Source organism: Pinus tabuliformis, chromosome 6, assembly GCF_031772625.1.
Source record: "Pinus tabuliformis cultivar Carrire ecotype Pingquan chromosome 6, CPIR1, whole genome shotgun sequence".
Lineage (NCBI taxonomy): Eukaryota > Viridiplantae > Streptophyta > Pinopsida > Pinales > Pinaceae > Pinus > Pinus tabuliformis.
Genome location: NC_142292.1, coordinates 74759729 through 74831817, shown reverse-complemented (window position 1 = coordinate 74831817; position 72089 = coordinate 74759729).

Here is a 72089-nt window from a genome sequence, read left to right as displayed (position 1 = left end):
GTAGGGTCTATTCCACCAATTGTTGATAGTAAAGCCTGCTTCTGGGAGGGACAGTTTTGTAACACCTCGAGTGTCGACATAGCAGAAGGTGATTGAGAAAGATCTTCCACTATGTTATAATTCTGAGTTGCTCGAGCCCGAGGGTTAAATGTCGATTTATGCACAACTCCCTTTGGTGGTTTTATTGTCAATTCTGGTACAATAGGTGGAATATTTTCAGATGAAGTCGAAGTCAAAGGATTAGGTTGATCAGTGGCCTGATTATTCGACGATGATGGTGGATTTCCATAATCTTTGTTTCTCGTTGACACCAAAACTTCATTTTTTGGCTTTGTGATGGATAACATGAGTACTTGGGATGTGGAAGCATGGTCTGTCGCAACCAAATGTGTCTCTGGGTTTGGAAACGGATCAGTCAACATTGTAGATGTGTTTGAAGTCTTTAAAAGTTTAGAGACCTCTGAGCGGTGTGGACAATCTCTTGTAAAATGCTCGTCATTACATATTAGACATGGATAATGAGGTTTCCTTGCCGAAGTAGAGGAATCAGATGATTTCTCTTGAGGGGAATTATCTTGTTTCTTCTTGTTTTTCCCCTTTTTCTTGCCTCCTGGTTGCTTTTTATTTTTGCCTTTGTCAGATGACATGACATTAACTTCGGAAGCAAGAGTGTTTTCTGATGCATTGGTAGTTTGATTGGTAATGGAAAGAGTTTGACTAGATGGTCTTCCTGCCATTTGCGTGCTCGAAGAACTGATCACACCATCGTCGACATGAGAGTCCTTACTCGATTGTGGAGGAGGAGGAACAGTGAAAGTTGGTCGGGGTGCATTGGGAATTTTGTCGTAGAGCGTGCCGAATTGTGTATAAATCAAATCCAAGTATTGGGCACGAGAAATTACTTGCTCTTCTATGACAACTCCACCTTTTTCCACATCCTCGATGATTGATGGCAACAAGGATTTTATGAACCACTCAGCCAAAAGTTGATCGGGAACATATGTCTTAACCATTCGACGACGATGCCGCCACTCATGAATATGATTAGATACAAGGGTAGCAGTAGTCTGTTTAAAGTTGGATAGGAGTTCCGTTCTAGTCTCGTATCTGATGGGTAACTGGAAATGGGTCAAAAATGTGGTGGCTAAAGTCGTAAAGTTGTCGAAAGAAGCTCTTGGTAACTCAATATACCATTTAGCAGTCGGACCAGTAAGTCTTCTTTGGAAAAGACGGAGTCTAACCGAATCATCATTTAAGGAGTTTGATGAACACCACAAATGAAAGGTCATGACATGATTTGATGGGTCTTCTCTAGGATTTCCATTGAATTTCAGAATGTCAAAAGGTAACTTATGTGGAATCACTGGCCACCAAGGTGCATATAAGATTGGATCATTAGTGAGCTGATTTAAATCTGGTAATTCTAAAGTTGCTACAAATGGCAACTGTTGATTCAGGTCAGGTTGAGCATACCCAGGATATGATGGAATTTCCTGAGCAATAGGTCTTTGCATGCCAACATAGGGCCTATGCATTTGGTAACCTTGATAAGGTTGTTGTTGAACAAATTTTGCATAAGGTGGTTGTTGATAACCAGGTTGAATTTGTGGTTGTCCATAACCTGCAAAGCCTTGTTAACCAGGACCTTGGTAAGCTTGATACTGTCCAAACCCAGGTTGAGCCTATTGGGCAAGTCCAAATTGGGGTTGGAATTACTGGAATTAAGGTTGTTGAAATTGTGGCTGCCACGGTTGTTGAATAAACTGTTGTTGTTGTTGGTACAACTGTTGTTGATTTAACAGTTGTTGTTGCCCAACAATGAAAGGTTGGCTGGGTTGTGAATAAGCTTGGGTCAATCCAGATAAGGGTATACTAACTTGAGGTTGTTGTTGAACCCCGGAAACAAGTGGTTGTTGTACAACAACCTGAGAAACTTGAGCTTCTTGACCCGAAACTTGTGGTTGCGAGGTAGAAGGGCCAGTTTGTACTAGTTGAGATACAACAGTTTTGTGACTGTGGTAAAGTAAGACTATAGGTGTAGTGGGAATAGCTGACACAGTTTGCATTGGTTGTGTTGGATACACAAGCCTTGGTTGAACTGGCATTGTTGGTTGCCATTGACAAACTCGAATTCTAGGTTGACCTGAATACTGCGGGATATTACCATATGACAGTCCTCCAGAATAGGGAGGATAAGGTGAATAAGCATATTGCTCTCCATATGGTGGCAATCCAGTATTTAATGGATACATAGGTCTTTGTTGACCAGATTTCCCAGCTTGATATTGATATGTAGGATCAAACTGTTGAGTTCCCGTTAAAGAAGAACCAGGTAGAATTCTGGTTGAGGACATGGGTGATGACCATGGTGTAGAAGCAACCCCTGAGTGGGTTCTAGATAAAGATTGGTAACCAACCGGGACGGATGATTCACCATATAGGTGCGACTCAGGTGTGGTAGAAAACATCAAAGAAGTTGCAACAGAATATTCTACCGCAACTGCATCAGATGATACAGTCTGGGATGTTGACGATTGTTCAGCCATAGTTAACTGACCCAAAAGTTGTCCTAAAGAATCGATGGGCACTTGAAAATAAGCAAGATCAAACGGAGTGGTAAAATGAGGAGTATGAGGGTAAAGATAAAGCCCAGCTCCAAAGTGGAATGGGGTTCCAGGTGTAGAATCTTCTTCCAATTCTTCGTCTATAGCAATTAAACCAGGTGGAAGAACTTCACCGTCTGGTCCTATTGACACGACGAATTTTCGCTATGCCAACAAGGGGAACTAACCCGATCGTAGACCCCAATTAGATCTGCTTTTGTTTCGAATGGCTAGTTTTGACGGGTTTTAAAGGACCCCATAAACTGTTACAGGTGTTGAAAGATTGCTCCCATGTTGGCTTATTGGGCCCTGACCCAGGTTCGAAAGAGTTATTAGCCAAACAAATCCCGCGCTACTAGCCCTTTCGGCAACATTCCATGGAGCGCAGACTAAAGTCTCACCCAAGGTAGCAAGGGAGGGTGCTGGAACCAGGTTTCTGCACCCTTAGGATGTCTAAATGTGTTCTGGAAAGTTTGCGAACCGATCTATGGCCTCACGCCACTCTGCTTCCACGTAGATCTGGAACAAGGCACTTCCTTAATACTTATTGTTAACGAGTTTGTTATAGATCAGATCTACTTCTTACAATATTTCAGCAAACATTTAATAGAGATAACCAGTGTGCGCGCCAAAAAATGTTATAGATTGGCATAAACTCATAATATAAGCATAAGCGCATAGATCAAAACATATATATAAACCAAAAATTTAACCAGATCCACAATATTTCCGAATTAACACAGTATTTCAGAGCCAATTTCTCTTTATTAATATTCTTGATTCAGTACAATCCACTTCCTTGCCCTGCGCACCCAGCTGCAGGGGTTTGCGCACACAACTGCGGACTCTATCATGCCTTCGCGCATAAAGCTGCGGAGCCTCTATCCAACCACTAACACCCACTACCCAGACGTACAGAATCAGAGCATAATTACTTGCGAAAACCCATTACACATCAGATCTAACCAACAAAAACTACCTTCTACCCTTAGAGCCTCGCTCTATTTATACATTCCCATGGTTCGCGACCATGGGCAGGCCGACTTACTTCCTATTATTCTATATTATTTTTTGGCGGACAACCCTTTGACTCGACCTATTACATTTCGCGCTCCGCGCATTTCGGAGATTTACAATATTATTACCCTAACTTATAGGCTTTAAGCCCCAAAATCGTTACGCGGGGCCTCCGCTACCCAACAAGCCCCCAACACAATCATCGTGACTCGTCCTGAGTCACTCGTCGGTGCAGCAATATGCGCTGCATAGGATTCGCAGTCTACCTCCCCGTGAGTGACACACTTCGTTCTGCTGCTCCCTCTTTGTCTCCTGCAACTCTTCTTCCCGCTTCTGCTTGATTGTTGCCACTAATTCGTGCAACCGATGATGCTCGTTCTACTCTGCTCGGTTAACACAGAGCACCCCCTCATAGGATTTTAGCTCAATTTGGGGTGCTGCATACGGGAACTCTCCGTGCCAACGCAGCAAGTTTCCAATTTCTGGTCTACTATACGCACTATTTGCTGCAGCTTGTGTTGCAATTTTGCAAGACCATTGTTGTTGTCCGCGAAATCCCAATCTTCAAGGTGCATCAGAGACTAACTGTTAACTACAATTCCACCATTTGCCTCCGTGTGTACAGTCCTTCCCTTGTCATTTAGGGTTCGGCGGCCAGCCCATGAGTTAGGCAACGGCATTCGGACCAGTTCTGCTTCGTGTCTAAGAATTTCTGGCACATCCCCTACCGTCGGTGCTAAACTCTGTGCGGTGTCTGCATCCGTCAACACCATATTATTCAAAAAGTCCTGCAACTCCATTGGGCATATCACAACCCTCGGGCTTACTCCTTGAGCGTAAATAATGAAAAATTCCATACCGGCGAGAAGGCACAATAGCTTACTTTTCCCAACAGCGCAGATCATTCGGCGAATGCCCCCTTGTGATTTATAAGCTTTTCAAAATTAAAATTCATCGGTTCCCTCCTTTTCTAGTGTCGTAACATTAATCCTGCGGCAGATCATTCCGGATCTGGTTCGTACCTCATCTCTTAATTGCCCGTCGCCCACTCCTTTTCGCCATGAGTCAGACATCTTATCATGAATAGTGACAGCAACGGTCACCTCTCTACTTGTTGACGCAGCAGCGCAGCCCCTTCCACACAACCGCGACCCTTGTGATAGACCAAATCTATGCGCACCACTGTTGTCGCGCAACTTCTCCACAGACTGCTTTATCGTCCCACGCTCTCTTTCAACTGGTTGGAGCAGTGAGACTGCCCTTCGGTCAGTTAGTCAGGCAATCGGCCCACCCGTGTAGAGCTTCAGGCGACTGCCATTTACTCTGCCCTGGAAGGGGTCTCCATTGAGCTTGAAAAGTTGGACCACGCCTCCATCTGTAACTTCTTTGACTACATAGGGTCCCAACCAATGCATTTGGAGCTTGCCAGGGAATTTCTCGAACTTGTTGTCATATAGTAATACTAGATCATTCTCTTTGAATGTGCGCACCTTGATGTGGCGATCATGCCAATCTTTCTCTCGCTGCTTTTGTACCTGTTGATGGAATCCGGCCAAAAACCGTTCCTCCTCAAGTTCCTCTAGTTGCGTGAGCCGTTCATCCAAAGCCCCGCAGTTTGCCTTGCCTATCATTGCTATTATTCACAAACTAGGTACAATATATTCCATTGGCATTACAGCTTTCGTGCTGTAGACTAACCGGAAAGGTGTCTGGCCTGTTAACTTCTTGCACGTGGTTCGGTATGCCCATAGCACAGCAAGGATGCGCAAGTCCCAATTGTTTCGCTGCGCATTACATACCTTGGTCAACGCAGTCTCCAAAATCTTATTGAATGCTTCAATGATCCCATTTGCTTGCGGATGGTATGGCGTACTATGTTGATGATATATCTGGAATTCCTTAGTGAGCGTGCTAATAGTCTCATTTAGAAAGTGCGTTCCCCAGTCGCTCATTAGAATTTTGGGACAGCCAAACCGTGTCAACACATTCTTGAACAAAAATTTCGCAACTATAACAGCCGTGCAGTCCATACACGATTGTTCTTCTGCCCATCGGGTCAAGTATTCTATCGCGGTGATGATATAGCGCGCGCCCATCTTCCCTTGAGGTGCGATAGGCCCCACAAAGTCAATTGCCCATTTTTCGAACGGTTGCAGTGTCATCTATGGCTTGAGTGGCATTTCATCCCTCCGCGATGGTTTCCCAGTCCGTTGACATACGTCACAGGCCCGACAGTACGCTTTTGAGTCTTGATGTAGAGTTGGCCACCATAGTTTAGCGCGGAGAATCTTCTATGCTGTGGCACATCTCGCATAATGTCCTCCTGCAACCCCCCCCCCCCCCCCACATGTGCTTCAGTAAGGATCTGTCCTCGATCGAATTCAGGTACATATCTGCGTAATATTTCATCGTTGCCCATCTTGTAGAGATGCCTTGCAATAACAGTAAAGTCTGCTGCGCGTATTACCAGTTCTTTCTTCTGCTGCACAGAGTACTCCGGAGGTGCGGTTCCTATGGTTAAGAAGTGGATTATATCCTCAAAGTGGCCATCTGCGATGTGCAAGGCATAGAGTTGTGCATCAGGTAGTCCCTCCTCTAAGTTTGTGGGCTCTTCACCATTCTCAATTCAGGACAGGTGATATGGGCCTGTGTTTAGACATCCCGGCTTTACGATGACTTCAAAATCATATTCCTGAAACAATAACAACCATCGACAAATGCACCCCCCCCAACACAGGCTTATTGACTAAGTATTTTAACGTGGAATGATCAGTATACATCTTAAAGTGTCCCCCGAGTAGATAGTGGCGGTATTTCTGGAGCGCGTACACCATCGCCAACCCCTCATGCTCAGTGGTGGAGTAGTTCTTTTCAGCTTTGGACAATTGTCAGCTTGCGAACATGATCGGGTGATCAATTCCTTCCGCTCCTTCCTGTGTGAGTACCGCACCCAGCGCGATACATGACGCATCAACATGTACATGAAATTCGATGTCCCATTTTGGAAAGACCAAAATAGGTACTGATGCCATCTTTTCCTTGAGAGTTTCCAAAATTTTGTTACATTCCTCGTTCGAACAATAAGTAGTGTCCTTTTTCAATAACTGTTCCATCGGTGTCGTGTTCTGTGCGTAGCTCTTGATGAACTTTCGATGGTATCCAATGTGTCCCAACGTGGCACGCAATTGTTTGACACTTCGCTGCGCTTGCAAATTGAGTATGACAGCGATCTTCTTCGGGTCTACCATCAGGCCTTACCGGCAGACCACATGGCTGAGAAAGTTTCTGAATGGGACGAGGAAAGTACACTTCTTTAGATTTAGCGCAATTTGTTGTCACCGGTAAGTATCCAACATTAACTGTAAGCTCGCAATATGTTTCTTGACTAACCCAAATACGGTCCAATCATCCAGATATACTTCCAAGAACTTATGTATAAAGTCCTTGAATGCAGCTACCACAACGCGTGAGAATATCGTCGGCGCGTTCTTCAGTCCAAAGGGCATCACAGTGTACTGAAAATAGCCCCATTCGGTGGAAAAAGTTGTTTTACTCTTGTCCTCTGGCGCGATCTTGATCTGGTGATACCTTGAGAAACCGTCTGTTAAGGAGTAGGCTTCCTGTCCACCCACATTTTGCAGTACCTTGTCTGTAAATGGCGTCGGAAAGGGATCATTAACACATGCATTGTTGAGCTTCTTGAGATCCACGCAGATGCGAATTTCACCTTTATATTTTTTCTCTTGTACAACCATAGGACTTACCCAGTCGGATTCCTCCACTGGTTCAATTATTCCTACTACAAGCATTTTGTCCAACTCTTCGCAGACCCTCGCTTTGTATTTTGGATTCAACTGATAAGGCCGCTGCTGAACTAGCTTTAGGTCTAGCTTCAGAGTTATCTTCATCATCCCTAGGTCGTCGAGGATTCCATTAACTCTGTGATTTTGGTCAGGAATAAGTCTTGATATTCTCGAAGTAACTCGACAACCTTCTCCACCGTGGCATCATCCCAATAGTCCCCAAGTGTCGCATACTTCGGCTCCTCCTCTGTACCAATGTTCACCTATTTTGTTTTCAGCGGCGCGGTGATGTCGGGGTCCTCGATCGCTGGTCCTTGAACCTTGCGACTCCCCTCTGTTTTTAGAATATTGATGTTTCTGGGGTCGTCCTCATCATCCTCTATCTGCACGTTGTAACATTCTAGGGCCTGGCTCAACTGACGCGACTGATCTGGCTGCACTATTTCTTCTGGTTCCAGTGGTACTTTCAAAATTGCGGCCTTCACAACTTGCAGTGCATCGTGAACAGTATCCATCCATTGGCCCTCAAATAAGAATGTCAATAAGAACCCTTCACGCAAGATATCCCAATCACTCGTACCATGTTGGAGTTCTATTTCAATATACCAATTCCTTGGGATGACATCCAAGGTATGATAAAATAAGTGTACCCACTCCGTCTGGGGTTCTTCTCCATAGGCTTGGGTCCATCTGGTGAGGTGCATGCGCGGGTCATCACATCCATCATATTTCTCAGTTATTCGTAGTTTCAGCTTCCCAAACCTTATCTGCATCATCCGCCTACAGCCGTGTCAGTCTTCAAAGGTTCCTTCATGCGTCCCACACCAACAGCCTGGTGTCCCGTGCAACGACCATTTTAACGTATAGAACTGATGGTGCTCTGGTACCGCGTGTTCAAACTTGGTTAGGAATTCATCTACCACTGTCAGCCCATCATACATCGCCAGTTCTCTGTTATAGCTCCAAACCTCACTCTTTATGTTTGTGATGCTGCACTCATGGCCTAGGGCAACCCCTCCTTCCAGACCTGGTCCAAATATTCAAAAAACAGTGTTTTACTCCCTATACGTGACATTACCCTGAGCTAAACACGTGTGTACGCGAGTTTGTGTGTACCCAACCCGCGTATATATTTTAAAACACTTAAAAAAAAATTAAAACTCCTTAATTTCGGGCGGAGATCGCAGATTTTACCTGTTGATTACCTATTAGTGCCCATAACCCAACTGTTCCCAATGAATTCCCAACTAAAAAACTACTTTGGGAGAAGTATAAAAAGGCTTCAATGGGAAGGCCTAAAGGAGGAGAGAAGAGAGAGAAAGATCACTCTGCTGAGATTTTCCCTGACTAGGTCTGAAGATCCTTGTGCTTCCAACACTTCCCCCATTTACAGGAAACCCTTGTTTCTTTGTGTGATGATGCCTTTCTACTTGAGAGATCGTGGAGTAAGTCATGGAAGGAGTTTGTTGAAGGCTTGAGACTGGACGAATCCAGAGGACGGTTCCGCTTGGAGCCTACAAAAGGACAAATCATGTGAAATCATTCCTTTCTATATTTTAGTTATTTATAATAAAAGAAACACTTGTCTTGTTCCTGATATAAATATTCTTCATGTTCATGATGTCAATGTTATAATTCATATGTGAATGGTTGTTTTTAATTGTATAACTAACTACCTTTCCTTATGTTATGAGGATGATTTCTTTATGACGCCTGGTCAATATACAGCTGTACTTTCTGGAATTGTTTGTTTTGCAGGTTGAAGGACTAAAAGGAACTCAAAGAGGGTTTGGACCCTAATTGGAACTTCTCAAACGAAGGACCCTCAGGTGCACCTCGTATAGTTTGTTTATATTAGCATCATGACTGTATGGAATGTGTGTTTCTCTCTGTAAATAACCTCTGATTTGCTAGGGTATCAACCCAAGACACTAGGGGAATTTATCCCTTAACAGAATTGGCGACTCCGCTGGGGACAACAGTATTTTTGTTCCTAATTTGGGTTTATTCAACCCAATCAGGGCTCAGCTGTCTATTTGCTTGCTGTTACTGTGTAGTCTGTTCCTGTAGGAACTTGAATTGTAAGTTTGATCAGTTTCTTCAGACTGTTTTTTGTTTTTTCTTGAAATCTTTTATATATGTTGTTTTTCCAGTTTACAGAAGCGTATATATGCATGTTTCCTTAAGTAAACCTGCGTATACACATGTTTCCGTAGGCTGAGTCGCGTATACACGCAGCTGTGCACTAACATAGTCGTGTATATCTTGTAATTTTCAAGATTTTTCAAATCTTTTTGTTTTTGAAGGTCTGTCTGCTGGTTTGATTTAGTCCTGAATAGTTACTTTTATGTGTCAGTCTTTAGTTTTACAGCAAGTATCTGATTTCAATTCTCTCTGATTGTGGAAGGTGTTGGTCTTTTTTTTTTTGCAAGCATCATCGTTTTTGTTTAAGCACGCAAGATTTCTTGTTGGGAATCTTGGATGCTCTGATTCCTCAGGGCGGGAAGATTGATCTCAATCTTTGTGTCAAATCTTGTTTTGGTGACCTTTTTGTTTGCTTGTCGAAACTACATTTTTGTGACCATCTACTTTTCTTGCTTTCCGAAAGTTGTTGATTGACACTTTCTTGAAAATTGTCTTTTTGATCTTTTGGTCTTTGTTGCCAAGCTCTTATTGCTACTTTTGATTGTTAAGAGCATCTCTAAACACATTTTTTTTGTTGAGTTTGCATCCATTTTGTGTTGTCAGCTTGCAAAGTGTTTTGTTGCTGATTTTTCAATCATAAAGTTTTAGTCTTGTTGAGAGCACTTTTGAAAAGACGTTTTTGTTTTTGCTTTTGAAGAAAACTTCTTGAAAAACTTGGTTTTGCTTTCTTGAACTTTGTTTTGATTTAGTTTCTTTTAGTGAATGAAAGTGCATTTTTGTTTGTCTTGAAACTTGCTTTTAGTGTAGAGACGAAAATGAGCATTAGCAACTCATATTCCATCTAAACATTTTAAGTGGAAAATCATATTGATAAACAAGTTACTTTCATTTCTTGATTTAGAGTAGTCTTAAGTCTTGCATCAACATGTACTCATTGCATTAGGATAAATTTGCATATCTTTTTAGGACATCCATAGCTTTGTTAACTTTTGTGAGTGTGAAGCTTGAGTAAAAGAAAAGAAAAGAAAAATTTGTTGCTTTCTTTGAAGTTCCTCTAAACCTAGTAGAAATTTCTTTCATCGAAGAACAAAACGAATGCATTGGCATATATTTTGGTTTTTATTAATTTCTTTTGCGTCAAAACACCACAAGTTTCATTTCCGCTTATCCCTCGACTTAAGAACAGCCCACTTAAAAACAAGCACTAATTAAAATATACTAGAACTTTTCATAATTGTCAAGTTAGACACACCAACAAGTTTTAGGATATTTTAGGGCCTTGGATTAGGTGAGTGGAAAGAAAACTCTCCAAGTCCATCTAAACTATCAAACATAGGAGTCTAAATAGTGAGCAAAAATCCAATAGCATTAGGGAGACCAGGAAAGCTCCGGATCTGGGAGTTAAGCACGAGGGTTTTTGAAGATAAGGAAGAGAGATACCCCCTCTCCTACTTGTCGAATCTAACCTCAAGACTGTTCCGCCTGGATTCTGATACGATTTGGTAACCTTAGTTGCTACTCCTAGGGATCTACATAGGTGGTTGCGGAGGGGAATCCCGTGGCACTTGAGGTCGACGTTCTATCACTCTCAACGGTACTACTAGAGGGCACCCTTGCGAAGCTTGGGGGCTTGCACCGACACAAGCTGTTGTTAGGAGGTCAGCGTAACTTCCTCTGTTACCTTCACTGGTAGGACTAGGCAGTCATTATCCTAGACTATCTTCGAAAGGCCCCTTACTTCACTTTCTTGTATTTTGGTGTCCGGTCCTCATCAACCGGAGCGGAAATACTCGAAAGTTGTTTGACTGGCTGATATCTTTTAGGGACTTTTTAGTGTGTGCTATGTGGTCTTAGTTGGCCTAGCTTTCATTTTTTCTTGAGTCTTTAGCTAGAACTTAATATAAAAAAATTCAAAGTGGCTGACCAATCACCTAGACGGTCTCGAAGACTTTATGGTCTTTCACCACCAAGTTTAGAGCCTTCTCCTAGAAGGCGCAGAGGTAATACTGCCGGTGGGTTTCGTCCCGTGGCAGCTGACGCATCGGGGATTCATCCTCCTCATAGGGTCATTAGTGTTCAAAACAGGCCTAGTACTTCCGCGGAACAAGAGAGGAACACTCCAGCTCTTTCTCGAGTTCTTTTTCAATCGGAAGATAACATAGAAGTAGAAGAATTTCAAGAGTCGTTAGCAGCTCCAAATTCTCCCTTACCTTCTAGTTATCCAGAAGTATTACAATACGTTAGGTCTCTGACGCATAGACCGTCAAGTCTAGGTCATATTACGCACTTACCATCAATGGCTACTACTGGAAGCATGGCTTCTACCACAAGTGCTACAACTATGCAGACTCCAACATCAGTACAAGGGGGAGGAACCATCTCCATCCCCTCTGCATCTTTATTTGGGTCTTTTGCTAGCACATCTTTAGTTGGGTCTACCTCCATTCCTTCTACGAGTGGAAATTCCCAAGCCAATGCTTTTAGTATTGGATTCTTCCCATTTGGCACCCATTCACAGAGTATTCCGTCAGTTCCATTTAATGCCTCCACATCAATGATGGGTCGATCGGCTTCATTTCAGGGTTTTCCTTTTGGAAGTGGTCATATACCACATTCCAACCCGATGATAGGATCTATGCCCTTTTCCGCTACAGGACAAAGCAGTAATCCCTTTCAAGGTTGGACTAACCCTGTGGTTAGTGGCATGGGAACTGGGAATCTGTTTTTCGGCCAACAAGGGAATACGCCGTACTCCACAGTTAGTTTGTTTTGAAGTATTCCTCCCTTAGTTGTTGCTTGGAATCCTTATCAGGGGTTATCGACTCCTTATAATCCTTTAGGAGGGAGCTTCACTGGTTATGGAGGTTTTTCGGCCGGAGTTGGTCAAACTTCGAGTTTTGATGGATCACAAGATCTACCTTTTGGTTCAGCGAGTTCTGCGGGTTACTTCGGGCAGCCTGGTGCCTTCCAAAATCCAAGCCCATCTTCTCAGAACTTTGGGAACTTTGCCCAGTCTGGGTGGCATCCCCAAGGTCCCCCTAGGCTTCCCTTTTTGGCAACGTTGAACTTGCTAGATCTCATGAAATTAACAAATGAGCCAATCAAATATAATTCGGCCTGGCCTCCGGTCCCAACCAAACTCCCTTCGGACATTCCAAAGTTCGAGGGGAAGGGCGACGAAGACCCGGGCGACCACGTAACCACATTCCATTTGTGATGCTCATCAAACTCCCTTATTAATGACTCGATTAGGTTGAGAATTTTTCAACGCACCTTGACTGGTAATGCAGCCAAGTGGTATATAGAGTTGCCAGGGGGCAGCTTTACATCTTTCGCCGACTTAGCTAATATTTTCTTAAATCATTTCTAGTTGCCCGTCCGTTATGATGCCAGAACTGAACTTCTAGCCAATTTCCGTCAAGACACGACAACTCACATTTCTAACCACATTTAGGAATGGAGACGGATAAAGAGGCTTATTAAAGCCAAAATTCCCCCGAATACCATCTCGAATGGTTTTTGAAATCTTTACAACCTGAAATCTCTAAGGATGTCTCCCTGTCCTGAGTCTATTATGAGGAGCAAGCTATTTTTAGAGCCCAACAATTAGAGTTGATTTATTCTTAGTCTGGGATTCTACAAAAAATCTTGCCAGATGCTCGCAGGACTAAGGTTGATATAGCCAAGTCAAAGCCAAGTCCCCACGTGGATGGCATCGTTGGATCGGTAGACACAAATGCGGTGAACCTGTTGAGTCAACTGCAGCAGTTGTCTTTACAAACTGCTTCTAACAACCAGGTCACATCGTCTAACCCTTCGTCTTCCCAACCCTCTTCAGTTAATGTCGTCCAATCTGCCAACCCCAAACGAAATCAAAATTCCAATGGGAAGAAGAAAGGACGAGATAAGAAAAAGATTCAAGATGAGAAGACTAACGCAAATAAATCCAGCAATAATGCTGGTGATGGTAGAAATGAGTCTAAAAAGAAAGTCAAGTTTCCATGCAAGTTATGCAATGGAGATCATTTAACTCATCTCTGACCCAAGATTCAAGATGCTCAGCGCTTGTTAGGGCAGCAAGGGACTTCTAGCTCTCAAGCTGTGTTAACCAACCCTTTTCCCTAAGGGCAGCAACTTCTTGCTGGCGTGAGTTCAAACCCTAGTACCTTCGCAGGGGGCAACAAGGAAGGGGAAAAGTCATCAAATGTTTTCATGATGGGTTCCAATGTCCATGTGGCCACTCGGTCACGTGATTATGGCGAAGCAGAAACTTCTAAGGACGAAACTACTCCCGAAAATACCGACCTTCATATTGAGCGACCCCCTGTTGAGACTATACCACGGATACCGAAAGGTTCCGCTAAACGCGTGACTATTAATCCTAATGCTAGGGCCGCCCAGAATTACTCCATTGTTGAGGATCTGGCTCAGAGTCCATGTGCCATGTCTGCTTTAGAGGTTCTCCAGTCGTGTCCAGCTCAACGAAGTGCTTTACTTTCGGCGATTGGGGCAGTTGATCCAACTAACTCTTTAGTGCTCACTTTCGACATGTTAAATGTCAAAAAGCGACTCCCTCATCATATGGCTTTCCAAATAAAGTCTACATACCGGAAAATTAACATTTTTCGTACCGTTATTGATGAAGGAGCTTCCACGTGCGTCATGTCGATGTCATGTTGGAAGGCTATTGGATCACCTTCGGTTGTTCCTTCACCTACCCTCCTGACTGCATTTGATGGACATTCTCATAAGCCACATGGGATTATCCCGGCCCTTTCCATATGTGTTGGGGGGAAGGTCGTTAATATTGAAGTAGAGGTCATTGATGCTAACCTAAACTACAATATCCTCTTAGGAAGGAACTGGGTATACGAAATGGATGTCGTTGTTTTGACTCTGTTTCGTGTCATTTGCTTTCCTCATGAAGGGAAAATTGTTAAGGTTGATCAATTGGATTATTGTCCAGTCGATCCTCAAGTAACTTCTGACTCTACTATTCCTTTAGTGGATAACCCTCGTCTGCCTACTGAGAATCTAGGAGTTGGGATGTATTCTTCATTGATGGGTACCTTTGATCTTCCCTCTCCTATCGCTAGAATCAATGTCGTTTCATCATCTAAGGAGTCTCCTCGAAAAGAGTTCTTCCGAACTCATTATTTTTCAGACCCTTGGACCTTGCCTTCACCTACGACCACATTAGCTGAAGGACAAGTTAATGGAATGGAATTCCCTATGTCTGCAGCTGAGCTTAGATACCAGTCTATCGTTAACTCTGTAGACGACCACTCTACTCCTTTTTCTGAGGAGGAGCTAGATGGTGATGTGGCCCCAACCTGGACCCTTGATTCTACCTCTACCTTGGACTGCTTAGATACGGTTTTACCTTCTAAAGAAGCAATCCTTGAATTAATGATGGGTATAGATCGACCTTAGGAAGACTTACACCATTGCTCATATTTTTTTCCTCCATTGCAAGAAGTAGAATCTAGGTTCTCCGAGCTCTTTACTAGTGATGTTTGTATGGTATCAAATTCTTTGACTCCAGCACACTTTCGTGCCGAAGGTAATATGTCGGTGATTTCAAAAACGATATCTATAAACATCTCTACGAACCCTAACGTGATCGAGAATCTCTTAATCAGAGTCGAATTTTCACCTGAAGAAATTCAAGTTTACACCGACCTTTTCAAGGAATTTCGAGATGTATTCGCTTGGTCTTATGAAGAAATGCCTGGCATTGATCCATCTATAGTTCAACATGAGATCAAGACGTATGAAAATGCCAAACCATTTCGTCAAAGGCTTCGGCCGATTAATCCTAGGAAAGCAGTAGCCATTAAAGCTGAAGTAGAGAAGCTGCTCAAGGCGGGTTTTATATACCCTGTTCCTCTTACCAATTGGGTTTCTAATCCAGTCCCTGTGGATAAAAAGCAAGGAACAATCCGAGTCTGCATTGACTTTAGGGACCTAAATAAAGCTTGTCCCAAAGATAATTACCCCACACCATTTATTGATCAGATTATTGACAAGTGTGTGGGTAATGAGATTTTTTCCTTCATGGACGGTTTTTCCGGTTATAATCAAATCTCTATCCGTCCTGAAGATCAACATAAGACAGCTTTTATATGTCCCTAGTGTACCTTTGCATACAGAAAGATGCCTTTTGGTCTTAAAAATGTTGGAGCTACTTTCCAGTGGGCCATGTCATATGCTTTTCATGACATTAAACATATGATCGAAGCATACTTGGACGATCTAGCTGCTCATTCTCGAAAGAGAACTGATCATCCTAGTCACCTTCGATTGGTTTTTGAGTGATGTCGTTTTTATAAGATCCTGTTGAATCCCAATAAGTTCGTTTTCGCGGTTACATCTAGTCGGTTATTAGGGTTCATCGTGTCAAATGAAGGGATTCTGGTTGATCCCTTCAAGGTTGAGGCAATAATTCAGTTGCCTCCCCCATCCTCAATTCAGCAGCTTCAAAGTCTTCAAGGGAAAGCTAATTTCTTAAGAAGTTCTATAGCGAACTATGCTGATATCACTAAAGGATTTATGTGTTTGCTACGTAAAGGAGTTCCATTTGTATGGGACAACTTTGCGCAGCGGCCATTTGATGCTTTCAAAAAGGCATTAGTCTCTGCCCCGCTTTTGAGTCCACCCAATTATGGTAGGGACTTCCTTTTATATCTCGCTGCAGCAGAATCACCATTGGGATGGTTCTCGTTCAGGAAGACGATGCTCACACGAAGCATGTGATTTATTATTTAAGCCAAGGCTTGATAGGTCCTGAACTTCGCTATTCTCCGATTGAGAAGTTGGCTTTGGCAGTTGTGCATGCTGTCCAGCGGCTCCATCATTATATCTTACTACGCAAAACTTTTGTCTTAGCGATGGTCAATCCTTTTCAATTTGTCCTCAGTAGGCGAGTGATTGGGGGCAAATATAATCGATGGATAGTCATTTTACAAGAATTTGATCTCGAGTTCTTTTCTGCCAAGTCTAAGAAATCAATGGTTTTCGCCAAGCTAATTTCCGAGCTGCTTGTGGAGAGGATACTATTTATGAGGAAATTTTTCCCGATGAACATTTATTCCTCATCTCTTCACTCGACCCTTGGTATGGATATATCATTGTATATCTCCAGACTTCGAAGTTTCCCTCTACTTTCTCTAAGGATGAACGTCGGAAATTACGTCACCTGGCCAAGAACTATGTTATCATAGGTGATACATTATAATGTCGAGGGGTTGATTCAATCCTTCGACGTTGTTTAACCCTAGAGGAAGCAAAGTCAGTGCTCAATGACTGCCACAGTGGAGCTTGTGGTGGTCATCTTTCAGGGCTTGCTACAGCCCAGCGTATCTTACGTGCTGGCTATTTTTGGCCTTCGCTCTTCAAAGATTGTGTTGAAGCGGTCAAACGCTGTCACCCCTGTCAAATCTATACTCGGAAGATGTGTGCACATCCAGCTCCTCTTTTTCCCGTTGTCACTGTCGGTCCTTTTACTAAGTGGGGTATTGATTTTACAACTTGTAATCCGCCTTCAGTGGCGAATCACAAGTACATTATCGTGGTTGTAGACTACTTTACGAAGTGGGCCAAGGCCATGCCCACTTATAAAAACGATAGTGAAACGGCAGCATTGTTCCTTTTTAATCAGATTATCTCAAGATTCGGTATCCCGAGAGAGATTGTCACTGACCATGGCAGTCATTTCCAGAATCAACTAATGTCTGAATTGGCTCTTAAATTGGGTTTCCGCCAGGAACATTCATCTCCTTATTATCCTCAGGCCAATGGATAGGTCGAGGCAGTCAACAAAACTCTTAAGACAATCCTGCAAAGGACAATTGACAAAAATTGGTCCAATTGGCATCTTATGTTGTATCCGGCTCTTTGGGCATACCAAACCTCCGTAAAGACTGCTACTGGTTTTACACCTTTTCAGTTAGTTTATGGGATGGAATCTATCTTTCCTATCGAATGTGAAATTCCATCTCTTAAGTTAGTTGTTGAGCTCCTTCCAGAGACTTCTAGTCTCGAAGAGCGCCTCCTTCATTTGGAACATCTCGATGAGCAGCGTCGAGATGCCGCCACAATCAATGAGGCTCATAAGAAAAGGGTTAAAATGCAGTATGATAAAGTTGTCCATCCTCGAGTATTTTCTGAAGGCGACCTCGTCTTGGTCTATGACCAAGATAAGGACACCTTGGGGGCAGGCAAGTTCAAGCCTATGTGGTACGGTCCCTTCATTATTAAATGAGTTTTAGAAAAAGGGGCGTATGAGTTAATCAATTTTGAAGGAAACAAGTTGGCGGAGCCCCGAAACGGGCTCTACCTCAAGAAGTACTTTGCTTAAGTAGTAACTAGGCAATGGCTTCTTTGTACATTTTGTATATTTGTACATATCTCATCAAGATTTTTTGATATCGACACTTTTTGGTCTGCTGTGGCAGGAGTTGATGGATGACTTGGTCTATTTTGGATTCGCCGATGGTGCTAGTCGGCACACTCGGAACCTTGCTTCCGCAGCTTGGGTACTCTACTATCCAACTGGTCAATTGATGGTGTCAAGGGGAGTATGCATTGGTCCCGCTTCAAATAATATGGCTGAGTATACTGTCGTCATTAATTTACTATCCGAAGCCATTTCTTATGAAATCGATTCGTTGGTAGTCTATCTTGATTCATAATTGATAGTGTCACAATTGAATAACATTTATCGGGTAAGGGATCCATGTTTATATCGCCAGTATTTAAGGGTGAGGTTGTTGCAAAGATCATTTACTTACATTAATTATTTTCACATTCCAAGATCTCATAATTGGTTAGCTGATTCTATCGCTAATCAAGCATTAGACTGGCACATCAATCATTCATCACAATAAAATCAAGCATAAAAAATTCGAACTGTATATATATATATCATAAAACATCTCAAGTGTACATAAGTGTGTCCAAAATAATATACAAAAATTGGGACTCAAATGCCCATAATCATGTCCAGTACATCTAATGCCCCGGCTCAGGATGAGTGGCTAAGTAGGCAACTATCGCATTAGCCACACGCCTAAGAGTGCGAACCCAGTCACGTGGCATGCCAACCACATGACGCTGCATATCTATAGGAAGATCCTCTACCGCCGCCATCGGTACTCCGTGAGTGAGTCTCACCAAGTGCCGTTGAACTGTGTGTAGCAGTCGCTCTGTGTCTGCAGTTGCCTCTTCGGCCCCTCAGCCGCGACGTCTATGCCGTGGGAACTCATCTGGTCGTACCGGCCCAATATCTGGAACATGATCATCATATTAATCATTTGAATCCTCTCAAAAATATTTTTAAAAATTCATTAATTCGAAAAAAATCACAAAAAAAAATAAATAAAAACACTTACCTATGTCGCCCCATGTTGCGGTCGGTGGTAATACTAGATCGGGATCCCATCGGAAATCCAACCCAGCATAAGGATAGTCATCTATGGCAATGATCTGCTGCTCCCACCAAGAGAAGAAGTCATCGTCAAATGCAGTCCATGGGACGTCCCCACCTCCTAGATGTTTCATCAAGTCAACCCACCTGCCCATGTGTGGATCTCGTGGGGTGCTGATTGAAACTGGCACTCTAGGACGACTACTGGGACCCTCTCAAAAAATAAAGAACAAAAAATAGTCCCATATCCGAAGTTTTTGGTCTGCCTTCTCTTGATGGAAGTAAGCTAGCTTTTCAAGCTGGCCAGAAGAGGAGTACACTAGTCAAATATGGTGGTGAGACAATCTATTGCCAATCTCATGGTTGGTCGTGATGCCTGGTGCAGAGAAGTTGATCCGTTCACTCTAGCTATAGTGAACAAGATTATCCTCGACGATAGACTCTCCACATGTTTGATTGGAATTTGACTTCCAATCTTCTCTGGATGTCCCGGGCAATATATATGCACGTAGTCCTCGATCGAGAGACTGCCTCGTGTCCTGCCCCTCGAATGTACTACCTCTCCCCTTCAGGAAAGGCCTGTGATGAAATAAATATCTTCCACCTCTATCCTAAGTGGCATCTGGTCAATCATAAAAGAATCATCCTCGATGCTCCACTAGTGAATGAGCATCTCAAGCAGGGGTGTGTTTGCTTTCATATTCGGCATTTTGAATAATTTTAGCAAACCACATCCCCGTAAGGCATCCAAATCATTGGGATCGTTCATAACCTCATCATCCACTGAGGTATGCTCTCTTTCTCGCCAAATGACTGGCATCCTGAAGAAAAAATGATTTTATACCGTTAGTTTTTTTTGTTTGAAATGTTCGCGGCATATACGCCGATCCATTAAATTACACACAGTCACGTGTAGGGCCCGCTTGTACGCAGGTTTCATATATCCAATCCGCGTATACGCCACAGTGAAATTTTTGACAAACAGTTCAGTGGTAAAACTTAAATTAAAAATTCTAAAACTAGTCACAATTGAATGCAAGACAAGTATAAAGGTTACCTGGTGATTTTGGAAGGATCTGAATGGTTGAATTTGGCGTATGGAAAAGTTTGCTTCTTTTGCTCCACTCCTCTGCTCTCAAACTCAAATGGTGAAAATGGTGAGTCCAAAAACTATTTTATAGGCTTTGAAAATGCAAAAAAATTTCAAAACTTGATTTTGTTTGGTCTCATGTAACTTTTAACTTGGGAGCTTGGAATGTCGAGAATGGTTTGATTTTCAGGACATTTTGGACGTTTTTCGACAGTTTCGAGTCAGTTCCATGACTGCTGACCCGTCATGGCAGGTATCGTTTTCTCACTGGCATATAGGTTAGGGAATCCATTTTTCCGTTGCATTATGCACACTAGCCTCCATTTGTAGATACACTTGCCATAGGGTCGACCCCATTGTGTTATGGTTCGTAAACCACTTTCACTCACCGATGTTTTTAATCATGACACAATGGTAGAGTCATCCTTTTCATGGGCATTGCAGTTAGCACCTCACTGACATTTGTTGTTCATGCTGCTCCGATCTAAGTAGGCTTGGGAGTCCTCTGTAGTCCCGCCATGACTTATGCGATGAAGACTCATTCCTCTTTGCTTCTTCACTTCATGCTGGCCTTATACCCTAAAGGCTCCTTTGTGTTGAGTAGTACTACTGCATTGCATTTTGACCATTTGCACTCTTTTGGCCTTAAGCCGGCTTCACTTGGACTCATGTTTAAGCCAACTTTTGACCATGACTACTGTGAAATCAAACTTACATGCCCTTGCCTTCTGCAACTTGACACACCTTGATCTATGGAAGGAACACACATTTGAGTGTCTTTGACCAGTTTTCACCTCCCTGCATTGAGCATAGGAACGTTCCAATCCCAGGAACTAGATCATCTGTTTCACCGACACTCGTTCTTTCCACTGTACTGTAGCATTCCTTTATTCTTTTTCCAGCTTAAAGAAAAAGACAAAAAAAATTATATATTCCAAAAAAAAAGAGCGGGAACGGGACAATATTTCCACTTATTGTTAGCAGCTAGAGTCAATCGTGTCGCCCTTGAACAAAGCACTCAAAGCAAAGTCTCCTCCTTTTGGGCAGGACTTAGTTTGACCTAAGCATGCCTTAACCTTGTTATTGAGTTAGTCCTCCCCCGATTGGTTATCTCTTCCAATCATATGGAGGGTTCGTTCGTGCCTCCTGCATGACGAACTTATACAAAGTCATCATATGCTGCCACATAGTCACATTGAGTCGTGCTTTTTTTCAAGGGAAGTTAGCCTGAGTCGACCTCTCTGTGGTGTCTCTTGACTGATTTTTCAGTCGGCCATCCCTGGTTGTCAGTATCATGTCTATCATCACATCAGCTATATTGGTCCTTTACTCGTGCCAGTTTGAGAAGGTCCCCATCAACTTCTTGCTGGCAGGTCTTGTCCTTATTAACGACGACATCTTGCTCTGAGGACAGGCCTAGAGCTGCACCCTGGCCCTATTTTCATTATTGATAGGTCACCTTGCGCTCAGCATCGATCAGTATCATGGGTCTTTGACTGAGTGGTTTCGCTTGTGTTCGACATCATCTTACATTATCACACATTGGGATTCGTGCAGTACCTTGGTTTCCATTCGACCCTATTGGTGGATACCTTGCCTCTGTCTTAGCTTTCATTATTGGTTGGTTCAAAGGGTTTTTGTCGTGCGCTAGCCACATCTTGTGTACGTCGGAAACGTGCTTCGGTTGGGTTACTACATCTTTTTTTGTTATGCTCTTAACCTGCAAAGTAATACCCAAACATAGAATTTGCGAAGAAAAGATACCGAGAACACAGAATATGCGAAGAAAATATACCCAGAGCACATAATAGCAATGATTTTATTATTCAGAGAGAAATGTTCACAGGCCTCTTCGAGGGGGCAACCTCCAATAGAGCAGAGCTCGATTACAAAACAAGACACGATACTCCTCGCAGGGAGTCTCTATCCTTGATATATGACTCATACATGCAATACCACGGGCCAATACTGTGGGTTTTATTAATACCATCTATCTAATACTACCGCCCATTTACCATCTATCTAATACTACCGCCCATTTGCAACTAACTGTGGTCCCGTCATTAATTGCGGGTTAACCACTTACAAATATTAATATGGGCTTTATTGACTCTTGACTATGACGTGATCCCATGACATAAATAAGGGGGTTAGGGTGGGACCCTAACATTTTTCGTCTGATTCCTTCCACATTATTGGCCTACGAGTTACACTCGCGCTAGATTGATGAAGGATGCCTTAATGCCTTCCTTCTCTCAGATCTTTCCCCATCGACTACGACTCATTGCTCTGGGGCAAAGATCTAGAGTCCATTTGGCAGTACCTTGGGGTTTGCAGTCATTAGTGGTAGATCCTTCACTATCGACAGTGGAAAACCATCATTATCTCTTGATTGATAGAGTCTTACAGGTGTTCGACTCCAGCTCATCTATTCACACTTGTTAGATTGTACTGGGTACCTTGACGCTCATTATCATTATTGATGAGTAGTCTCGCGTTTGTTAACGGTATACATCAATGACCAGTAATCAAACGATTTCTCACATGGTCAACTCCAGATCATTTATTCCCATAGTGTAGAAATGTACCATGGCGGTCGGTGAAGACCTCAGGTTACATCAGCATTCATTTGGGTCACTTGACAGTTGTTCCTGTTGCTGCTAGTTGATAGCACTCTACCTTATATGTTGTAGTCATTCATAGCAACATTCTATATGCTGGCACCTGAGTTTGCAATGTAGTACCATCCTACTCCATCATGTTCATTTGGTACCTTTTGTGATCAGTCTTTGATATCAGTGATCCGGTTCATTCTTCAGCATCATTGACATTCTTATATGCGATATTCAGACATGTACATGTTCGATCGTGATTAGATGATCCATTATGTATTTTCCAGTTCTTTATACTTGTATACTTAGTGGATCCGCTTGTACTTGATATGCGGACATGCTTTACTTTCTCTGAGCATGGGTATGCCCGCCTCAGACAATGTTTCTTTCTGATCTCCTTTTGTGGCTTGGCAGGCTGAACTCTGGTGAAGTCCTTCTCAGTTTTTGGCAGGCTGAACTCTGGTGAAGTCCTTCTCAGTTTTTGGCAGGCTGAACTCTGGTGAAGTCCTTCTCAGTTTTTGGCAGATTTCCTTTCCATGAACTTGCTTAATACATTTCGGCCATCATGTACCCCTTCTGACCTCATATATTAGGGGGCATCTATTATAGCTCCAAACCTCACTCTTGATGTTTGTGATGCTGCACTCATGGCCTAGGGCAACCCCTCCTTCCAAACCTGGTCCAAATATTCAAAAAACAGTGTTTTACTCCCTATACGCGACATTGCCCTGAGCTAAATGCGTGTGTACATGGGTTTGTGTATAACAAACCTGCGTATATGTTTTAAAACACTTTACAAAAATTAAAACTCCTTAATTTCGGGTGGAGATCATGGGTTTTAACTGCTGATTACCTATTAGTGCCTATGGCCCAACTGTTCCCAACGAATTCCCAACTAAAAAACTACTTTAGGAGAAGTATAAAAAGGCTTCAATGGGAAGGCCTAAAGGAGGAGAGAAGAGAGAGAAAGATCACTCTGCTGAGATTTTCCCTGACCAGGTCTGAAGATCCTTATGCTTCCAGCACTTCCCCCATTTATAGGAAACCCTTGTTTCCTTGTGTGATGATGTCTTTCTACGTGAGATGATGGATTAAGTCATGGAAGGAGTTTGTTGAAGGCTTGAGACTGGACGAATCCGGAGGACGGTTCCGCTTGGAGCCTGCGAAAGGACGAATAAGGTGAAATCATTCCTTTCTGTACTTTAGTTATTTATAATAAAAGAAACACTTGTCTTGTTCCTGATATAAATCTTCTTCATGTTCATGATGTCAATGTTATAATTCATATGTGAATGGTTGTTTTTAATTGTATAACTAACTACCTTTCCTTATGTTATGAAGATGATTTCTTTATGATGCTTGGTCAATATACTGTTGTACTTTCTGGAATTGTTTGTTTTGCAGGTTGAAGGACTAAAAGGAACTCAAAGAGGGTTTGGACCCTAACTGGATCTTCTCAAACGAAGGACCCTCAGGTGCACCCTTTTTCGTATAGTTTGTTTATATTAGCATCATGGCTGTATGGAATGTGTGTTTCTCTCTGTAAATAACCTTTGATCTGCTAGGGTATCAACCCAAAACCCTAGGGGAATTTATCCCTTAACATTCTTAGTCCTGAGCTTTTACACAATACAGCGACCTAGTCATCATGTTGCATTTTAACGTTGTTACTCCGTTCAACCAATTATGCCACCGCTTATCTTCCTCATCTAAATCTGTAGTGCAGGACTCTGCATGCTCCCACAATATTCTTCCTTCTGCAGTCGGATTTACCCAATCTTGATTTCGTGCAGTGATCTTATAGATACAATCCAGTTCATCATCACTTCCTTCATCGCGCATGGGTTCAGTGTAGCGCGCTCCTTCAGCTGGGTCTAGCGGAATAACTACGCGGAGTGACTTCTTCTCAAATATCATTTTCTGCTTCTTTAAATTAATGACCCCATTCATATCTATGGCCCAATCTATCCCTAACAACGCAGGGTAAGGGCTATTGTCATCCACGATTTATATTACCTTAAAGTCCATTGCAGTGCGGGCTTGGCCATGCGCTCCCAAGTCTGTTTAGGTAGCACGTTTGCATTTGAGCCTAAGTCCAGGTTAATCTAATCCATCTCATAGTCGCCAATCTGCGGCGTTAACCGCATCTCCCGTCTAGTACGCGAAGCATGTTTCCCCAATTTTCGAACCACGCTGGGTTCACCTGACCCTGCACATCTAGTTATCAGCTCTTGTAACCCTTTAACCGCCCTACTATCACGAAGCAATTTCATGCATGTTTCTAAAAAGGTAGTTAGCATCGAGGGATCCCTTGCCGACTCGGTTTGATCCTTACTACCTAGGGTAGAGACCTCCGCGAAGCTCTTCCTAGCTTCTAGATCTATCTCCTTGCGAACCCCGGCATCGTCCTTGGTTAATTTCCTCTTATCCTCCCCTGTGGCTGCGCCACTTCTAAGCATCATGTTCACGTTAGGGTCTTCCTCGTGTTGTTTGACCCTCATCATTTGGACGTTCTGCGTCGTCGTAGGTTGTGCTGCCCTCTTCTCACGTATTTGTGCTATCAATGTGGAGCAATATATCATTTCATGATCAAACTGCTCACATTAAGGGCACAATATTCTGGTCGGGTTGGTACAATCCCGCGCATAGTGCCCTGGTCGTCCACATTTATAGCAAATTAGCTGCTCGCGGCCCCTTCCTGGCCCCACTCCCTGTCCTCGTCCTTGCCTCTGGAACCCACCACGCACCATCGCTGCGGGTGGATCCTGACCTCACACCTCAGTCTGCATCCTGTAGGCAGGTGTTAGATCCATCAATAATTCATAACTTCGGCAGTCCCGTTAATCGTGGCCCACCGATCTGCAAAAATTGAAAAATAGCTGCTGGGGGGTCTGGGTAAACTTTTGCAGTAGGTGACAGTTGTCTGTGGTGTGCTTTCCTCCTCGGCCAGTTAAACTCTTTTTTCAATGCCTCCGGGATCTCTGTTATTCCCGCACTCGGGTGATCGCTCGAGTACTTTATATACCACGTCAACGCGCGGTCCTGCAACGCGCTAACCAGAGTAGCCTTTTTGATGTTATCGTCCGTAACTCTGTGCGCTTCCCACACTGCCCTTACTACGAACCAAAACTGTTTTGGATCTTCGCTTCCTGCTCCTTTGAATACCAGCAGCTTGATCACACTTGTCATTTTTAACTCTTGGTCTGTACGCAGGTATGCTAAGGCCTACTACGACCTCGTACCACTTCTAATCCAAACAATCTTCAATCTCTTTCTTCATAGGGCTTCAAAATTCTGACATCAGACATCCCTTAGGCAGATCCTAGTCCCGACAACGAAACCATTTGTTGGCTTATTAGGCCTTGACCCAAGTTCAGAAGAGTTATTAGCCAAACAAATCCCGTGCTACAGGCCCTTTCGGCAACAGTCCGTGGAGCGCGGACTAAAGTTTCACCCGAGGTAGCAGGGGAGGGTGCTGGAACCAGGTTTCCGCACCCTTGGGATGTATAAATGTGTTTTGGAAGGTTCGCGAACCAATCTGTGGCCTCGCGCCGCTCTGCTTCCACGTAGATCTGGAATAAGGCACTTCCTTAATACTTATTGTTAATGAGTTTGTTATAGATTAGATCTACTTCTTACAGTCTTTCAGCAAACATTTAATACACATAACTAGTGCGCGCACCCAGAAATGTTATAGATTTGCATAAACTCAGAATATAAGCATAAGCGCATAGATCAAAACAGATATATAAACCAAAAATTTAACCAGATCCACAATATTTCTGAATCAACACAGTATTTTAGAACCAACTTCTCTTTATTAATATTCTTGATTCATTACAATCCACTTCCTTGCCCTGCGCACCCAGCTGCAGGGGTCCGCGCACATAGTTGCAGAGCCTCTATCCAACCACTAACACCCACGACCTGGACGTACAGACTCAGAGCACGATTACTTGCAAAAACCCATTACACTTCAGATCTAACCAACAAAAACTGCCTTCTACCCTTAGAGCCTCACTCTATTTATACATTCCCATGGTCCGCGTACCATGGACAGGCCGACTTACTTCCTATAATTCTATATTATTTTTGGGCGGACAACCCTTTGATTCAACCTATTACATTTCGCACTCTGCGCATTTCAGAGATTTACAATATTATTACCCTAACTTATAGGCTTTAAGCCCCAAAACCGTTACGCCGAGCCTCCGCTACCCAACATCCTTGGAGGAAGACTTCCATTAGATCAACAAAAGAAATAGCATACCTATATGTATCAGAGCCTATCTATACTAATTCTAACTACTTATGCTAGTCCTAACTATTCTAATCTATCATGCAAGTGCATAACAAAAAGAGATTAAACATCATGTATAGATTCTAAGTCCTAATGAATCAATTACTGGTTCACAGATGAACAAGGTTGTATTAAATCTTAATTGCAATCTAATTACTCATACAGGAATACACATTCCTTTCCATACAAATAAAACTTGCAACTGATGTTTAACAATGTTTCGAATCAGCGACTGCTCATGAATTAACCATGGTAACAAATTATATTTGAACAACCAAGACTAGTCACGAACTGCCAATTCTCAATGTGTACAAAAACAAAACATATATATCCTCATGCCAATCGCAACACCCTGATTCCAAACATAAAAGAAAAGGAAAATGAATCTGAAAAAACAGGCTTCTTCTTGACCGAAACAGTCTTCTTTATTCGCATAATAAAATTGACCCCTCTTCTGCCAAAAAAAAGTCCTCCCTCCATTTATGGAGGTAATACTTATGCAGGAAGAAACTGACCCTCCGTATCCCCCTGACCCTCCATCTTCCTGGCTTATTCAATATACAAATAAAATTTACAGATGTAGAATGGTCCGTTAAACTACTGACACATTGAGGCTACATTTGTTGGGGGAAATGAAAGGATGTCGATTAAAAGAGCGTGACTGTGTGTAATCTCTTTGCACTTGTATGGAGCGGACGTTATTCCCTATTATTTCTTGAAGGAAACTGAAGACACTGCGCTCATCATCCCACATCTAGCATGATTTAAGGTGTATCTGGAGGTAATAACATCTTGATGGATCAGCGTTGTCATGAGTGCTTCCAGTGAACATAGAGTGTGCCACCATTATGCACTATGGCAGTTCGTATCCCTTTCTTGCAGAGTATGTCTTTGCAATATCGACACCGGTGGTGCAAAGGTGTCATCTTGATATAAATCACATTTATTCGTTATTAGGTCCACTCAAACTCGCCTTTCTTCTCTTGGTCCTCACCTGCAAAAATAGTTCATATTAGCTATGATTATGAGAAATATGACAGGCATGCGCACAAACAAACTTTGCCTTCAGTCACAATTTCCATTTAATCTCACAATGCAAAGCAACCATAATTACTAAGCTGTTAAACCTGGACCATTCATTTTATCAGAGTTTCCTTTAGAAAACCCGGACCACAACACTATATCGGGACACATGGGAATACACGGGAAAACCCGCAGCCGAACCATAAGGCCGGACTTCAAATACTATGCACTCGGGTCTATAGCTATCTTCGGGTCCGCTCATCGCCCCTTCGCATATCGCATGTCGTTTTACTATCGGCGACTACTGATTATGATTTGCGATTGGGGGAAGTGGACCCGAAAAATATATATGTTGTGCTTATTAGTCCTGGCAGGTCCGCCATATCGCATCGCGCCTTACGTATAAACCTTGGGTTCTGCCGATTGCGATTTGTGATAGGCCGGACCCGAAAATATATATGTTTCGGTTAATGATCCCAGTGGGTCCGCCATATCGCGAAACGTTTGAAGCTTGGGTCTATATACTGGTTGAGAGCGCTGATTGCGAGATGTGATGCGATCGGAGACTTGATCGCATCGCAATTATTCATGGGAGATGGACCTTTAGCCTTTTCCAATGCAAAAAGTGATATGAGATGGAGGCATGGATAAGGGATTGTGATAAGTGATAAAGGCATGCATCAAGAGATGTGTAAAGACCGAGGAAGTGCGAAAAGGGTAAGTTATGCATATTTGTATAGTATTTCTATTATCAAAGCATTGATATAGAAATAAGGACGTGATAGAAGGTTTTGAGGGTTGAGTCCATATACACCCATAGTAAAGAGTGGGGGTTGGTTATATGTGCGGGCATAGAGTACCATGAATGTTTATGAGGATTGAGAAAAGTCTCGATGAAAGAACATGAATGAAGGGCTAGACTGGGTTATAAACAAGTCATTCTGTAGAGATTTATAAAGGGGGCATGATCATTCAGCTTAGAAGACATAATTCCATGTAACAACTCCAGTTAGAAATGAAAGGTCAAACGTCTAGGGGACCCATTCAAATTTTCCACTAGAGCAGGTTTTAATAGGGTGGTGGTTGTGGCCACAACAGGTCCGTAAAAGATTTCTAGTGTTGATAAAGTTGAAGTTTCAGTAGTTACTGATGTCTGAGGGGTAACCAGTTGATCGTCTTCTGGTAAAGTAACAACTTCTGAATGTTAAAATTCGAAGTCTAGATGTTCGGGTAAAAGAACAATAGTTTCAGAAAGAGGTTCCTGAACAACTTCAGGTTCAGATGTAACTTTTGTTTGAACTGTGATAGGTTTTGGATTAACTTCTGGTTGAACTGATTCAAGTTCAGAAGTAATTTATTGTTGAGCAACTTCAAGTTGAGGATCAACTTGTTGTTGAACAACTTCGGTTACTGTTTCACTAGGATGTTCTTAGGTAATTGTGGAACTTCTCCTTTAGAAACGGATGTACCAGAAATGGTTGGAGTAACTGGAGTCTCATTACTTACCGAAATAGATGATTCAGGTAATTCAGATGAAGAACTAGGAGTTCTTGATGTACTTGACTCAGTTAAGCAAGACCGCTTTGACCGAATAGGTGTAGCTTCGGGTGGCAAAGGCGGTTTTCTCGCTACTCTCCGTGAATGACAGGGTAAGGGTCGATGTCGCGTCACAATTGCTAATTAATTTTATTATCAAAAAAGAAATAAACAAAAAGGGGTAAGCTAGGCAAAAGATTTACCAAGCAACTGTGAACTGCAGAATACCTCCTGGCGAACCAAGAAGTATGGGCAAGCAATCTCTTTAAATGTTGTGTTCGGTGTATCATAATGTACAAGGCAGCCGACTCAGTTACTTAAGGATGGATGACAACCTAGTGTTGTCCTCCCATATATGTAGAAATTTTGAATAATATGACACTTATTCACAGAGATTATCCTAATCATACACTATTGCGGAATACATGCATAATACATAACCTCCTCTACGTTGATCATCAATTTAGCAACAATAAAAACAATGAAACATCAATCGCATGCGCACATTAACACAATATGTAACCCGGGGAAAGCATACAGCTGAAAACCCCACACTATCTGTATATTATAATGATAGAGAACATGTAACAATACATAGTACAATACTCCTCACAAGTACTCAGTACTATCTCCACCTGTTACACACAAACTAGCTCAGATCTGAAGCCTCAAATCTCCTCCACTGTTTGCCTGCCTCCACTGCACAATCCTGCAAGAGAATCAATCACTCTGTGAAATCGAATTCCTTTGGTTATACTACGCAAGCCTCATAGGCAATCTCCATCCATGCATGTGCAAATCTCATGCACAACTATAGTCACAACTGATAGCAATCTCAACCTCTAACACCTGTCTCCACTGAACTATACATGCACTGAGTTAACTGATGTATTCTTCAGTTGCTTTATGAGTTAATAATTAGTGAATTAATTAATAATTAATTCACACAACTCATCACTAGTGTATTCTTTAGTTAGACTAAAATACAACTAGTTTAACCAAGTCAAACTGAACACAACTCCATCAACTCCACAATCAACTCCACCAAACTCAACCACATGAGTTCTAACTGAAGTCCTGCATGCAATAGCTCAACTGACCCACAAGAAAAGCGTATTTCCTTCTGACAGCTGCATGTGCCACATCTGTAGCTCAAACTGAAGTGCTCCAAGAGGATAAGATAATGTTTATAGTCCAAATATTATTATGAGCTAATAATATTCGACTGTTCTATTTTTAGCCTGGCAGTCTAAAAATAGAAACCGCCCATATGTCTAAAAATAGAAGTCCATCTATTTTTACCAACATGACCAATCATCCACAAATAGCATCCTGCAACTCATAGACCATGATCCATATGTCTAAAAATAGACATAGTCTAAAAATAGACTTTGCGCGAAAAATAGCCTGCGGGCCCACTTAGTGAAGGCGACTTCTTTCCACTAAGCTCCATCATCTTGTTGCATTCTCAACACTCCCTCTCAACAAGATATGGATTATCAGCAACCCCTATCCTACCTTGGTGGTATTCGAATTTGCTCCTGGTGAGCGCCTTCATCAAGATATCAACATCCTGATCCTCCGTTGGAATATATGAAAGTAACATGATTCTCCGCTGCACACAATCTCTGATATGATGGTACCTGATGTCAATGTGCTTGGATCTATCATGAAATACTGGATTAGCCGAGAGTTTAATGCAACTCTGGTTATCACAATAAATCATTGTAGGCTCCAAGTGAGAACTGAACAACGCAACCAGGATCTTCCTCATCCATATAGCCTCGCATGCAGCCAAACTTGTTGCCATATGCTTGGCCTTTGCTGAACTGAGTGCCACGGATCTTTGCTTTCTGCTGTACCAAGAAACTATTGTCGACCCAATACTGAAGACCCCTCCAGATGTGCTCTTTCTATCCGTTGGGCTCCCTGCCCAATCTGCATCCGTGAAGCCACATAGCTTCACCTCATCCTCCTGTCTATAGCACAATGCATATCCCGATGTGCCTCTAAGATAACGCAATACATGCTTGCCTGCCTTCCAGAAGAGCTTGGTTGGCTTAACCATAACTTCTGAAAGCTGGTTAACAGCATAGCATATATCGGGTCGTGTATTGACCAGATACATAAGCGACCCCACCAACTGTCAATAAACAGTGGCATCCACTACTTCCGCCGAAGTAGCATCCTCCTTCCTCCAACCTCCAAGAAGAGGAGTATCAACATGCTTGCAGCCATGCATGTTGAACTTCTCCAGTATCTCCCGAGCATACTTACCTTGAGAAACAAATAGCCCATCACTGCGCTGCCAAATTTCCAATCCCAGGAAATAATAAAGGAGGTCCAAGTCCTTCATCTCAAACTCCTTAGCAAGATGATCCTTGCATGAAAGTATCAACAGCTCATCACCTGTTAGAATCAAATCATCTACATAAAGTACAATGATAAGCAACTTACCCTCCACCACAATCTGGTATAGGTTAGGATCCGCCTCACTCTTGGAGAATCCATGTTCGGTGAAATAACTATCTATCCGTGTGTACCAAGCACGTGGTGCTTGTTTCAACCCATACAGTGCTCTCTTGAGCCTGCACACATGCGACTCGCTGCTGAAGATCTCAAAACCTTTGGGCTGCTCTATGTACACCTCCTCCTCAATGACTCCGTTGAGGAACGCAGTCTTCACATCCATCTGATGAATGTGCCACCCCATCTGCGCTGAGAGAGCAAGAATCGTCTGTATGGAAGAATACCTTGCGACAGGTGCAAAGGTCTCCTCATAATTGATCCCCTCTATCTGTGAAAAGCCTCGAGCAACAAATCTTGCCTTGTACTTCTCCACACTCCCATCAGCTGCCTGCTTAACTTTGTAGATCCATCTCGAACCCACCACTGATTTCTCTTCTTGTCTTGGGACAATCTTCAATGCACTGTTTCTGACAATCGAATCATACTCTTCCACCATGGCATCTACCCATGCAGGATCCTCCACAGCTTCCTCGAAAGAGGATGGCTCAGTCACAACACATTTGCTCACAAGAGCCATGTATCCAGTGTACCGATCAGGTGACTGTCTCTGTCTACGTTGAGATGTAGGTGGTCCTACAACCTTCTCTGCATCTTGAGCCAGTCGCTCAGCTTCTGTCAAGCGCTTTCGCCCTCTGATGGTTGGCGCTGCATGAGTGGTCTCTTCCACTCCATGAACTTCGTCCTGTGGCTGATCCATGTCCTGAAGCTCATCCTTAGGAACTAATAGCTCCTCATCTGCATGCAAGTGTGGCTCCCTATCAAGCGAACACTCCATGGCTTTCTCCTTCTGACATTTTATATCTCGTCGCACAACAGTCTTGCCACTATCTGACAAATACACACGATAGTTGTGGGGCGTATCAGTGTACCCCACAAATATCCCAACCTCTGCGGTCGGCTCCAGCTTCTTCCTGCCATCCTTCGTCACATGCATGTAAGCATTAGTACCAAAATCCTCAAATGAGAAGTATCAGGCCTCTTACCAGAGTAAGCCTCCTCGGGTGTACTCATGCCATGTATCCTGTGAGGACAACGGTTCTACACATATACTGCAGTATTGCATGCTTCCGCCCACAAGTGAAGGGGTAGGCCCTGATCATGCAACATCACCCGTGCAGCACCCACGATCGTTCTGTTCTTCCGCTCAGCAACCCCGTTTTGTTGTGGGTTATGGGGAGCTATGAGCTCTCTTCGAATCCCTTCTGCACTGCAAAAGTCCTTGAACTCGCCAGAGATGTATTCACCACCATTGTCGCTCTTAAGAGCCTTCAGCTTCTTCCCTGACTCCTTCTCGACTAGTGCTTTGAACTCACAAAACTTTGAGTATGTCTCGCTCTTCTTCTGCATGAAGAAGATCCAACACTTTCAAGAGAAATCATCAATAAAGATCACATAATACATGTGCTTTGTTGTCGAAGCAACTGAGAAAGGTCCACACACGTCTGTGTGAATTCTCTCAAGGATCGTCGTGGCGCGACTATCCTTCTCGTGAAAGGTGGCTTTCATAAATTTTCCCAAAGTACACCCCTTGCACTGATCTGATTGCGCAAGAGTGCCTTTAGGAAGCCCAGTAGTGATCTGCTGCAGTATCTTCAAGGCTCCATGGTGAAGGTGACCCAATCTCCTGTGCCACAGCTCGCCATCATCCTGGCTCACCAATCCTTCTGCCTTGCATGCCATTGTTGCGCAGCCATATACATGCAACTGATAAAGGTTCCTGACTCGAACCCCTATCTTCCGAGTTTCTCCAGTTGTCTTACTGCGCAGGAAAGCCTTTCCCTCGCTGAAAACAACATCATATCCCTTGTCTTCTAACATCGCCACAGAGATAAGATTCTTCTTCAATCCTGGAACATGCATCACTTCCTTCAATATGAAGGGTTTACCAGACTCCCTCTCAAAGGAAATGGTACTGATATCGGTCGCACTGTATCTACCATCATCGCCCATCTTGATGTGCACTCCAAGATCTTTCTCCTCCAGATCAGAAAACAAATCTCGATCTCCTGTCATGACTCACCACTGTCCAAGAACCATACTGATCCCATCACACTTGATACCAAGCATGCGATCAATGAAAAATCAAGCTCAAAATGCGAGGCTAAGGCCTCTCCTGCTGCAGATCCAGCAGCTTGCTTGTTTTTCTTCTTCTGCGGACAATTTGTGGCATAGTGTCCGTGCTGGTCACAGTGAAAGCACTTCACCTTGGACATGTCCTGCTTCTTGCCTTTCGCACTGGAATTAGAAGCTTTCTTTTTCTTCCCCTTCTTTGCTTTGGTAGCCAAAGCGCAATTTTCTTCATCAGTTGCCTTTGATGAAGATCTGTCCCTGGTATTTCGCCTGATCTCCTCCTGCACAAGATCTAACCAAAGTCTCTCCCATCCTAGCAATTTCTCCCGACCATTGACAGAGTCCTGATAGGAATGCCAACTCTTCAGAAGACCAAGGAGAGCCAAGCTCACCAAGTCCTCATCATCGACAGTCACCCCCACACTTCCCAGCTCATCCCTGCACTGAGTGAACTTCGTGAGATACTTGGGCATACTGTCTCCCTTCTCGCATTTAATGTTTCTGAGTTTATCCTTGAGCACTAACTTCCTCTGATCTCTCTTGCTTTGGAATAGATCTGTCAACGCTTTCCACATCAAGTATGGAGAAGCCTTTCCATGTAGGTTGGACACAATGTGATCCTTCACACCCTCCAACAGAATCCTTCGACACTTTGATGTCTTCTTTTGCCAAGCATTAACTTGCACAGTATCAATAGGCTTTAGGACCTCAGCCTCTATGAACTCCTTCAGCCCATTATCATCTAACACCGCCTCCATCCTATCCTTCCATGCAATATAGTTCGAGCTGCCCTCAAGAGCATACTCCAATTGCAATCCGTTGAAAGACATTGCCACGTTGATACCAAGAAAACATTGCTGCAAATTCGAATTCCACCAGCTCAAAACTCAACTGCCTCTGATCTAAAATTCGTGAAAGTATTTCTCGTACAAAGATTGATTGTATGGGCTTTTACTGGATATCTCACCTTCCAAAGGAAGGATGAATCCAGAGGCTACCTGGCCCGATTACAGACTCTGCCTGAAGAAATAAAATGTAAACACTTTATGAATAATAGATTTGATGATCAACCACTCTGATACCATGTATAAATTTTGAATAATATGACACTTATTCACAGAGATTATCCTGATCATACACTATTGCGGAATACATGCATAATACATAACCTCCTATACGTTTATCATCAATTTAGCAACAATAAAAACAATGAAACATCAATCGCATGCGCACATTAACAAAGTATGTAACCCGGGGAAAGCATATAGCTGAAAACCCCACACTATCTGTATATTATAATGATAGAGAACATGTAACAATACATAGTACAATACTCCTCACAAGTACTCAGTACTATCTCCACCTGTTACACACAAACTAGCTCAGATCTGAAGCCTCAAATCTCCTCCACTGTTTGCCTGCCTCCACTACGCAATCCTGCAAGAGAATCAATCACTCTGTGAAATCGAATTCCTTTGGTTATACTTCGCAAGCCTCATAGGCAATCTCCATCCATGCATGTGAAAATCTCATGCACAACTATAGTCACAACTGATAGCAATCTCAACCTCTAACACCTATCTCCACTGAACTGTACATGCACTAAGTTAACTAATGTATTCTTCAGTTGCTTTATGAGTTAATAATTAGTGAATTAATTAATAACTAATTCACACAACTCATTGTTGAGTCCCAAACCTGCATCTTCCCTATATACCTTTTCAGCCTTCTTTTCCATTTACTTGACCCACCAAGCTGTCAAATCATTGCATATTAGTTTAAAAAGAGCTTATAAAATGGTTTCCTAACTATGTTTGTGACTGCTGTTTGATTTAGATTTTTGTTCAATCAGCCGCGGAAACTTGTCACTTTCCGCAGCCAGCTCAAGTTTCCGCATCCATTTTGTTGAAGACTATGTTACAGGTGTCCAATGGAGAATCCGGCCACATGGTCAAGCTGCAAATGACATGTACATGGAGCGTGTCCCCTTGGTTCAGCCGAATCACTCACAAACAGCCATGGTCAAAGATGGTCAAAGGAGTGGTCAAACCAAGAATTTTGCGGTGGCACGGCTCTATTTTGCCCATGTGAAGTTTTGCGTGGCAAGTTCCTCAATCTTCGGAGGTGTGCTAACACCTGTGGATCAATCCGTGAACCAAATCGAACAGCCACCACTCCATAGATTTATTTGTCATGATTACCATACTACTAGATCTCAGGACGTGGAGATTTACGTGTCTATTTGGCAACATAGAATTTAGGAATCAGCTATAAATAATGCGTTATCATACGCTTGATATTTAGCTTTTACATGTAATATTGACTGTGTTTACAAGCCCACTGTGCCGTGCTCTATTTTTATGTTTTGACTGCACTTTAATATATGAGAAGACAGCATTCTTAAGTTCAATTTGTGACTGAGTATTGATTGGTCAAGGTTACAGAGGGCCCCTGTACACCAAGGCTCTGTATCTATTGTATAGTTTCTTACTTGCTTTCATTATGTTACTGCTTTTATAATCATTTGCTTGTATATATTACGTTGTCATGATATTCATACTAACTGCTGTTCATCTTTTCTTTTATGCTTTCTCATGATTGCTAGCTGATCAGTATTTTTCTTTCAAGTTCTTGTAGGCAGCCCGGGAAAATTACATAGTTTTAATGACTAATGACATGAGATCATCTTGTCCTTTCTGCTGATTCATTTACTGAGTTTTAATTCCAGCATTGTCATTTCTTTCAGTTTTGCTTTGCTTATTTACTTTTCTGCAACTTAGATATCATATTACTCATTTGTTTATGATTTCCTTCCTATAGCCAAGCGACTCAAATAGTGAGGAATCAGAATATTAATTGATGTAGTATGATTTAGTTTACTTTCCTGCAAGTTAGTGATTAAATTACTTATGTCATTTTCAGGAATTGAAATATGAATGAGTAGTTAAATCTTAGTTTCATTTTATGCAATTTCATTTCCTGCAATTTAGATATCATATTACTCAATTTGTTTATGATTACTTCCTATAGCCAGAGCGAGTCGAAAGGTGAAGGGTCAGAATATGGGTTGAAGTAGTGTGATTTAGTTTGCTTTGCTTTCAGTCTTTGAATTGTTTTGAGTTCAGTTTTTATTTTCTTTTTATACAGCAGTAAGGATACTGGGCTTCATTGTCACTAGTTCACTGTTTTGGTAAATTTTTATTTTCTTTTGAGAATTGATTTCATCACAGCCAGTTTGAAACCTTTTTGAGAACTTTAAAGTTTGGAAAATCATTGTAGAAATCACCATTGCCATCCATACTTGACTTTCAATTCTTCCATCTCACATTAGGGAATCAACAGAAGATAAACCCAAAAACAAACCAAAAACTCGAAAACGACAAAGAACTAAGAAATCGGTTATCTTGCATATACAGTTCACTTCACTTCAGCAGTTTACGACTCTCGGATTGACATTTTAAATAGAAATTTAGGACACACTAAATTGACCAAACATTTTGGCGTCGTTGCCGGGGAAGTGAAACTAGGTAGCCAATTTCTCAAAAAAAACAAGAAAATTTCAAGGAAGGAAAATTGATAACTTCTCAAAGTATGCTCTCCTCTTGCACCTAGTGTGATCTGGAGGATCAGAAAAGAGAGAGTTATTGGTTTAATAATTTCTTGAGTATGCTCTCTTCTTGCACCTAGAGTGACCTGGAAGATCAGAAAGAGAATTATTAGCCCGACTTGAAGAAAAAAAAAAAATGACATGCATAGAGCAAGAGATTCTAGGGGAAGGTTTTTAGCTAGGGCCAAGAGTTCGATTTTTACAACTCCATCTACTTCAAGAAATAGACAAGAGACACCTCCATCATCTCCAACTCACACTCCTAGCCTTAGGATTCCTAGAATTCAAGAGGCAGTAGTTGAATTAGGAAACTCTCCCACACCATCCATCGAATCTGAATTAGGAAAAGACCCTTTCTTTACTTCTACAGGAAAACACATTGTAATTGAAGAAGTAGAATCACCTGAAGAAGAAGAGGGGAAATTCCTCCTCGTTCGCCATTGGTAGAGGAACCAGAGGACTCTGAAGTCTCTAAGGAAACTATCATGACGGAGGAAGTATTAAACGGATTTGGTAGAGGTAGAGGTAGAGGAGGAGCAGGAAACAATGGAGGAGGTAAAGGTAACAATGGGGGAAATAGGGATGGAGATAACTCATTCGGATTTCCTATATGTTGGAGAGGTAAATCCCCTCTGCGGACAGAGGCGATCCCACTAGACCAAAATGGGTTTAGCAACAATCAATTCACGCTACCATGCAAGTTCCTAGTTGCAAATCGAAAGTGGATTATGAGAACCAACCTGGAGTCCAACGCTAATGTCGAAGAAGAGTTGATACTCCCGTTCCCTTGCTCCGGCAGGTCACAATCCTTGCGATCCCCGCGAATGGATACCTGCACATGCAAAGAAAAAAGCGAATACAAGCATAAAATCCACGAAATACAACTATATCTCAGTTAGAAAGGAAATAGATCAAACATTATCATGATGAACAATAAGATCGGAACCATAATAGTAGTCGTTTATTAATGAATAATCAACAGAGAAAGATACAACCAAAGTTCTGACGTTGAACCTCTCCTCTGGCTGGGCGAGCAGCTATGTATGTCTTGCAATAGACCTTCTCTCTCTCAGACTTCCGGCAGCATAACCTCCCTATGCTTCAAGACTCTTACTATCACTCAAGACAAGCATTATCACAACTAGCATTACTCAAAAAACTAGCTTGTCAAATGCATGAGGACAGACTTTTATAGATGGAGAAGGGGAGGAAGATACAATGCATCAGGACACCCATTATGGATTGGCATTATCTCCAAAAAGCCGCTGTGGATAGATGTCAAGGATAGATGATGACTCTTGACATCTAGAAGATGAGCTTTATCCTCAAAAGACTTCGTGACTTGAAGGGAAAAACATCTGGGCGCGCGTTTGTCAAAAATCATTACCAAACTTGGTTGGCGCGGGTGTTGTTCTAAGACAGAGCACCAATGGTCGCACCCTCTTTTGAGGATCTCATTGATTGGCGCGGGTAGGACATTGTGGACCCGCGCTAATGGAAAAAGGGCAGTTTTCAGGGATATTTTGCAGGAGGTGTCTTCAGGGAACATGAAGTACATACTTAGGGGAACATAATGCAAGTGTTTTCAGGTTATGTCACTGCTCACAGGTCCCGGAATGAGTCCTCCAAAGTACGGAAACAGGGGTAATAGGGACGGTGACCAATGGTGACAAATTACTGTGTAACAGATGCCCCCTAAAGCATGAGGCCCGAGAGAGAGAGAGAGGGGTGAAATGCTTTACAAGAACACATGTAGCTGCCGCCGAGAATCTGCATTGAGAGATACAACTGATAGCTCAAGTACATGATGTATGTGGTATGGTCGCAGCCATCCATAAGAGAGTACATAATAATCTAGATCCATAGTATGGACGCAGCCATCTGGTTAGGATCAATGAATTGACTCAGGTATGGTCGCAGCCATCCAGTGAATGAGTCATGTATCAAGAATCACGCCTGGATTACAACAGACACAATCCAGGGTCTTGCACTCCATCTCGACCCGAACAAAAGTACAAGTTCAAGCATGCGAATATATGAGCTGAAGTCGAACATGCAGGAACATCGTCTGATTACCAGTCAATATTGAAAACTGTTAACAGACGCGAGAGGTACCACCAATAATGACAATGGCCCTCAAGGTACTATAGGTACAATCTACGGCGTGCGAATTAGTGATCTGACGTCGAACACCCGTAGAATCATTCGATCGGAGGCCAATCATGAAAACCTCACGTCGAACACGAAGAACCTGCCATTGAGGCATGCAGGCTCCAAGGCACCGGAAGGGAGTCTCTAGATCAGCTTCCTGGATAATGTGCTGAAGTCGACAGGAAGTGACCTTGATTGAAGGTGGGCCATAATGTTTCCCACATCATCGACATGAGACAGAGAGATAATGTTGTGAATCAAGATTATGTGAACTATCAGAGGGAGATTGTTTCTTTGCAGAGGTCAACTTCTCTTGAACCTATCGGCGGCACGACAGTGGAATTGGCAGTATTTGACATCAATGTATCAGAGGTCATGGTGACGAGGCAATGAGCAGACGAGAGGTCAAACAGGATTACCCAAGTCCACGGAGGAAAGTGAAAAATGAGATGATATATCCCCACCCAGACACGAAAGCAGACAAGTGCCATGTTCAAGAGCGACATACTGCCGACACGACAATAATTATGGTTCCTTTTTTTCCCCCCGCCATTTCTGGCGAGTACCCCAATTATTTTTAACAAGCTTGATGGGGATAACATATGCTTGTGGTGTGTCATTTCGACAAAATCCGATGTCATCAGGTTTTAATGAGTCTAACAAAGGAAGAACTCGGCGTCTTTTCATGTTTAGAGAGTTTGAAAAGACAACAGAAAAGGAAACTCCAGGGGTGTCCTTTTTCGTAAAGTTGTGTCTCGCAAGCCCGAAAAAGTATAAAACAATACTCGAAAGAACCGCTCGACCATTACGATCGAGGAGTACTTTTCATAAATAGTGATTTTGACCTGAAAAAGTAAAAAAGCGATCAAAACCACGTTGTTTCATAACCATTAACGAGTTTGAAACGACAAAAACCTGGTAATCTTTTTATGTTTTAACGGTCGACAAAAAGAACTTAAAACGACCGCCCCTTATTAACGTTTAACGAGTCAAGAGGAGTAACTCGGCAATCTTTTCTTCTTTAAACGGTCAGAAAAGAGCTGAAAGCGGACCTTAGAATAACCTTTTCACATGTTTTACCGAGCTTGAAAAAGTATAAAAAGTAGCTCGTTTCATTGCTTGAGTTGCACCAACCCCTGTCACCATACAAAAAACAGTGGAAAACCCACTTCGACATAAATATATTCCAAAAATACCCAAAAATATTATTTTTAATGTATTTTTAGGTCAAAAAATGCTATAAATAGTGAAATGGTAAAAAAACAAATTTACTTTTTACTTTTCACCTTGTGAGTTTACCATTGGAGGGTTTTGGGTGCAAACTTCAACTGTTGATTGCGATCAATCCAGGAGAGCATTCGAGCCGCCGTCTGAAGCAGGTAAGAGGCCTCATCCTTAGCTTCATTTTCATTCCATTTTTTCAGTTTTTCATCCATAGATAGGTCCCCTGCAAGAGGAATTGCAAAATTTTAGGGTTGCGCCATTGGCGCGAGTTTCCCGCTCGGGATCGCGCCAATGGGATTTTTTACCCAAAGGGGGCGCGACCTTGGCGCGACTATTTTGAAAACAGTCGCGCCAACCGCGCGACCTAATTTTCCCATAGATTTGACCGTTGATTTTGCAAATTTCTTTCAATTTTGGTTTCACCAGTGATCTAATGATGAAATTTTCGACTTTATGGTTGCAGGGATTCGTCAGAATGGCTGTAGAATGGAGAGAAAGAGAGCATGATGCCATAGATGCCATGGCATTGGAGGATGATGCCTGCATGGATGCTTTGAGGGACTGCGGCTTGAAGAAATTCTTCCTCACCTCCTATTTGCGTGCACAACCGGAGCTGCTACGATTCATCGTGGATGCTTGGGATACGGAGGATCAGGTATTCCGCCTGAAAGATCAGACATTGGAACTGGATGTTTCCGATGTCTACTTTATCACTGGATTATCGCGGAGAGGTGCACGGCCCATCTTGACTGGTAGTAGGCCTTCCGGGGAAAAGATGGGGGAGGTGATGGAACGAGTTTGTCCTGGGGCACAGTTTGGATCAAACAGTGCCAAGGTAGATATTATCACAGTTCCAGACCTAGTGCTACGAGTGATACTGTTCACTATCACACGAATGGCTGGGGTACAGGTGCCCCATGAGGCCAGCAAGAATCATTTACTGCTGGCAACCGAGTGTCTCCAACCTACACTGTTTGACTGGGCCACAGTTGTGACTACAAACATCAAGAGGCAGCTTACGAAGTGTAAGCGTGGCAACAAACAGTTCGGGTATGGGTCCATCATGGTAGCGTGAATTGATTGTTGCTAGACCCATTTTGGTCTAGTGGGATCGCCTCTGTCCGCAGAGGGGATTTACCTCTCCAACAATTTGGCGACTCCACTGGGGAGTTCCTAGTTGCAAATCGAAAGTGGATTATGAGAACCAACCTGGAGTCCAACGCTAATGTTGAAGAAGAGTTGATACTCCCGTTCCCTTGCTCCGGCAGGTCACAATCCTTGCGATCCCCGCGAATGGATACCTGCACATGCAAAGAACAAAGCGAATACAAGCATAAAATCCACGAAATACAACTATATTTCAGTCAGAAAGGAAATAGATCAAACATTATCATGATGAACAATAAGATCGGAACCATAATAGTAGTCGTTTATTAATGAATAATCAACAGAGAAAGATACAACCAAAGTTCTGACGTTGAACCTCTCCTCTGGCTGGGCGAGCAGCTATGTATGTCTTGCAATAGACCTTCTCTCTCTTAGACTTCCGGCAGCATAACCTCCCTATGCTTCAAGACTCTTACTATCACTCAAGACAAGCATTATCACAACTAGCATTACTAAAAAAACTAGCTTGTCAAATGCATGAGGACAGACTTTTATAGATGGAGAAGGGGAGGAAGATACAATGCATCAGGACACCCATTATGGATTGGCATTATCTCCAAAAAGCCGCTGTGGATAGATGTCAAGGATAGATGATGACTCTCGACATCTAGAAGATGAGCTTTATCCTCAAAAGACTTCATGACTTGAAGGGAAAAACATCTGGGCGCGCGTTTGTCAAAAATCATTACCAAACTTGGTTGGCGCGGGTGTTGTTCTAAGACAGAGCGCCAATGGTCGCACCCTCTTTTGAGGATCTCATTGATTGGCGCGGGTAGGACATTGTGGACCCGCGCTAATGGAAAAAGGGCAGTTTTCAGGGATATTTTGCAGGAGGTGTCTTCAAGGAACATGAAGTACATACTTAGGGGAACATAATGCAAGTGTTTTCAGGTTATGTCACTGCTCACAAGTCCCGAAATGAGTCCTCCAAAGTACGGAAACAGGGGTAATAGGGACGGTGACCAATGGTGACAAATTACTGTGTAACACTATAGTTGATGAGGATTCTCGAGCAACAATGAAAAACATCTCACCATCTGTCCTCCCAAACTTTCATGGGTTAAGAAATGAGGATCTTGAAACATTTCTATTTGAGTTTGAAGTCGTGTGTCGAATTTATGATTATCTGGAAGACTCTCAAAAACTCAAATTATTTCCTTCAACATTGAAGGGAGCTGCTTCGAAATGGTTCATGGGATTAGTCACTCAATCCATTAGGACTTGGAATGATATGAAACAAACATTTTCGGATAGACACCTGGACTATTGTATGCCCACCAATCACAAGGATGAGGTATTCAAAATGGTGCAAAGAGAAGATGAAAACTTGGAGGATTTACTTGAAAGATTTCAATGCAACCTGAAAAGAGAAAAAATGAATAACTTAGATGAGGAAACCTTGAAAGCCCTTCTATTAAAAGCCATTAGAGATGAATGGATAGATATTTTGAACATGATGGGAAAAGGAGATATATCTCAACTTCCACTTCATGATATAACAGAGCTATGTGTCCATCTCTCAAGGGGAAAATCTAAAACTGGAAAAGGGCCTAGAGATCCTTCTCTCATTAGAGCAAACAAATCTGCAACCGGATCAGTAAGTAGGGCTGAGATTTGCAACATGCTTGATGAATTCAAAACTGATATCTTAGGGAGTCTTAGTGAGCAACTAGACACCCTTAAAATACAAAACAAGCAAAAAGCAGAAGCTGAAGCTTTGGCCATCTTTTGCCCGAAATGTAGAAAGAAACATGCTCTAAGGGAATGTCCCTTGGATGCAAAAGTTGTAGAAACATGTGTGATTTGTTCAGAAAACCATGAGACCAAGGATTGTCCTTCAATTCCTGGGCTCAAAGCTGTCTTTCAAGAAGATCCAAATTCAATTGAGTCTCTCTGTTTTGTTGCAAGGAGACCTTGGCAGGGGCAACAAAATAAAGGGTTTAACAACTCTATGAACTTTCAACCCCCTTGGAATCCTTGGCAACAACCTTGGTCCCAACCTCATAATCCTTTTCAATCATGGGTACAAGGTATGCAAAATCCTTATGGGAGATTTGCTCAATTTTATTAATATCCTCCACCTTTTCAAAATCAACAAGCTCCACAACTTCCAAATCAAAATCCACAACTATCATTGCCATTTCCACAACAACAACAACCTTCTCAACAGAATCCAAATTCTCAACGCTTGCTTCCATTCCAATAGAAAACAAATCAACTACCTTCCCAACCATTGCCGAACCCCAACAATAAAAACCCTCAAAATGCTTACATGGTAGAAGGACAACAATTTCCTACCTATATGATTGTTCCTCTCAATGATGTAGAACTCAGATCTGGTAGAGTTTTAGATAAGCCTTCTATAGATGCTCAAAAGCAAAGCATTTCTGAGGAAGATTCTCTTGAAGCCAATAAAGGTTCTAAAGCATCTCTTCAAAACCCAAGCACTCAAAAAGAAAAAGAAAAAGAGTCAACCCCCACAACTCCTATAGTTGAGCAACCTGCATCTTCATCCACACTTCCTTTTCCTGAAAGATTACAAATTGACAAAGGGGTGGAAAAAAAAATCTTGTTGCCTGACTATGATTTTCTAGATGAATTAAAGAATGTCTGTATCAAGATTCCCTTGTTACAAGCCATTAGAGAGATTCCTATTCTAGCAAAAACAATAAAGGAGTTGAGTCTTAAAATACCAAGAAGGAAACCGAGAGATACAAGAAGAATCCACCTGGTAGGAAAAATTGCAGATATCATGATGGGAAAAATTAGTATGCAGAAGTATGTAGATCCCGGTAGTCCAATTGTCAAAACACATATCAATGGGGTAGAAATTCCAAATACTTTGATTGATTTAGGGGCTGCTATCAACATTATGAGTAGACAGACTATGGAACAACTAAAACTTCCTAATCTTCTTTTTACACCTACTTTACTGCAACTTGTAGATCGATCAATTATCAAACCAGATGGTGTATTAGAAGACATTTCGGTCTCCTTAGATTCTTGGGAATATCCAGTAGATTTCATGATTTTAACTCCCAAGAGTAATATAGGAGGACACCGTCTCATCTTAGGAAGACCTTGGCTAGCCACAGCTGATGCTTTTATCAGTTGTAGATCTGGGGTATGTATATTTCTGATGGTAGTTCGACAAAGAAATTCAATCTGTATCCTCCAGCAAAATCAATTACAGAAATAGGAGATAATGAGTGGGTTGATGATGAGGATACTATACAACCTGTCTTTACCATTTCTGAAATCAGTGAAGATAGTCAAATTTTGAACACATTAGAAAACTTTGAAACATCTTCAGAATATGACCACACACAATTTCAGTTAGATTCTGACATTGAGTATCTATCATCTAGACAAATGTCTCTTTTCTCTATGGAAGAGTTTGGTAGTTCCGCCATTGAGATCTTTCCAGGTAAAACATTGAATATCAACAAAAACTTGGAAAAATCACAACAGGGAGAGCTAACCAAAATCTTGCAAAAACATTCTACTGCATTTGCATGGGAGTATACGGATATGAAAGGTATTGACCCTAAGACTTGCATTCATCACATCTATATCGAGGAAAACAGTAGACCAATCAGACAACCTCAGAGAAGGATGAATCCAAACCTTAGGGAGATAGTGAAAGAAGAGCTTCAAAAACTACTCAATGTCAACTTCATTTATCCAATTTCAGATAACTGATGGGTTTCTCTTTTGGTTATAGTACCTAAAAAGAATGGTAAATGGAGGGTATGCATTGATTACAGGGAATTGAACAAAGCAACTTTGAAGGATCACTTTCCTTTACCCTTTATCAATCAGGTATTAGATACTTTAGCAGGCAAAAAGTACTTTTCATTTTTGGATGGTTTTAGTGGCTATAATCAGATTCAGATAGCACCTAAAGATCAAGATAAGACCACATTTACCTATCCATGGGGAACTTTTTCTTACCGAGTACTTCCTTTTGGATTATGTAATGCACCCGCAACATTTCAAAGGGCAGTACTAGGAATCTTTTCTGATCTAATCCATGATTATGTAGAGGTTTATATGGATGATTTTACAGTTTATGGTAATTCATTTGAAGAGGCATTAGAGAATTTGGAAAAAGTCCTTATAAGGTGTAAAGAAACAAACCTTTCATTGAGTCATGAAAAATGTTTTATGATTTTTACTGAAGGTATTGCTTTGGGACATCATATTTCAGGGGATGGAATTAAATTTGATAGACCAAAAGTTGAAGTCATCTCCAAGTTGCCTATTCCAAATTGTCAAAAAGATGTTAGAAGTTTTCTTGGATTTACTGGATACTATAGAAGATTTATCAAAAACTTCACCAAAATAGCATCTCCACTCTTCAAATTACTTACAAAAGACTGTGAATTCAAATGGGATCCTGATTGTCAATCTGCATTTGAAACTTTGAAAACAAGAATATCTGAAGCACCCATTTTGAGAGGACCAAATTGGAAACTTCCTTTCCATATTTCTACAGATGCTTTAGATACAGATCCAGGAGTTGTGTTGGGTCAAAAGGATTTTGTTCCTTATGCCAATTACTACACCAGTAAAAATTTGACTCCCACTGAGTTGAACTATAATGTGACTAAAAAAGAGTTCTTAGTTGTTGTTCATGCAATCAATAAGTTTAGACATTATATAACAGGCTATGAAACTTATGTCCATACTGATCATTCTGCAATTAGATATCTAATGAACAAACGTGTTACTAATGGCAAAGTTACAAGATGGCTCTTACTTTTACAAGAATTCAATATTACTGTGTTGGATAGACCAGGGAAACAAAATACAGTAGCTGATTTTTTGTCTAGGATCCAAAATACTAACGAAGATTCTCTTGTAGAGGATAAGTTTCCAGATGAATATTTATTTGCAGTAACTACTAAGACTCCTTGGTATGCAGATATTGCTAACTATTTGGTTACAGGGAAGCTACCTCCACATTTATTTCCTAGTGAAAAAAGAAGAATTATTTAGGAGAGTTCGAATTAGTCATGGATTTCTAACGAATTGTTTAAAACAAGGCTAGATTGTGTGATCAGAAGATGTGTTCGGGAAGATGAAATGCCTAACATCCTCAAGGCATGTCATGATGAACCATGCGGTGGACACTTTGTTGACAAAAGGGCGGCCTATAAAATCCTTTCTTTAGGATATTATTGGCCTTCCCTCTTCAAAGATACAAAACAATATGTCAGAAGGTGTGACAGCTGCCAAAAAGTTGGGAGACCGACTCTTTCAAATGAAATGCCATTACAACCACAGGTACTCACCAAACCCTTTGAAAAATGGGCTTTAGATTTTATTGGACCCATTAATCCACCATCTAAACAGAAGAAGTATATATTGGTATGCACTGATTATGTCACTAAATGGGTAGAAGCCAAAGCATTGCCTTCTGCCACTGAAAATTCAGTTGTTAATTTTCTTTATGAGGATATTTTTACTCGTTTTGGTGTCCCAAGAGAAATTGTGACAGATCAGGGAAGTCAATTTACATCTAACTTGATGGAGAAGACGATGGAAGAATACAAAATCAAGCACAGAAAATCTACCCCTTACCATCCGCAAGTAAATGGCCAAGTGGAGTCTACAAACAAAGTTCTTGAGAGCATCATCACCAAAACTGTCCATCTACACATAAGAGATTGGGCAGAAAGGCTTCCTGAAGCCTTGTGGGCCTACAGAACTATGAACTTGTTTATGGGAAAGAAGTCCTGCTCCCCATTGAGTTTCAAGTCAAGACTTTCAAGATGGCAATTCAGTTGGGGATGAATCTATCAGAATCCCAAAAGCACAGAATGGAGCAGCTGAATGAGCTAGATGAGATCAGACAAGAAGCAATTTTAAGAACTAATCTAGTTCAACATCAAAGAGCTAAGTGGCATGACAGATACATCAAAGAGAAAAAGTTTCAAGAGGGAGATTGGGCACTACTGTTTGATTCCAAGTTTAAAGACTTCAAAGGTAAATTTCAGACCCATTGGCTTGGACCATATGAGATTGACAAAGTCTTTAGCAATGGAGCGGTAAGAATCAAGACCATTGATGAATTTCAAACTCCTCTCATTGTGAATGGCCACCGATTGAAAATTTATCATAAGCCACTCTCAAAAGAGGAATTTGTCAAAATGTTTCAAGAGAATTCTACAATAAGGCTAGTGAAGAAGAATCCTTCTTCCCCACCAGCCTAGCCTTTGTTTCTTTCAGTTAAAAAAAAAAAAAAAAAAAATGTATAAGACTGAAAACCAATCACAGATTGGCAGTCTTATACAGAAAATGTAGAGTGAAAATCAGGGACACCTGACACTCTATATTTTCAAAAAAAAAAAAAAAAAAATCTTCTCTCCTTATTTTTCCATCTTCACTCCACTTCATTTGCCATTCCACTCCATCTCCATCTCATTCTCATTTCACTTCACTCCGCTTCATCTCACTCCATTTCATTCATTTCTTTCCATTTCATCAATAAATGTCCCTTTCAGGACCATTTTCACTTAGTTAGTTATTATCTAACTATCTTTGTTCAGCTAAGTGGGTGCTGTGTCAGTTTCCGCCGTTGGTAGCAGTTTCCGCAGCCAGAAGCAGTTTCCGCAGCCACCACTCTGTTTTTCAAATCCACAGTTAAAATGTTAGTGCAATAATCATGAAAATGCAGGTGCGATTGAGCATATGCTATGAAGACATGGAGCATCTCCAGACATCAATGAAGAGCAGTTGGTTAAAAGCTAATGAGCAACAAATGACAAGGTTTCCAAAGGTATGAGCAAAAATTTCTTTCAAATAACAATTAAAGTCACGATTATGCATAGTTGTCAAACCATAAAAGCTCTACTATGTGCAATGATCGTCACGATAGCTCCATTACCCACTACCATCCCACGATATTATTTCGCACACCATGCATTCATTTCTTAACAGTCTCATGATTGATTTTCGGGTTTAAATTCATAGTCGACTGCACTTTCATTCACCACCTGTAATCATGAGATGTGACCTATCTCATTATGGCTTCTCTCCACCGCATTTTCCGCATCCATTCATTAAAACGTGTAACATTTCGTACGCAGCCGTTTAATTCAAAATCCCTACTTCACTCCATTTCCTTACCATTCTATTAAGACCATCTTCTTCACATCCGTCTGCACTTCATCTTGTGAACTCACTACGGCTGCTCATCCTCTGTTCCACCTGTAATTCCGAAGCACTCCCGTTACCTGCTATCCATCTACCGATTGCAGCCACTGTATTTTTCCATAAACCCTGCAACCGAGCCACCTTCCCTCTGCTAAACCCTCACATGCAATTGAATTTTTAGTTGAAATTCAAAACAGAGGAAGGAATGGGACGATTACTAAGGGCAGAACCAGAAGGACCTAAATATTTAGAAGGTTACCCTCAAGCAAAAGATTTGCTGAAGAAAGAAAAATGGTTACGCTTCATCCAAAAATTTAAGGGCCATAATAAAGAGGTAACCAAAGCCTTTGCACGGTCTTTCGATGGCCAGATAGTGGAAATTGGAGACTTAAAGCTCACGGTCATTGAAACAACAGTAGTAGCTGCCACAGGCTTACCCCATGAAGGTGAGTGATGGTTTAAAAACAAAAGCGTGGACGAACAGGCATGGAGAATTATGCTACGAAACCCAGGTATAGACATCACTGTGTTTACAAAAGGAATTCATGTTCATGCATTGAAAGAAGAATGGGCCAGCCTGCTATTAGTTATCCAAAAGTTTATCACTTGCGAAAGACGCTTTGGTTCAATGTACATGTACCATGCTAGATTGTTGATGAACTTCTTAGAGAGTCAAACTCTTAATTTGCCTTATTTCTTACTGCTGAGTTTGAAAAAGATGAGTATCACAGTCCAAAATCACATAGGAAATATAGAACCTCATCTATATCATCATGGACTTGTAAAGATTCTCATTGAAGACCAACTGAAGAAAAACAAAGATACCTGGGAACAATTCTTAATAAGAAATTACTTTCAAGATCCATCTGAGGCATCTGAAAATAGTACACCAAAGACACCGAGAAGGAGTAGGAGAAAAGAAAAGAGTGCCATAGTCCAAGACTCTCCTACAACCGAAACTCAAGAAGTTGGTCAAAAAGAAAAAGAGAACAGAACTAAGGACAAGAAACACAGAAAATTGAAAGGCAAAAGAAACATAGAAGAAGTCTATCAATCACCTGAGCCATCTATAGAAGAGGACTATCAAACATTGTCTGAGAGATTAGTGCATCTTCAAGAACAGTCTGCTATAGTAAAGAAGAAGGAAAAAGGAAAATAGAGCATAGAAGAAGGGAGTACTAGTCCACCGTATTTGAGAAGAAGCAACAGGCTTAGAGGAAGGGGGAGTAAAACACAAGTAAAACGGCCCCACTTCATTGACTTGGGTGGGGAAACACCCGAGAAACCTCCAGCTGACCATAGTCCACCTCGTCCTCAGCCAAGTATTGAAACTGGTCCTCCACATGTTGATGAAAGCCCTTCTCGGCCAGAGCTAGAAAGCAGTCCTCCTCCTCCACAAGACTTTGAAGTCAGTCCAAGAAAAACACCCGAAATAGATCCCAATCAACAGGAGGTGTACGACTACCTTGAATCTTTAGAAAAGACAGTTGCAGGCCCGAGTACCACTCTGCCCCACATGACACCAGATGCACAAGTTCAATCCTTAAAGCAAGAGGTGTTTGAATTAGAGGTTCTAAACAGGCATATCAAGCAAGAAAATAAAGCACTTAAGGAGCAGAGCAAAGTAGATAAAATTATTCATGATAATACTATGCTTCATTTGGGACTATGGCAAAAGAAGAACAAGAAACTAAAGAAAAAGTGCAGAAAGTTGAGTAGAGAATTGATCAATTTCAAATTCAGATGTCCGATAAGGAAACCCACGATGGTGGTAGCACCAAGAAAGAAGAAAAGAGGACTAGATGTCCTAGCAGAGGCTTCAGAACATATGGATTAAAGGGGAATGACTAAAATTTTGGTTGCATGAGGACATGCAACACCTTCACAGTGGGGGTATGTTGAGTCCCAAACTTGCATCTTCCCTATATACCTTTTCAGCCTTCTTTTCCATTTACTTGAACCACCAAGTTGTCAAATCATTGCATATTAGTTTAAAAAGAGCTTATAAAATGGTTTCCTAACTATGTTTGTGACTGCTGTTTGATTTAGATTTTTGTTCAATCAACTGCGGAAACTTGTCACTTTCCGCAGCCAGCTCAAGTTTCCGCAGCCATTTTGTTGAAGACTATGTTACAGGTGTCAAATGGAGAATCCGGCCACATGGGAAAGCTGCAAATGACATGTACATGGAGCGTGTCCCCTTGGTTCAGTCGAATCACTCACAAATAGCCATGGTCAAAGACGGTCAAAGGAGTGGTCAAAACTAAGAATTTTGCGGTGGCACGGCTCTGTTTTGCCCACGTGAAGTTTTGTGTGGCAAGTTCCTCAATCTCCGGAGGTGTGCTAACACCTGTGGATCAATCTGTGAACCAAATCGAACAGCCACCACTCCATAGATTTATTTGTCATGATTACCATACTGCTAGATCTCAGGACGTGGAGATTTACGTGTCTGTTTGGCAGCGTAGAATTTAGGAATCAGTTATAGCATCTTCAGTTATAAATAACGCGTTATCATACGCTTGATAGTTAGCTTTTACATGTAATCTTGACTGTGTTTACGAGCCCACTGTGTCGTGCTCTATTTTTATGTTTTGACTGCACTTTAATATATGAGAAGACAACATTCTTAAGTCCAATTTGTGACTGAGTACTGATTGGCTGAGGTTGCAGAGGGCCCTTGTACACCAAGGCTCTGTATCTACTGTATAGTTTCTTACTTGCTGTCATTATGTTACTGCTTTTATAATCATTTGCTTGTATATATTACGCTGTCATGATATTCATACTAACTGTTGTTCATCTTTTCTTTTATGCTTTCTCATGATTGCTAGCTGATCAATATTTTTCTTTCAGGTTCTTGTAGGCAGCCCAGGCAAATTACATAGTTTTAATGACTAATGACATGAGATCATCTTGTCCTTTCTGCTGATTCATTTACTGAGTTTTAATTCCAGCATTGTCATTTCTTTCAGTTTTGCTTTGCTTATTTACTTTTCTGCAACTTAGATATCATATTACTCATTTGTTTATGATTTCCTTCCTATAGCCAAGTGACTCAAATAGTGAGGAATCAGAATATTACTTGATGTAGTATGATTTAGTTTACTTTCCTGCAAATTAGTGATTGAATTACTTATGTCATTTTCAGGAATTGAAATATGAATGAGTAGTTAAATCTTAGTTTCATTTTATGCAATTTCATTTTATGCAATTTCATTTCCTGCAATTTAGATATCATATTACTCAATTTGTTTATGATTACTTCCTATAGCCAGAGCGAGTCGAAAGGCGAAGGGTCAGAATATGGGTTGAAGTAGTGTGATTTAGTTTTCTTTGCTTTCAGTCTTTGAATTGCTTTGAGTTCAGTTTTTATTTTCTTTTTATACAGCATTAAGGATACTGGGCTTCATTGTCACTAGTTCACTGTTTTGGTACATTTTTATTTTCTTTTGAGAATTGATTTCATCACAGCCAATTTGAAACCTTTTTGAGAACTTTAAAGTTTGGAAAATCATTGTAGAAATCACCATTGCCATCCATACTTGACTTTCAATTCTGCCATCTCACATTAGGGAATCAACAGAAGATAAACCCAAAAACAAACCAAAAACTCAAAAACAACAAAGAACTAAGAAATCGGTTATCTTGCATATACAGTGCACTTCACTTCAGCAGTTTACGACTCTCGGATTGACATTTTAAATAGCAATTTAGGACACACTAAACTGACCAAACACTCATCACTAGTGTATTCTTTAGTTAGACTAAAATACAACTAGTTTAACCAAGTCAAACTGAAAACAACTCCATCAACTCCACAATCAACTCCACCAAACTCAACCACATGAGTTCTAACTGAAGTCCTGCATGCAATAGCTCAGCTGACCCACAAGAAAAGCGTATTTCCTTCTGACAACTGCATGTGCCACATCTGTAGCTCAAACTGAAGTGCTCCAAGAGGATAAGATAATGTTTATAGTCCAAATATTATTATGAGCTAATAATATTCGACTGTTCTATTTTTAGCCTGGCAGTCTAAAAATAGAAACCGCCCATATGTCTAAAAATAGAAGTCCATCTATTTTTACCAACATGACCAATCATCCACAAATAGCACCCTGCAACTCATAGACCATGATCCATATGTCTAAAAATAGACATAGTCTAAAAATAGACTTTGCGCCAAAAATAGCCTGCAAGCCCACTTAGTGAAGGTGACTTATTTCCACTAAGCTCCATCATCTTGTTGCATTCTCAACAATATATACCCGAAGGTACGTGGAGGCCCAGTGTGTATAAGCGTTGTCTAATGCAAAACCGCACAATGAGAGCATTCCCATATACTTTACGTACTGTAACACCGCCCTATATACCCGAAGGTACGTGAACAAGCTACAATATACTCACGTACGTGGAATGAGGTATCACACTCAGGATGTATTGCAGACAAGTTAGTGACAGTTGCTTTATTTTACGACGCTGGAACACGTCTCTAGCCTAGAACCACTAAATGTTCTCGTTAATGACAATGCTCCATTAGGTAAATTGATGTTAATTTTAAGTTGATATTGCTTAGGAATTTGCCTTTCAAGTTCACCATGTGATGTATTCTAAAATTCCTAGGAATGCAACTATCATGATAAGCATTCTTTCCATTCAATTTAACGATGAAAATCCTAGCTACTTAGGGATAGAGCAATCAGATTTCTTTCGATCAAAGAGCAAAGAGCACAATCTAATGCAATTTCCCTACACTATTCCTATGAGCACACACAAACTTTTTCAATGCAACATGCATGTATTTCTTTTCGATTTCCTTAATGTGAATATGAACAAAAGGAAATATGCACATACAATCAATCAATCTTTCATAAGAACGAAGACTTTTACAACAGTTCTAATTCGAAGGAAGAGAAGACTTTACGACACTTTCTTTTGAATGAAGATTAATAAACTATATTCTAACTTTGACTATTGATCGATAATGACAAAGAAAAAATTAAGAAACATTAATAAATCAAAACAAAGTTGGGCTAGACAAGGAAATAGAAACTTGTTCTCTGAGACATAACATTCATTGATCAATCAGCAAACAAACAAATAGATAAAAGTTGGCAAAAACGCATTCCAAAGGTGGATAACTGACCCTAGAAGCATTAGAGCAGCCCTGAATGGGAGATAGTGCGCTTCAGAGCACTTTCCCTAAGCCAGGTGTGCTCTGCAGCGCACTGTGTCCCTCACAAGCCTGCGCTGGTGACAGCGAGCCATTTCAAGAGGCAATTTGACACAGTTTTGACCAAATTTTCAATGCAAAGAGTTGAGTTACAATATATGAACACAAATAAGGTCTGCAAGGATGTCCTAGGAGGTGGATAAGCTACTAGGAAAGAGGATCTTCCCTAGTGGAATCGTCAATTTGTTTTGGAGAATTTGGTATCTATAGATAAATACTAATTCCCTAGATAAATAGATGTATCTAGAACAACAGTTTAAAGTGTTTTAGTCTTTTCCTATCAGCAATAGATAAGATGAGAATATGAGAAGACCTACTTGTAGTTCCACTTTCCTCTCGTCTCCCTTGTATCGATGTTGTCACTCCTTCCCGTACTTAATACGCTTGAGAAGTACCTGTAAACACAATAGAAAACAAAGAATCGATCAAAGCACACGATCTATTGAGTATAAGTGAAATGAATCAAATACGATTCACACATATAAGCATTATAAAACAATACAAACATATGGGAGAAAGGTTCAAACACTTTATTGAATAGAAGAAGGAATTACAGCCATTGGTATCTGATTCAAAGTGATTCCTCCAACTTGGATCCCATCCACATCACATCAAAAGCATGACAAACTTGTAGCATTACAATACTTGCTTCAAAGCCAAATCTCATAGCAGCATTATCTCCTTACAATTCAACATAATCCAACCCCTGATCACTTAGATGAGTGGTCAATTTATAGGAAGATGAAGAAGGTTTTATCATAAATGGTGGCATTGAATGGCCTTCCATACTTAGAATTAGTTCCATGGAGGAAGGCATGAGAGGATAGGATGCACCTTAACTCATTCCTCATCCATTTTCGATCTCATAGGAGTTGATAAGTGAGGGAACCTTCTAGATGACTCCAAAAGATAAGAATATTGCCCAAACCCTATGTGAATTTCGCTCAATCTCGCCCAGCGCAGGTGAAAGGAAGCCTAAGTGCTCTGCAGAGCACCCTGGAAATGGACTCAACTGCTCTGCAGTGCACCCTTGCAAGGGCTTACCTGCACTGGTCCCTCTAGAGGTTATTTCTAGATGTCTTCAAGTCATGAAACTGTCTCAGAAGGAGGCATTCAAAGGGGTGTCTTGTTTAGGGCATGTAGCAATTGAAATTAGGGTTTGATGAGCCCTAAAACACTGATCTGGATGATGGGATTGATGTGCCCAAATGGATCTGTAACGCTCGGGGAACCGCGCTCGAAACCTAATTCCCCTGGCCACTTGTGGGCACTGGGATACCTTAACACGTAGAAGGCAAAGCATGGTAGAGAGGCATGGTATGAACAGTTGTGTTGGGATGATGCGAATGAGTTTATGGAGCTAACTTTGTTTGACTGTCCACAGGGCATCACTGAATAGGGTATGGCTCCAACAAAGAGAGGGCAGGGTCGTGGAAGTAGGGGCCCGATCTACCGGACAACCAAGAGACCGAGCACGACGAAAGGCCGCATGGGCCGTATGCCTATTGAGCACCTCATAGCAGAGGCAGCAGTGACATACCAGGATGAAATAGATGAAGGAATCCGGAAGATGGTTGACGACTGTGAAGCAGAGATAAAATAGGAAAGTGAACTAGATGAGGTGATAGAAGACTAGAGGACGATGGTTCCTGATCTAGGGAATACACGAGGTAGAATTACACAGTTCAAACACACCATGTACTTGTACTCCTTGATGAAAAGTCTGGTTGGGAAAGCGATGGAACAAATCTCTGTGGGGATGGCAGTCACAATGCAGGGCCTGCCCAGTTCTAAAAAAAGACATGGAGAAAATCATATTTCAGCTGCACAAACATGACATCAAGATGGATCGTATTTACTGTCACATCGCTTACATCTTGGAGCTGTATGGAATGCCAGGGGCAACTACTGAAGATCCTGCTCCTGTAGCCTCTGTCTCTGATGAGCAGAATGGGCAGAAATACTAGATTCATCATGATTAGTATTTGTTTATGCGAGTAGCTTTTAAATTTCCTATTGCATATATCAATTATTACAGTTATATAGTATTTTGGTGGCCTATGTGCAGGCGATATGGACAAACAACCGAAGCCTGATATAATTTCTTCAATTTCTAGCTGAATTTCTCCTTCTCTTTCAACAGGTGTATCAGTCATTTATTATTAGCCTGACTAATTCATGAGTTTTTCCCCAACCCTTGTTATCGGCACAAATCATCTCATAGGGTTGTTTTCCTCTATCGGGATTATAATCCCATAGGAATTATAAAGATAGACTCTCGTTGCTTTAAAACAAGTGAAAATGTGTTTATAATGCAATATACACAGGCGGAGGGCTTTCGTTCCAAAGGAACGCATACACACTATCAACGCTTTAAGTTCAACTATAGTGTTAATTCAAAAGAATTACACTATCGGCGGTTTATTATCAGCCCTTCCAACGCCCTTTCCCTCCGATGCGATAACACGTGGCTCTCAGTAATCGCTATAGGCGACTTCAATACATCGATGCTTGGCTCCTCTGCTCCGATCTTGTGATGCGATAATAATCGCAGACCTGATATGCTATTAAAGCCTCCCTATAATGTTTCGGCTCCGGTAGTGTCGCGCTATCGGAGTTCGGCGTTCCAATGGTTCAGCTCTGTTCCACTCCCACTCAGCGATGCGATAAAGGGTTCGGACCCAACGAGATTATAGTCTTTGTGCAATAAAACTTCAAGTCCGGAACTCTGTTCCGGCTAAGTATTTCACGATTTTCCTGTGTAAACCAGAGTTTCCACTTGGAAGCTCAACAATGCAGATAAGAGGAACAGGCACGCCGATATGAAAGGAAAACACCCCAACAGGCCTAAACTCAAGTTTAATTGGAAAACAAAGATTAATCACCATTAATGAAATGTAGGAAATAACAGAGCCAGAACTGATACACGCATAAAATAACAGTTTAACAAAGAACCATCAATCAGATGCACAGAAAGAATTTTTGCAGATGATAATGCCTCCGGGCTCCCCCCTCTCAAGAATCCCATTATTTCATTTTATAATTAATAGATAAGCCCTCTATGTCCTTATCCCATACAAAAGCATGCCTTTTACATAGAGTGATTTAAAGCAATTATGCATAAAGCTTGTTACAACTTATCCATAAAGCGATTATTACAACATGATTTATTCTTAATTCTATACTTATCTTAAACTAGAAAAACAAGGAAATTGCTGGCTAAAGGACCCCACTCCTTTGCCTGTAGATTTTTTTATTATTTTTGGAATAAGTTTGAAGATTTTTTCCCTCCAAGTCTCATGCTTCTACATCAGACTCCTGAGAACAAAATTCTTCATGGGCTCCTGTCCATGAGCTCATCTACAGAACTGCCCAGTTTCTGTAGTATGTCTTTTGTAACCCAAGTAGCTTTAGCGGTTGGTTGATCCTTCCATTTTACCAAATACTGGAAGTATTCTCGTCCCCTTGTTTTCTTAAACACCTTCTTTTCCAGAATTCTTTCTGGCCGCAATTCCTTTGTTGTGGGTAATTGTTTTACCCAGTCAATCTCTTATGTCTCTTGATCTTGTGTTGTATCATCTGCAGTTTCACCTTCATACTTGTACAGGTCTGCAACATTAAAAATTGGTGATATTCCAACATCAGGGGGTAACTCATTCTCATAGGCATTTGCAGAAAATTTCCTCAAGACTCTGCACGGTCCAATTTTTTTGAACTTCAATTTGTTATACTCCCTCTTTGGAAACCTCTCCTTTCTGAGATGTGCTAAAACCAGATCTCCAACTTCAAAGTCTTCTTCTAATGTTTGCTCTGGTTTTGTACTTGATGTTGCTATCCTGCAGCTGTTGTTTCACTTGTTCATGTATTGCTTGCATTTCTGAAGCAAAATCTTCACCCTCTACACTTCTCATCTCTTCTTTTCCCAAGTTTCTCAACTCAGACATTCCTCTTGGATGCATTCCATAAACAATATGGAATGGACTCTGTCCTGTACTCCTATTAGGTGAGTCATTATATGCATATTCAGCTTGTGCCAACACTTGATCCCATTGCTTTGGATGTTTTGCAGTAAGGCTCCTTAAAAGATTGCCCAAACTCCTGTTCACAACTTCAGTCTGTCCATCAGTTTGTGGATGATAGGCAGAACTGAAACTTAATTTAGTTCCCAATTTCTTCCATAGTGTCCTCCAGAAATGTCCAACAAATTTGGAATCCCTGTCTGAGACAATACTTTTAGGCAACCCATGCAATCTTACAACCTCCTTAAAAAAAAAATTAGCAATGTGAGAAGCATCACTAGTCTTATAACATGGAATAAAGTGTGCCATTTTTGAAAATCTATCCACTACAACAAAAATTGAATCATTACCTCTTTGAGTCTTTGGTAAGCCCAAAACAAAATCCATACTTACCATATCCCAAGGCCTATCTGGAATTGGTAATGGGATATACAAACCTATGTTTTGGCTTCTTCCCTTTGCATATTGACAGACTTTGCAAGTTTTCACATACTTCTCCACTTCATATTTCATTTTCAGCCAGAAATAAAATCTGTTTAACTGCTCATAAGTCTTCTCCACACCAAAATGTCCTCCAAGTCCTCCACTATGTTTCTCTTTGATTAAATTCTCCCTCATTGAAAAGTTTGGTATGCACAGCTGATTTCTCTTAAACAACAATCCATCTTGTAAGAAATAATCCAACCATTTACTTCTATCCATCAAAACAGGATTCTTACAAGTTTCAAATGCCTCTTTAAAATCTCAATCTGTCTCATATAATTCTTTAAGAAAATCAAATCCTAACACTTGAATTTGACTCTCTTGGAATAATAAACTTCTCCTGCTTAAAGCATCTGCAACTTTATTTGATTGGCCATTTATATGCTTCAAAACAAAATGGAAACCTTGAAGATACTCTACCCATTTAGCATGCTTCTGGCTAAGCTTTAGCTGCTGCATAATATATTGTAGTGCATGGTTATCTGAATAAAGTGTGAACTCCTTTGACTTTAGATAATGCCTCCATTTCTTCAATGACTGCACAACTGCGTAGAACTCTTTATCATAAGAAGAATAATTCTTTTTGGAATCATTTAGCTTCTCACTAAAATAGGCTATAGGTCTATCTTCCTGACTTAAAACAACTCCAATTGCTTCTCCGCTGGCATCACACTTCACTTGAAAAGGCTTACTAAAATCAGGTAGAACCAAAATATGCTTTTTAGTGATCTTCTTCTTCAATAGCTGGAAATTCTTTTTTGCTTCAGCAATCCATCTAAATGGTTGTTTATCCTTCTTTATGGTCTCAATAATAGGTGCATTGATCTTACTAAAATTCTTTATGAATTTTCTATAAAAACTAGCAAGACCATGAAAACTTCTTACCTCAAAAACACTTTTGGGTGAAGACCACTCCATGATTGCCTTGATCTTCTCTGGATCCATCTTCAGCCCTTCAGCAGAAATAACAAAGCCCAAGTACACTAGCTCTTCTTTCATGAATGAACACTTCTTCAAATTCAGCAATAAATTCTCTTGTTGTAGCCTTTGTAAGACATAATTCAGATGTCTCATGTGCTCCTCCTTAGACCTATTGTAAACTAATATATCGTCCAGATATACTATTACAAATTTACCAATAAACTCTTTAAGAACTTCATTCATGAGTCTCATAAACGTACTTGGTGCATTTGAGAACCCAAAAGGCATTACTCTCCACTCATACGATCCCTCATTTGTCTTAAAAGCGGTTTTCCACTCATCCCCTTCTCTTGTCCTTATCTGATGATACCCACTTTTAAGATCTAGTTTTGAAAAATACTTTGCTCCACTCAAGCAATCCATTAAATCTTCAATTCTAGGTAAAGGAAATCTGTACCTGATTGTGATTTTATTGATGGTTCTTGAATCTATACACATTCTCCAACCTCCATCTTTCTTTGGATTCAACACTGTTGGCACTGCACAAGGACTCAAGCTTTCTCTGATCAGCCCTTTGTCAAGCAATTCTTGCACATGCTTCCAAACCTCTTCATTTTCTGTAGGAGTCATTCTGTAAGTTGGTTTGTTAGGTAGACTTGCTCCAACAATCAAATCTATATGATGGCTAATTCTTCTAATGCGTGGCAACTCATTTGGTAAATCATCAACATTAATATCACAACAATTCTCCAACATTTCTTGAATTTCAATGGGTAAATCAAAAAATTTAGTAGAATTCATTATTACATTGGGCTTGCAAATTACAGCAAAATTTACCTCATTCTCTTCAATCTGCTTCAAGTATTCTTTTCCTCCCAATAACAGATTTTTTGGATCAATCTTCTTTCCTGGTACATCTTCTTCTTGCAGAGGCAACAACGTATGATCGACACCATCCTTTCCAAACTTGTAGGTGTTTCTTTTCCCATCATGCATAGCTCCTCTGTCATATTGCCAAGGTCTTCCAAGCAATATGTGACACACATCCATTGGCATCACATCACATACAATTTTATCTTTATACTTGCCCACCTGAAATTCCACTTCACACTGTTCATTCACTAACAGTTGATGTCCCTTTTGTAGCCATGACACCTTGTATGGTGTTGGATGTTTCATTGTCTTCGGCTTCAATTTCTCCACCACTTCTGTAGAGACCAAATTATCAGTGCTGCCACTATCAATGATCATCTGACAACATCTCCCTTGAACCGTACACATTGTTCTGAACAACGTCCTTCTTTGTGATGGTTCAACTATCTCCTTTGTTGGCTTGAGCAAAACTTTATTAACTACCAAAGATTCTCCTCTCTCTGGTATATTTTCTTCTTCTGCCACTGCTGTTGCTAGTGCTTCTCCTTCAACTGGAGCAACAATTGCATTCCTCTGGCCTGTTCCTGCATTCTCTAGGCACTCAAAAGATCTATGTCCCAGCTTGTTACATCTATAACATCTTACTTCTCTTCCTCTTCCTATGCCTCCTCTTCCTCTAGAAAAACTCCCTCTGCCTCTTGCATCACCTCCTATGGGTGCATGCGGGGTTGAGCTGCTGCTAGCTCCATCTTTAGGTGTTATAGATCTCCCTCTACCACCTTGACTTCCCCTTCCTCGAAAAGTACCTCTCCCTCTGGCAGACTGCTTCCTCACGAGTTTTTCTTCAGCTTTCAGTACCACCCGACAAGCTTCTTCTATTGTTTTAGGAGATAGTATACTTATCTCATCTTGAATGTCCATCCTAAGACCATTCATATATATAGCCACCTTCTCATCTGTATCCTGGGCTTCTCCAGCTCTTATGCTTACCTTGTAGAATTCCTCTGTGTATTCTTTCACTGTCATAGACCTCTGTCTAAGATTTTGCATCTGTCTGAACAAAGTTTGATGATAATTACTTGGTAAAAACTTACCTCTTAGCTTTGCTACCATCCTGCTCCAATTCTTGATAGGTTGCTTGCCAAGTCTTTTCTTTCTACCTGCACACCATCCCACCAAAGCGTTGCATGGCCTTTTAACTTGGTGACAGCAAACTTTACTTTCTTTTCATCTTCTGTTTCTTCAAAGTCGAAGAATTTCTCCATGCCATTAATCCAGTCTATCAATTCTTCTGGATTCAGTCCTCCTTCATATATTGAAACATCGGTCTTTGGCCAAGCTGTGGATCTCAATACTGACTGGAAGAATCTCATCTCAGGGATAACTGCTACAGCTTCCTCCTCTGCAGCTTCAACCCCAGGATCACTAACATCTCCATCATCTATATTTATGCCTATTGTTAATGGATCCAATCTAGCTTGCATCTGTTGCACAGCTTCCATTACTTCAGTATTTGCAACAGGCCGTCCTCTTCCACCACATCCTCGTCCTCTTCCAACTCTGAAAGCCATAGTAACTTTCATGCTCCTGCTTCTGAGATTCAATTCAATGTCAACTAGTTTCTCTGATACCACTAATGGTGGCATGTGTGCAGGCGATATGGACAAATGGTCGAAGCCTGATACAATTTCTTCAATTTCTGGTTGAATTTCTCCTTCTCTTTCAACAGGTGTATCAGTCATCTATTATTAGCCTAACTGCTTCATGAGTTTTTCCCCAACCCTTGTTATCGGCACAAATCATCTCATAGGCCTATTTTCCTTTATCGGGATTATAATCCCATAGGAATTATAAAGATAGACTATCGTTGCTTTAAAACAAGTGAAAATGTGTTTATAATGCAATATACACAGGCGAAGGCTTTCGTTCCAAAGGAACGAATATACACTATCAACGCTTTAAGTTCAACTATAGTGTTAATTCAAAAGAATTACACATCGGCGGTTTATTATCGGCCCTTCCAACGCCCTTTCCCCCGATGTGATAACACGTGGCTCTCGGAAATCGCTATCGGCGACTTCAATACACCGATGCTTAGCTCCTCTGCTCCGATCTTGCGATCCGATAATAATCGCGGACCCGATATGCTATTCAAGCCTCCCTATAATGTTTCGGCTCCGGTAGTGTCGCGCTATTGGAGTTCGGCGTTCCAATGGTTCAACTATGTTCCACTCCCACCCAACTATGCGATAAAGGGTTCAGACCCGACGAGATTATAGTCTCTATGCAATAAAACTCCAAGTCTAGAACTCTGTTCCGACTAAGTATTTCACGATTTTCCTATGTAACCAGAGTTTCCACTTGGAAGCTCAACAATGCAGATAAGAGGAACAGGCACGCTGATATGAAAGGAAAACACCCCAACAGGCCTAAACTCAAGTTTAATTGGAAAACAAAGATTAATCACCATTGATGAAACACAGGAAAGAACAGAACCGGAACTAATACATGCATAAAATAATAGTTTAACATAGAACCATCAATCAGATGCACAAAAAGAGTTTTTGCAGATGATAATGCCTCCGGGCTCCACCCTCTCGAATGTCTCATTATTTCATTTATAATTAATAGATAAGCCCTCTCGGTCCTTATCCCATACAAAAGCATGCCTTTTACATAGAGTGATTTAAAGCAATTATGCATAAAGCTTGTTACAACTTATCCATAAAGCAATTATTATAGCATGACTTATTCTTAATTCTATCCATATCTTAAACTAGAAAAACATGGAAATTGCTGGCTAAAGGACCCCACTCCTTTGCCTGTAGAATTTTTTTATTTTTTTTGGAATAAGTTTAAAGATTTTTTCCCTCCAAGTCTCATGCTCCTACATCATATTTGGACACGAGACTGAGACTTACCTATCTTTGCTAGAAAGACTGAAGCAATTTTGTTTTTGAATGGCGTATAATGCTGACTGGTGGCCAACAGACTTGGTTTCTGCTCGGGGCAAGTTGAGGCCACTTGTCAATCTGTGTGGTGTAAATTTCCCTAATATATAATAGAAAATGGATGGACCTGCCAAGCTTTACAAAAAAAAAAAGTATTCTAATTTTTAATTTTATTAAAACCTCAATTTAAGCTCAATGAGAATATTTTTGGTATTCCTAAGCATGGAGGGATGGAGGGTTAAGATAAATCTCAAAAGTAATTATAACCTTTTCGCTTTTAGATTTAATTAAAAAATGTCATATATATATATATATATAATATTTTGATTGTGAAATAAGTTATGGTTTTTTAGCATGTGGTATTGATAAGCCATGGTATTGTCCCATGGTATGGTATTGTAACATAATAATTAAAAGCTTACATCCATATCATATTAATCAAAAGCATAGATGACCCATGGTATTGATAAACCATGGTATTATGATTTTATTTTATTTGAAAAATTGTTATATTACTTGGCTCAAACTAGTTTATTGCACTAAGAAAGACTAAAGAGAACTTGGAAGATTGTGTTGTTTTTTTAAGTTATTATTATTGTTATTATTAGTTATAATATAACTGACATTAAAAATGTTGACACACAATCTTTCTTACATTACATCTAAAGCCTACACATCTACCCTATACTAAGTTGTAGAGAGCGCACAATAATATATATCTATATAAACAATTTGATTTATATAGCTATACTAGTTATTAATAATATCAAACCCGGATGCGGGTGAATTAAATGATAATTGATGGTTTTAACGAAGGGTGGAAGCGCTTGGTACTGCCAGCTGCAGATCAGCGCGGTTATCCATGAGCATATCTGGCTCAAGCACGTTCACCTCAGGCAAGGAGGATTTGGCCTGAATTTAGTATTAAGTGCACTCTTTGTCCAAGGCGAGGCTCTGGATGGTATAATCATGGCGGTCCTGGCTCTCCTTTCCATTGTTTGCTTTCAGCCTTCCAGCCTCTAGTCTTTCCTAGATGCATATCTCTATGGCAGGACCGTCTCTGCTAACAGAAGTTCGCTCTCGGGTGCTCTTGTCATGAGAATTGTGCTTCCCTCTTCTCACTCTTAGGCCTATTCTTTGATCTTGAAGAGGATTCTCGTTGTGCTATATTGTCTTCATGCCATAGTTTCTTGTATTGTTGTGCTTCCCTTCCGTCGCCTCATCATGGTACGCCAGCGCATGAGCAGTCACCGTGGGGGAAGCCGTGGTGGCCGTGGGCATTTGCAGTATGTTTGTTCAGTGGATCTTCCCCCGCCTCCTGCTACTCTGCTCTCTTCTCCAGCGAATTCGCCTCCTCTCAGCCCTTCTCGCAGGCCGATTCCGCACAATCCTTTTCAGACTACTCACTTCAAGTTTCAGAGCAATCTTAATAGGCATGTTATCATGGCCAATATCACTATTCTCTTCTCTGAAGAAGAGGCTCCGCCTCAAACTACTGTGCGTTTTACATCTGAGCCTTCTCCGGATGGTCACAGAGCGGGCAGCCAAGGCAATGAGCAGAATTTGGCTAATGAAAGCTAGGAGAAAGGGAGTGGTGAGCAGCGTGACATGGGCGGTGCTCCTAGCGACAATCAACCACCAGGTGGCTGCTCTCATGGAGCCTATGTCTCAATGGTCAGTGAAGGCACTTCCAATGACACTCATCCCTCGCCAGTTCTTCCAGGCGGCAGTGATGCGGGTAACATGGAGAGAAACGATGAAATGTGGTATGGCAACGCGTGCCTGGTGGTGGAGGAGCCTCCGAATGAGAACATGGCAATATGAGGCCACCTGGGCCCCTTCAGACCTTCCTGGTTTTTTCTACTGGTTCGTATGGTTAAGTTCATGTGGTTTTGGGTTTGCGGCTCTGGTTTTGCATCGATAGCTTGGCAATTTCTTTCTTATTCCTGGTGGGGCGGCAGTCTGTAGCTCTTTTTGGTTCTGGCCAGTGTCTCTGCCTCTTATTTCTGGTCTCGACAACTTCATCGGTGGTTACTCCATCTTTTTCTCATGATCTTGTTGTTAAACTCTGGTTCCCATGCTTGGTTCCTCGCTTACTATAACTGGGTCTCCCTTACCTGGGACAGTTTTGTTGCGTTGAATGCTCTCAGATGCTTTTGCCTGAGGCTTCAACCTCCTTGTAACATTATTTTGATTTTCATTTAATAGAATTAGTCTTTATAGGAAAAAAAAATTTATTAATAATATCAAAATTATTATTGCTATATAAGAAATATTTTCACAACCTTTAAAATACTACAGATAATATAACTACTTATTCATTAAATGTCACATTATAAATTGTTTCATTTTTTTTTCTCGGCAAAGCCTAATTCTATTAACTGAAAAACAAAATAATATTACAAGGGGTTGAGGCCTCGAACAACATCAACCGAGAACACTCAAAGCAGCAAAACTGCCCCAGGATAGGGAGAACCAGTTACAGGAAGCTAGAGAACAGATGTAGAAACCAGAGATAGACCAACATAACATAAGGATAAGACGGTATAATCACCTAGCTAGAATACAAGACCCAAAAGCAAGACAGAGACTTTGCCCAGCAACCCAGAAAATCTTTATACTGCCGTTGCTCGAGAAGAATAACAAAAGCATCTGGCTGTAGATGTTGAACCAGAACTGCAACCCAAATCGCCTGAACTTGACCATACGAGACATCAGCAAAATCGAAAATGTTTGGGTAGGCCCAGGTGGCCTTAAATTGCCACGTCCTCATTCAGAGGCTCCTCCACCACCTGACACACATTGTCAATCCACATATCTTTGTTTCCTGCATTCTCACCCTCTGGGATCGCCGTGAGGGGATGAATGGCAATGGAATTACCTTCCCCGTCCACCGAGACAAAGGCTTCAGGAGGCAGAGTAACGCTGGGAGCATCGCCCCTGTCGAACATCTTCCCCTTCCGATTCTCCAGGCTTCCCTCTGCTGTAAATTGCTCACTGCTCTGACTGCCCACCTCTCTACAGCCACTCTGAGAAGGCTCAAACGCCATGCGCACCATAGGATGAGGAAAGATTTCTTCTTCAGAGAGGATAATAGTGATATGAGCTGTGATCATTGGCCTATTAAGATTGCTTTGAAACTTGAAGTGAGTGGTCTGAAATGCGTTGTGCGGAATCGGCCTGCGAGCAGGGCTAAGAGGAGGCGAATCCACAGGAGAGGAGGGGATATTAACAGGAGGCGGGGCAGGATCCACGGAATAGCTTGCCTTCGAACGCCCTCGGCCACCTTGGCTCCCCCCGAAGCGACTCCTCATACGATGGCGTACCATGTTGAGGTGATGAGGGGGAGGCACAGTAAAACCAGAGGCGGTGTCGGGAGAGCAATAAAACAGCACAGGAAACCACTTCGATCGTAGAAAATAGGCCTGAGAGAACGAGGAGGGCGGCACAATTCTAACCTCAAGGGCAATTGAAAGCTTACCACTGATAGCAGAGACTAACCTGCCATCAAGACCCTCAGCAGAACATAACCACAGACAAGAGGGTGGGGTGCAAACAAGAAGCTTACCTCTGTTTGCAGAGACCAACCTTCCACCAAGACCCGCAGTTAGCCAGAGCCTGGAACAGGAAGGCTGAACACTAATAGTGGGAAGGATACCCCAGAGCGCCATGATTATAATAGCCATAACTTCACCTTGGACGGAGCGAGCCATTAATTCAGAAATCCTACCAAATATTCCTCGCTTAAGATTACCCATAATGCGCCAGATGAATTCCTGGGTTGCCACGTTGATCTGCAGCTGGCGGTACCATGCTTGTCCGTCCATCATTAAGAACCTTGGATTTCATTAATTTCTCCCGCATCTGAGTATAAATTGTTTCATTTAACTTTCATGTACTATAATAAAAACGAACCAAGCTAATTTAAAATAAATTGTCTCTTTTTGGATTATGTCAGAGTTTATATTATCATTTTCTTTTAATTGCTATAATCCATATTTTTTTAGAAGGTGCAATTAGCAATTATGTTGAGTTTTTGGACTTTTAATCTACATATTCATGGTGCTCACATATAAGGTTTGTAGAGGTTTCCACAATTGCTATAATCAATATTTTTTAGAAGGTGCAATTAGCAATTATGTTAAGTTTTAGGACTTTTAATCAACATATTCATGGTGCTCCACATGGTGCTCCACATATAAGGTTTGTAGAGGTTTCCACCTCTCACACAAAGTTAGTAGAGGTTTGAATCAATGTTTCAATTGATTTACACCATAAGAGTTTAAATTTAAAAAATGATATGTAGGTGGCCTTTGATTCCAAAATCTAATGCTAAAAAACTACTCATTTTCCACCATTAAATTCTACTCGTGGGAGTATTTATAAAGTATAGTGAAATTAGATTTTTTTTTTATTAATTAAATTTATCTTAATTTAAATTTATTACATCTTAAAAGATTAAATTTTATAGTTTTAAAGTTTTTAAAAATTAATTCATTTTAACATTAAATAAATGTAAATATTTATTATAAATTATATAATAAAAAAATATTTATATTATTAAATTTTAACTCTATAATTTCTGAGTTCAGGTTTGTGTGATTCATAATGAATGGCCCAGGGGTTTCCAACTACACTTGTTCATTTGAAACACGTTGGCCAAAAATTATGTGTTTTCTATGTAAAAACTGTTCTTAACTCTATAATTAATAAAAAAATATATTAAAAGTTTCAAATAAAACTTTGTTGATAAATTTTATTTAGAAATTTGATAATTTAAAATAATTATAAAAATAAACTCAACGATAAATGACCCAAAATAAAACCATATGAATATGTTATAAACAACATCATATAAAATTATATCAACCTTTAACATTTTATTTTCAAAACCCAATTGAACCTCTCACTTCTATTTTAAATATTAATTTAATAAAAAATATGATTTGATTATAAGATCCCGTCTACTAGCTTGTAAATTTGAACGTCTCACTGCAAATCACCTTTCGTCCCATTGGTCATTGAGGTTGCAACAACTGGCTTACTGCTACTGACCCATTGAACCAACTCAGTCCTTGAGGTTGCGACATTCGTCCCATTGGTCATTGAGGTTGCAACAACTGGCCTACCACTTCTGGCCCATTGCTCCAACTCAGTCATTGAGGTTGCGCCAATTCGCTTACTACTCACTGATGTTAGATAAACATGCTGCTCAACCTAATTCCTTTTGGCATGCCATGTGGGCAAGAAATTTTAATAGAGTGTCTGCATCCCAAGATGAGAAAATGTGTCAGATGATTGGCAAAGTAGACGGAATTTTCACTACATCTTTGTAGATAAGTCTTTAGATTGCTACAAGATTCATTGCAATCTTGAAAGCACATGGTGAAACAACTGATCTCTCTGAAATTTACCAACTTTAACGCTTTGGAGTCAGAGAAAAGAAGTTCTCTTTTTTTCATATTGATTTATATGCATATTAGACCTAGTGCTAAGTCATGTAGAGACATGGAAACACTCGATAAACCTCTTCTTAATTTCGAAGAGAAAAATATGAACATAACACTGCCAAGATGAGAAACTAAATTTATCACATACGAGCAGAGGTGTAGTTCAGTGCACCTAGGCCGTAATTTGAACCACTCCACCATCAACATGGCCACCGGATGTCGTTCTGGGGGCAGAACATTGCATCCGAAGTCGTTCAGGAGCAGGCATGCTTGAAGAGACTAGGACGAGAAAGCTAGATTTAGGGTGGTTGTGGTTATGGTTATGAAAGTTTTCACCCACGCATGTCGCAATTATTGCATAGTTTGCTGTGATTTCTAGTATTGAGGCGAGTAAATGGAAGTCAGTTCTCTGGTGTTTCCCTGAACTAAAAATTGGCGACCTACTTCCACATTCTTGTAAATGTCGTAGCCATCCTATAGGCAATGGCCGATCTCTTGTAGGGCGTCGATGTGGACCAGAAAGGCTGACCAAATGAATGTAGACGAATTTTAAAGATTATTGTACGTTTGTATAACTTCATATGGCAGTTTATAGGTTTTCTTGCCAATGCTTTGCAATTGTTTCAGAGGTATCAATCCGATGGTCGACGAGAATTCTATCATCTAACATATGAGATCAATGATTCACAACAAGACACATTGGCATCGAGGGGAGTTCTTCTCAGAGGGAACGCCTTACTACGTAATTAATACATTATCCAAATATCTCCTTAAAAAACCAAGGGTTAGTACAATAATGAGGTATAATAAATTTGGTTATTGAGCAAGGAGAGAGAAAGTTTATAGTTATTGAATGTGTACACACACATTTGTGTTTTAATTTAATATATCTTGGAAATAATATATATATATATATAGTACAATAATGAGGTATAATAAATTTGGTTATTGAGCAAGGAGAGAGAAAGTTTATAGTTATTGAATGTGTACACACACATTTGTGTTTTAATTTAATATATCTTGGAAATAATATATATATATATATATATATATATGAGTTTATAAGAGTAATTTGATGTATTGAGTGGATAAATTAATTATATCATCTTCTTGGTTATAAAAAGTATTCTAGATTTTAATTTTATTAAAACCTCAATTTAATCTCAATGAGAATATTTTTGGTCTTCCTAAGCATGGAGGGATGGAGGGTTAAGATAAATCTCAAAAGTAATTATAACCTTTTCACTTTTAGATTTAATTAAAAAAATGTCATAAAATTAAATTTAAAATATATATATTTATAAAATATTTTGATTGTGAAATAAGTTATGTTTGTTGGGCATGTGATATTGAAAATCCATGGTATTGGCCCATGGTATGGTATTGACCCACGGTATTGTAACATAATAATTAAAAGCTTAGATCCATAACATATCAATCAAAAGCATATATGACCCATGGTATTGATAAACCATGATATTGGCCCATGGTATTATGATTTTCTTTTATTTAAAAAATTGTTATATTACTTGGCTCAAACAAGTTTATTGTACTAACAAAGAGAACCTCGAAGATTGTTTTGTTTTTTTAAATTATTATTATTATTATTAGTTATAATATAACTCACATTAAAAATGTTGGCATACAATCTTTCTTACATTACATCTAAAGCCTACACATCTACCCTCTACTCAGTTGTAGAGAGCACACAATAATATATATCTATATAAACAATTTGATTTATATAGCTATACCAATTATTAATAATATCAAAATTATTTTTATTTTTTTTACAAAGTCGGTTGTTGTATTAATATCTGAAAAGAAAAAGGAGGGAGCTTGGACTCCTGAGGTACATGAAGTGTCGAGGTAAACCAGGATCATAGGAGTTACAAAAAGGAATTTTCTCCTTAATCCTGCCTGTTCTGGCTTTGAGAAAGTCTAGACAGAAATAGACTCTTACAAATTGAAACAACAAAAACTGACATTTGCAAAACATATCTAATCTATGTTAATGTGACTGATGTGCCGCGCTGTGGATTCCTCCGGCTTTTCATCCACATCGATGTGCTTGGTGCTTGAGGAGCTTGGGGCAACAGTGTTGCGCTTGTCCATCATATATTTCAGAACCTCTATGGACTCTTCTGCATGGCTGCACCTGTTAGACAGGTGGTTAAACTGCTCATGTAGAGAAGAGACCCTGTGCAAGAACAGATTGATTTCCGCTTGGTACTTGTCGTTGATGATACGGTTCTGATTGTCAATTTTTGCATCTAAAATCCTCTGTTGATTGTCTAATATCTTCTGTTGAGCTCTTATTTCCTCCAGCTCTGCTTGAAGATCCGCACAGTGGAGGCAGTCCTCACTGCGTGCCATTGCAGAGATTGGATAGAAGAGGATGAGACTACGGAAAGAGGCAATGAGGTTCTGCAGATGGGTTCGAACAGAGGAGGAAGCAAAAGTCACGACCAGGACATCAAGGATCCAATGAGAAATAGAGGCAAGAGGAAAATAGGGTCTCGAGGAAGAATGCCGAGAACGATAGAACAGGGGAACTGATAAGAGGAAGGGCGCTGAATAGTGGAAGAAGAAGGGGTAATTTATAGAAGGGCGGGGAGGATGAGGACCAGACACGGGAATAAAATGAGGAACAGGGATAAGATGCGGGAATTCTAGGAGGCTGTCTTGAGG